Raw genomic sequence first — 72,089 nt, 5'->3', positions numbered from 1 at the left:
AAAGATGGAGAACAGAGCGACTGAAGGAAGGCATGCCAACCTTTAGACATGCTGGTGAGGGGAACACACTTGGAAGGAACCGGCAGGAAAAACAAAAATAAATAGAATAGGCGTATAAATAAAGAAGCTGTTGTCAGAAGGCTTACAGAATGATTGTAATTGATCCCAATCCCCGTCGATCAGTTGTGCCTGTGGATTTTGAAAGCTGGCGTGCATATAGGCTTTACAATGCACTGCAGTTGTATTGACTATTCTCATGAGAGTCTAATTAGGCAACATAAACATACACTTATACAGTGTGATTGTTTTTTGTGCATTGCAACATATGATATCATGAGCTAATCCAAAATCAAACCCTCGGCGGCTCCCCGAGAGTCACACATCTCTCTTACCATCATATTTTAGTCCTCAAGCTCTACCTTGATTGCACACAAAAGCAACAGGACCCTCTTAGGACTAATGTATTCAGATTACAGGCAATTATGGCTTATTACCATTTCGTGGGGGAAAGCGGGGCCTCATTTGCAGTATTTGTTCTGTGAGTGTCTAATAGCGGTAAAAGGGGGAGGGAGCGCCGTACTTCCTGCTGTGCGAGGCCGTGATGCTGCAGGAGAACTGTAGCGTAGCGCGAGTATTAACGACTCATTCCCCCCCTCACCTGGAATACGAACGTGGAGCTAATCCAGATACATCAGAGGTAATAGCCCAAATAAATCACTTGTGAGCTCACGACGTGGCTTTGTTGTGCTTTGGAGATGCAGATATGGAAAATCAAGCCATGGTCTCATGAAAGGAGCATAATTGACTTTTGTTTGAACTTCTTTTTAACCATCTCTTTGTTGCTAATGACGACTCTGAATAAAAATCACTGTTTCTGGTTTACTTCTAGACATGTCTACAAACTAATCACACCATCAACTGTTGTGTCATATTCCTTATTACATATTCCTTTGCTGCAAATATTCACACATGTTGAACTAGACTCTCAGCGCCGTGTGTCTTTGTGGTGGTATTGGGGCTAAGTTAGGTCAATATTTAGATTTTAAGCTGACATGGCGATGTGATATTTACACAAGAGTTGCTGTCGTCTCCGATATTAACGTGTGAAATCTTAACATCAATCAAATTTATGAATAATTAAAAAATATGAATATCTGGCCTCTAGGACCAGCTTCATCGCTTGCCCAGCTTAGCACGAGCAGGCCAAAATCAATGTCACTCCTGTCCAATTTACTGAAAAACAAAAACAGCCTAAGCGTGAGTGTTAAGTGGGTTCTGGAAAGTTGAGACAGATTTCTTATGATGACGAGAACCTTTTAATATTAATATTAATGTCAGTGCTGCTCATTTGCCTGCCACCCCAAATTTTTTTTGCCACTGTCACCTACTGCGTAATACACCATGATGTCAAAATCCTTCCAGTGAAACCTTTTGCCACACAAAATGTAAAGCTTGAAAAAGGTTTCTGTTTAGCGATGCTCCTTTCCCTCTGGACTCCCTAGTTTTTGTTGCTATGCGTTGGGAGTCTGCGTCAGTATATTTAGGTGTACGGTTTGGGGACAGGAAGAGGGGAAGCGCTGAGGTTATTTGATTGCTTCATTATGGTCATATATATGGCCATATATTTATGTATACTTTGTTATGTATGTCATTACATGTACACCAGTGAGTGTTTGTTTGTTTGTGTGCGTGTCTGTGTGTGCGTGTGTGTGTGTGTGTGTGTGTGTCTGTGTCTGTGTGTGTGTGTGTGTGTGTGTGCGTGTATGAGACTGAGTAAAGAGGGCTCAGTGTTTGGACCACCCTGTGAGCTGGGCTGAGTGACAGCATGGGCCTCAAGACTCATGCGGTACACACACACACACACACACACACACACACACACACACACACACACACACACACACACACACACATAAGCTCAAGAACATACAGTACTCGAACACACACGTCAGCAAGCTCATTTTTCAACATGTTTTCTACTCTATTAATGTCTCATGACTAAATACATATAATGCTCCAAAGCAAACACGCTGTATTAAAATGAAATAAATCACCTCTGGGATGAGGAGAGAACTCACACTCTGTGGTACAACACTGTGCCACCCAGTAGTATAGCAGCGAGTGTACCTGCTGTTTTAACCCTACTCCTATACCACATATTTCTCAACACCTGATTTTGAAAAGACAGGCCAAATAATATCAAGCTCCTTTAGAAATAATATTTATATTCTCTCTGTGAATTTGAGTAATAAAGTGGTGATGACATAAAGCTTAACTGAAATGAACTCTTACTTATTTTCAGACTATTTTGACTGTAATTTCCCATTAGTCACCAGTTGTTTCTCTATATATTATGGCCTTTACATGTAATGAATAGAGGCATGAGTCCAGTTATCCACCACAATGAGGTGCTAGCCTTGCTAACAGCATGTATTTAGGCCCCCGGTGAGAAATTCAAAACCAGTCAGGCTGTGATGGTGAATGACATGATCAAAGGTTTATTTTTCTTCTTAGCATTTCTTATTAGTCGATAGACTCCTGTCAGGAAACACTCACATTCACTGCTAGTTTAGATACACTCATGAGGAAATAAAGGTTCACTTTAAGTTTCATTATTACTATTACCACATCATGTATGGATATGAGTCCATAGGCAACGTGCATAGCAACATTTTTATCAAATCTTTTTCTCCCATAATCAAAACAATATAATTATATATGCGACCACTATACAAGAAAGCTGCCATTCGTATGATAACATCCAACCTTCCATCAAGCTTGTTCATCTTCAATACACTTAACAAAAGCTGCAAGGGAAGGCCCATTAGAGAATGCGGGTGAGGAAATATCAATGAAATTATTCCAATAAACAGGCCGCGCATCTGTCAATAGCGAAAGTGAAAGAGGTCATTTGTCATGTGGATGGGGCACTTCAACGTTTCCAATGTGTTATCCCCAGGATGTCTGGAATGGAAATAAAGGTTGGAAACTTCCATACACTCTTTGGAATTGTAAAAAGTCTCTGGATCCATGACCGTGACCGTGACATCATTGAAGAATCACTAGCTGTCATACAAAGACCTTGGAAGTCAAAAACATATGCTGTAATCTGGTAGTTATCAAAAGTCCATCTGTTGCAGCAATTGTCAAATTCCAACACAGTGTAATAATAACAGGACGATGGATCAGGTGAATCAGTGTGATAAATCCTCTTCACCTCTCTGTTGTCAGAAGATATCCGTACTGATACTGAGTCTCAATGCTTATAGTTTAATAATATTACTGCATAGAGGAAGTCCTAAAAATAAGACTGCTGGGAGGGAACTAATCTAGAAACTGATGAAGCGGCCTCGAATGAGAGGCCGGCGATGTGAAATGAGAAGCTGATGGGAGCTTTCTCTTATTACTCTCTAACTCGTACACTAGATCCTTGCTATGCGGCAGTCCCTCTGGATCAGCCAACGCATTAAACATTAGACAGTATTAAAAAAAAATCACTGTCATAATTTATCTTTAGGCATCTTAAACTGGGGTTTTACAAATGTTTTATTACACGTGCACGTTAGTGAAAGCTAACACTGCTACAGTCTTGTATCTGGTGTTTCTCTGTTGCTTAACATAGACAGTACATAGACACACACAATTATATGTGAATATCGCTCTCCTGTCAATCATCTCACTTAACCCCCAGTAATTAAAACAAATATCTTAACACTGACTACAGTATTTTGATAGATGTATGACTCAATCTGAAAAGAGCTTTGCAAAGTGAGGTAGGCTGTTTGCAGTACCAGAAATGGAAGGGAGGAGAGACATTGGCTTGTGGACTGACATGGGGGACACCACAGAGGACGAAGCCAACGCTGAGCCGAGCTCCGTCCAATGAAGCAGTGGCCCCCAGTAACGTCTGAATGGGCCATTTAAAACTAATGAGGGAAAATAGAAAGAGCCATGGCTAACGACATGTGTAGGTGGAGTTAATATTGTTCGTTGTATGAAAGTCTGTATGAAAAACAAATGTTTGCAAGTTACCAGTAATGGTGCAGTGTGGTGAAGGCATGAGTGAGAGCATAAAGAAGACGTACGTCACTGAGCACCAAACCTTGAATCTTAAAATTATAACTTTATGAGTTATGCGAAGGGTGTGACGCACGGCAGATTCTTCGCCGGGTTCCGTTTATAATTTGACAGGCAAGGTCAGCCTCCTCGCTGATGCGTCACCGCCTGTAGATCTGGATTTGATCTGTTTGTCGTCATATTTTACATCAAAAATTGACTCATGCCGTGTGGCTATAGTATTGTGTGTGGTACGCTCTGAAGGATGTAGGCAGGAGGCACTTCATTTTATGAATGAGTCATGTCACGCTGCATCGTTTTGTCCTCTGCTCATGCTGCCGTGACCCACACAAACAGGAACACACGCACCGAGTCAGGCGGAAGACGAGTAAGTGGAAGTGAAGTGTTGACACGGTCGGGTCAATTAACAGAGATTCTTTGAGGGGGGACCACGGCCATGAGTGACATCAGCACTGGACACATTGCGGGCGTTTATTAGTCATCATAAATTCATTGTATATTTTTGAAATGTATCTCAACTGTGTGAAACAAAGTGCCAGGAACTTAATACTTTTTTCTTCTTTTTTTACTTTTCTGCTCCTGTTTCTTTTACTACAACAGCGATCAGTTTCTTCTCCAACAATTTATTCTTTCCTCTTATTTTCCAATTTACAGTTCTCTTGTCCTTTGTCTTTCTTTCCCCTCGTTGTCATCATCTTTTCCATGTTCAAAGCACAACTTAAGCAAAGGCACAGACTGCACAGCTCCTAAAACAAGCCATAGTTCTCTTTGTTGATAATCCAAGTGCTTGGCTGGATGATAGTGTAACAAAAAGAAGCCAACCCATCTCAGCAGATTCCAGGCCTCCTTTCACAATGTCAGTGTCGGAGTTGAGTTATTTCTCAATCCACTGCTCTTCCAAGATCTAATGGGCAATTATCTGCGGAGGAGAAGTTAATGGGTGTCCCATTTCACAAAGTCACCGGTTATTTATGTCAACGAGCGCCATTGTGTGGAAACGTGGCAGACCCGTGCTAACCGCTCGACTTGTTTAGATTTTCTCTATGGAATCCCACACCCATTGTAAGCCAGCGCAAACCACAAGACCAATGAGTGTGTGTGCGCATGTGTCTGTGTGTCAATGTGTGTTTTATGCATGTGTTAAGTCCAGTCTGAGATATAGAAGACCAGTGTGTGTGTGTGTGTGTGTATGTGAGTGTGTATGGACCAATGTAACGTACATAAATGCAGAGACATGATGAAAGTATATACTGACCAACCTAATACACACAAACCCATATAAACAGACATCCCACCTCCCACATACACCACACACACACTCACCACAGACACTTACACAAGCAGCGCCGTAGACCTACCACCACATACTCAGACAACCCCCTACACACACACACACACACACACACACACACACACACACACACACACACACACACACACACACACACACACACACATAGCCAGAGACCCACAGCCACATATGCAGGCATCCCCCCATACACACACACACACACAGACACGCACACAGAACCACCACCAACATCAACACCCACAGGCTCAGGCTCGGTGACATCATGGCTTGGATGACAGCACGTCTTCCAGCCCCATTAGTCTGATTGTAGGTGGCTCCGCCGCAGTGATTTATGGGTAAATATCCATAGTCTCTCTCTGCTGTGTTGATTTATAAGCCATGTTTTGGTCCCTTTGGTCCCCAGACCACAAGACTTGGGAGGGGGAGTCCTGTACAAATAATGACACTGTAAAACTGGAGACAGTGAGACAGGGAGAGAAGACCCGCCCTGTCACTCTCTCATCACCCAGCGCTGTTGACATGTTTTCATTGGTCATTGTGTATCAGGAAGCTGTGCGATGCCAACTTCATCTTTTAGTTTTCACCTGCTCACCTGTAAATGTGTGCGTTCCTAGCTAGCTGCCTTCCCTAGCCTCCCAGTCTTTTCTGTTCATTTGTTCTCCCATTGTCATGTATCTGTTTGTCAGCTCTCTTTTGTCATCTGTTTTCCTTTCCCCTCTTTTTTCTTTTGCCTCAGAAGTGTCTGAGTTTTTAAGAGCCCTATTAATTCTGTCTACTACGACAGTGGAAAATGGATTGCACAAAAAAAAAGGAAAGAAAGACACGCTGTTCACATCCTACAATACCGTACCTCCACATCGTGCCTCCATTCGACCTCAACACTGACTATATTTTTTGCAATTTTGTCGACTTTTAGAATAACAGAAAGTTGGGGTATAATTATTCCAAGAACCACTGTACATAATTAAAATTTATTTGGCTTCCATTTCACATCTTTCCCTTCTTTCTCTCATTTTTTTCTCCATTTTTTTCAATCTAAGTGTTTCCTTTTCTTTACATCTCTCCCTCTCTTTACATCTACCCATCCTTTTCGCTCTTCTAACCCAGATGCGTAGGAGGCCCCCAGTTGACTGCTTTGAGCTGTTGTTTATAATTGGTTGTGCTTTGTTACCACCGCACTCAGAATGTTGCCCTCAGGCCAAACAAATCTGGGCAATCGATTTAGCAGTGAAAATGCACTGAGAACGATGATGCAACAACCAGCAAAAGGGGACAACAGATGGTTAGAAATGCCATAGAGCAAATTCACTGGCCAATTGTTGCTTGTTGGTCACAGTAGTGGAAGAGTTGTATCTCAAAGCTGTTGTAATGTTTTGTCCAAGAGCCTTTGTGAAAAATGATAAGAGCTACATCTGGGTTTTATATTAATGAATATTCTTTTACTTATTCTTGGAGACAGATTTGCATGTTTTAAATGCTGTGATTGCTTTGCTCCTTCATCAACAGATAAATGTTTTCTCTAGCAAGTAGATTTTCAATTTCAGAAATCTCCTGTAGATTTCAGAAGGTTCACTTTGATCAATCACAGTTAAACTGTAACAGTAGTTTTTAGATTATATACCTATAATTGCCCTTTAATAAATTGCCCTTATTATAATAATTATTTCTAGCTGCAGTATTATTACATTGTTGTTGGGAAGCTTTAACCTGAAGCCAGCTGTCACACTCTCCTCCCAGAAGCCTGGATAGGAAGGATACATGGAAAGGCCACTGGAACCCATTGAGAGCCCTTCAAGGATGGTGCTAAGAGTGTGTGTGGCTGTGTGCATGTATGAGAATGAGTGCTGTTTGTGTTTGTGTGTGTGTGTGTGTGTGTGTGTGTGTGTGTGTGTGTGTGTGTGTGTGTGTGTGTGTGTGTGTGTGTGTGTGTGTGTGTGTGTGTGTGTGTGTATTTGGATGTATTGTGTGTGTGTGTGTGTGTGTGCATAGTTGTGTGTGAGTTATAATTAGAAAAGCTCCTCCTGACTGACAGGTGTTGGGACAGCCTGTTGCGGCCCCTCGGTGTTGCATGCTGGGTGCCTCGTATCGCCTCTAGTCTCAGCTGGAGAAATTGGCAGGTGGATTTTATTGTTTGCGCAAGACAAGGGTGGATGGAGGCATGGATGGACACAAAAAGGAGTTGGGGGGGGGGATAAGAAAAGAAAGTATGACGGCATTTCCTGTGTGTCCTTTCAGAGCAATGCGGACATGTTTGACATTTCCATCATCTATGAGTAATGTTTCCTATACCACTCGGTGCTCAGACGGCACAGTTCTCTCTCCCTGGACAATGAGGTGGCGATGAGATTTGTGTGTGCCCACAGCCAGGCACTGAAAACACACAGTGAGTCATAAGGACACCATGGCAACACTTTACGTGCACATACGTTTACCCACAGAGACTCAGCCATAGCAGTTACCCGCAGTCACTCTAAAGTTCGCCAGACACTAAATGTGGATTCCATGACTAAATTGATTTATATTGACATCCACCAGAGCTGAAGTCTGAGCGGTTGGGACATTACTGTAAGAGAAAGCAGGATTTGCTTACTGGTCAGACCCAGTGCTCTCCACATGTGCTGTCTGCATGCTGGTTTTCATGTGTCTAATCATCCTTTTAAACCGATATGCAACGTGTGGGCTGAGAACCCTTTAGGAATGTTTCCATTGACATATTGTAATACACATCTTAAAGTAGTCCTTTAGAAAAGCTGTACGGAAACGGCAAAATTCAATGAAACTTCCTCAATTGTGCAAAAACGTTGATGTGTTAAATGGGTTATGGAAATGCCTTCGGCGAATAAATTCTGACGTAGCAAACATTTAACTCACATGATTGATCAGCTGTTTCTGCTGGCATGAAACATGACCAGAACTAGAAAGATGCCCTCAGTAGAGTGCACATCTCCAACATGTGTGTCTGTAACAACCACTGCTGTATTGAGTGATTGAATGAACTCAACCCACAATAGTCTTAGTCTCGTCTAGACTGTAAGTGTATCAGACATATTTTCAACTATCTTGTCTCACATAACAGATATGCTCTCTATTTAATCTATGCAGATGTGTGCACCGGCTCTGTGTAGGCGCACATCTCTGCTCCATCTCACGAGCAAAATCGCAACTTGCCGTGTTTATTGAGGTTTCAAGTGACAACCACGAGAGGTCCGTGTGCATGCAGCAATAACTTACCACCCAGATGATTATCCAGTTGGCTTAAGCAAAGTGCAAGATTATCTGTGGACAACACATAGCTACCCACCCACCCACTCACTCACTCACTCATTCATGGACGCACACGCGCGAGCGATCGCCTGATTCTCCTGGTAGAGATAACTAGCTGACATATGAGAACAATTAAAACCTGCCCAATTGAAACAAATTCCTGAAGACCTCTCTCCATTTTTTAATTGTACATGTTAGTTGCCAGCTTCTGATGAAACTACGTCGGAGCCGTTCAGCCAAGTTTCATTCACCCCAAACCAGTTTATAGAAACACGCCAAACTCGCATTTCTTTTTCGTGGCATTTCAGAGGTTTGATTAAAATTCACGTGACAATTGAATGAAAACACAGCTATAGAAATCACAGTTATTGTTACCTTTGCAACAGGGAATAATAATATATCACCAGATAAACAAAATACAACACATTAACACTTGTACAAACACAAATAAAGAAAAGTGACTAAAATGTAACATATTTCAGATGAATCAAAAGTTTCATGCGTTTGCAGGATGTGTGCTGTTATAAAACAGAGCAGGATAAGACATTTTTTAACGGCACAAAATACATTTAGTTTATGTTTGCCTAACTGCAGGGCCAGAGATTTCCATGTAAGTCCTTCTTTCACTTTGAATAAATTTGAATAGATCTCATGCTCACCTCTTATGCAAAGGGCTTCTCTCAAGAATAACACCAGTCAATAGGTCCCATATGAGTCATTTTCCACATATTCACGGTGTTAATGGTAATGCCATCAGACTGTACAACAACAGCGGAGACCACAGTCTGTCATCATGCTGACCAGCCCCCCCCATGTGGATATACTGTACATTTTTTTTATTTGTATTCTTATTTTTTATTTTATTCTATTTTTATTTTATTGTATAATATGTATTTATTATCTGTTTCTGTGTAGTTGAGCTGCTGCACTCCCCATGGGGATCAATAAAGGAATATAATAATAATAGGGGCTAACCGGTTCTCTACTATGACGCAGAAATGTGACCCATGCTGCACTTGGCATGATCTTTTTTGTTGTGGGAAAAGACTATTATTTTTTCTATCTAATATGAATATAGCTGATTATTGACATGTTAAAGTGACTGAACTCTCACACTCTCGCAGTGTCACCTTGGTAGGTATGACGGTGTAGTAGAAAGCTTTTACGTTTTGAGAGATCGACACAATTTATTTAAACGTTGACTGATTGGAATCCTGCTCTAAAATCAATTAAAATTCTCAACCACTGTATGTTGATGACTAGCCGCCGTTCTAGACTAATCACTAATTCTACCAAATGTAGTTCTTGCTCATTTTATATAAATGTCATATAAAGCTTTCATCAATCTGACAACTGCAACAGTGGCTTGGAATCCCATTAGTACGTAAGTATTTTTAAACAAACAAAGGCTAATTTGCGCTTTAGACACCTGTATAGCTCAAAGACAATAATTAGCAGGAGGGAGTTGTCGGCTCAAACTGATAATTAGCTAATTGGTTATTTACTGCTGACTCTAGATACTTAACAGAATTAAACAACAAAGCTGTAGTCTCAATTTTCCTGTTTTAATGAGTGCAAAGCTAATACCAACCCAGCAAAATACGTTTTCTTTTAAAGGCAGAAAAGTGACTGGGTGTCATTACATGTGTTCAGAAATTCCATAAATGCTTTCATTTTGAGTATTATAACAAATCCTCTAAGTGTGCTGTTGCTCCGGCTTAAGGTCCCGGAGTCAAAAACAAGGAGGTGCACCTGCTATCCCCTCTCCTCCACCCACCCATGGGTCTCATCTGCACAACTCCTTCGCCTCCTGTAAACCTTTTCTCCTCCTCCCTGCCGATCATTCTCTTCAGGCTACTGCTTCTATAATGAGCCTTTCCTCCTATCTCCCCCCCTCCACCACCTAGTCTCTCACTTTCTCCCCCTCCTCCTCTCCTGTCCTCCCCTTCTCACTGTGTGCAGAATTGGAGAAGCTTATCGCCTAGCAACCACAATTAAAGTACAACAAGTCAGTGGCGGTAGCAGCCTCAGTCGGAGTAAGCTTCACAAACCTTCGTGTGACCAACGGCTTTAGACAGGGGGGGAAAAAACGGGAAATAGTGAGAGTTTGACGGGGAGGGAGGGGAAAACGGAGCTAAAGAGTGGAAGTTGGACAGGTGAACGGCAATTAAGAGCCACCACTGGAGCGCCGCAGTGAGGACTTTGGGTTTTTTGAAAACAAGAGAGAAAAGGAAATCAAGGGAGAGTGGAGTAACGTTCCCCGACTGGGTTCACTGGGTTGGACTCGACAGGTATGTGTGTGAGTGCTGGAATGAATGGACACAAAGTGAAGGTATTCTGCAGATATGGGGCTGTTTTTTATGTGTGTATTACTGCTTGTGTTTGGCAGTATTTGTAGAGACATATGTTAAGAGGATTATGCTTTTGAGGCATTTCGCATGAATACAGCATATATATTCATGACACACATTGTGAGGGAATGCCAAGTTTGTACCTGCTGTAAAGGAATTCATTCACACAGCTGATCCATAAACACACTAAGAAAGATTTTAACTTGGGTAAAACTGTAATCTGATGAATAATATTAGAATTGACTAATTTATTCCTATGTATTTATTATTATTAGAGAAATATAATCCCTTCCATATGGTCTTTTTTCATGATTTAAAATCTTTGTTTGCACGTCATTTACAAATATGTACTGTACTTGATGTGTCAAGTCAGGTAATTGTCTCCTATGCGTACCCCACTATCATTAGAAGATAATTGACTAAGGTGTTAAGAGTAGCTCTAATAGTTGTCAGGTGTGATGTCTTCTGCTCCCATTGGCATGGAAACATGTTGTTTTTTTCTCTCTGGCAGATTTTAAGGACTGAGTAGTGATGAGTAAAAGAAGCACAGAGAAGGAAAGATTATGTTTGAGCTGAGATTGAGCATGAGCTGCTAGTTCTGATTTGAAATGTCGCTCGCATTTTTGTATGATTGTGAGTGATGCTCTCGTGGACACCCGGACAGATGTGAGAGGATGCAGGTGGCAAGTCGCAGTATTGCCGTGAAGCAAGGTAGAGAGATAGGCTGCTGTTCAAACGGGCAAAATGTCTCTGATGATATTCACAGCATTTCAATTGAAGCTTGATTCCATAACTTCACGTGTTATTTCTGTCTTGACAGAGGATATTGCATGACACACATAGGGAATGCTTTTTATGTTTGTTTCTACTGGTTATACATTTCATGTTCTTCATATTAAATCCTAATCATCTACCAGGATGTAGTCAGGCTGTAAAACATTGATATAGCACAAGTCCAAATATGATTCCAACTTTTGAAGGTTGGCATTTCAAATGACAAGAGCAACAGAATTCTTGCCTGAAAATTGGTTATCAAATAATCAACTACAATGATGCAATTGCTTGTAATTCCGTAGTATTTGTATTCCTGCAAAGTGGACGAAATAGAGAGAGTGTCTGCCTAAATAAACTGAGTCACGGCCGGCTTATATCATGTTCTGATGCGGTCATTACCTCAGCCTGAAAGGTGGCTCTCAAATAGTCCTCCTTCACCCCCACCCACTGACCTGTATTTCAAATGAAGGACACCCACCTGCCCTCATCCCCATGGCAGAGTGGCACCGCCTGAGGTCACTGTGGGGGAGCGGGGAGGTGAAAGGTCAGTCCCTCTGTATGGCCTATCCTTTCCCCAACAGGAGGATGAAACTCCTAAGCACACTTAAACGCACAGAGATGTCAATCGCTGGTCAAAATGTCACTGCACTGCACACATAAAAGCACAAACACACACACACACACACACACACACACACTCAGAAAACAGTGGAGTCACTTACTGGTCAAAATGTCATTGAACTACTCACATAAAAGTGCATACACAAACATGCACACACTAACACTCAAAACATCAGTTTTCTCTGATGTTCCGTTTTACATTTTAATGGTAGGGCATGATTTGTCCTCACTTCTTTTTTGAGAATAAGTTCACTGTACTGTATCACTCAAACACTTTGTTGAGTCATAGAAAAGGAGCCCGCACCAAAGTCATTAGTAGATGTTCATTGCTGGCTTTGCTGATAGAATACCCTATTTTCATGGTGGCGCAATACCATCACACACAAACAACAAAACCTCCACACATATCAGAGCGGTCGGTTGTTCTTCTGTATTCTGCTGTCCATATATTGCTTATTATAACAGACGTGCTTGGAGACGCCCACACAGTCCGTGCGAGACCTGAAGACCTACCGCCTTCAACTTGTTATATGATATGAGATATGGTCAGAACATGCTGCCTGCACCCAATTACCCTGTAACAGTGCTTGGCTGTCAGGCTAAATTTTCCATATAAAATCTTTTCAAAGGATGTGCGTAAAAGTATAAATGGTGCGCCATCTTGAAACACAGTATTCAGTTCTCTGAATACATCTTTGCTTTTAAGCTGGAAACATCTTCATTTGTAAAATTAGGGGTTTTGGAGTCAGTGAATACATTCTTGAGGACAGCACTGTGAGCCTTGAAACCATCAGAATATTTTGTATTGCATTGTATTTTATTTTGGTAATATTGGGAGCATGAATTTGCCTCCTTGCCAAAAAAGAAAATGCAAAAGAGCAACAAAAATGTCTCCAGCCCAAGGGCCAGTTATGAGTGTATATGTGTTGAGTGTCTGGTGTGTGCGCTACTGTCTGTCTCAGCACGTGTCACTGCTGAGGGCTGTACATCTCCAGAAGAAGCGAACAGCAGGGGGATACTACGTGTGTGTCTGCGCTGTTAATAGGTGTGTGTGAGTGTGTGTGTCAGTGGGTGTTCTGTGCACGTGTGCCTAATAAGTTGGCTCTGCCGGAGGGATGTTTTTCAAACGGCCCCCGTTGAGCAGAGCTGGCAGGAAGCTTTATTTCTGCACCTGGAGTTTCTGAAATCAGTTGTCTTTGTCATCAGGAAAATAAATGGCTAATAAACTTTCTAGACTCTCAATCGCTGTTCTTGCCTCGTCTCACATTCACATCTTCCTTCCTTAACTTACCTGCACATGCGCCTGCACACCACTTTTTGAAAAATGTGAATGTGAATAAAATAAATCCACTGGATAAGTCTTTGTGATTGTACCCAGGGAGCTAATTCTTTTTCACTAGGAACAAGGTCATTACCTCTGTAATTGGCTTTCACATGGTTGCATTGATCACCTGATTGGTGTTGACAGATTAGTAGGAGGGTTGAGACATACATTACTGTTGGTCACCTCGACTGTATTAAACCAAACTCAATTAAGGTTGAAAAAACGGATATCTCTGTCTTTGACTTTGTGTAATTGGATTGTCTTTAAGGTTAATTAACTTGCTGATTCTTTGATTGAAGGCAGTGCATTTTTAGCAGACCAACTAAATGTCTTTTGTCACAGGCTACTTTTTCTTGACAGCCATGCCCACTTGAATATAACAAAATACAAGGGGAATTGCCTCTGACCTACCCATGGTTTTGCAGCATAAGATAGTGTTGCAAAACCGTTGCAACACTATCGTTGCATTTGGATTGATATGAGCAAATGAACAAGTTCTTCTACCCATGTTGCTTATTTGCGAGGGTCCGCTTGTTGATGCAAAACAGGTGAGCAGGAAGCAGGTAACATGGACGGAAGCCGAACATCGCTCATTCGCACAAACCATCGAAAATCGGCAAAGTTCCCCCTTAGAGATGGAGAACGACCATATTCCTGTCTTAGGTGGTGACTGTAATGTCTGTTTTTCTTCTCTTATTTCCAGAGTCTGGGCTCCGCTGACCGAAAGGAGAATCAGCACAAGAAGTAAGTTCCATCTGTTCACCTGCCTGTGCATCCCTCCATCCATCCTTGCATACCACTCAGCCTGTATCTTAACTGGTATCAACAAAATAAGGGAGGATTAAGTCAATTTTATTTATATAACCCAATACTACAAATCATAAATTTGCCTCAGGGTGTTTTACAATCAGTACAACATACGACACCCTCTGTACTTTCCGACACGTATAAGAAAAAGCTTGACCTTTATTTCCCCAGTTTTATATTTAATCATAGTTTAGTGAGAAATCACTCTGTTTCTACGCTGCTACTGTTAAATTTGCCCATTACTACAATGCTACAATACTTCATTCGTGCTTTCCAATGACATGCGCTACAGTCCTATGTTGGGGCCAATAAAAAAAACAAGCATTTTAATGGAAAACAATCATTTTTGCGTGTGGAAAAATACAAAAGTCAATCCAGCCTCAAAGTGCACTTTAGATCACTGTCAATCAACAACAATAGGCACATAAGTGCACCTCTGTTTGTATTCTCCATGGGTACTTAAGTTTCTTGGGTAAATATTGCTTTTAACTGCCTATTTCAACTGTCAATGCATGCGTGGTTTCATAGCAACAGGCCTTTTCCATCTCAACATGGAGCATTGTATATGTGTGTATACGGTGTCTATGTGGAATCTGTGTGATGTCCTAAAAACATCCCCTTTTGCTTGGATCTTTAATAACAGATTATTATATATCTATTTAAAAATAGAGAAACGTAATGAAGCTGGGTCAAAGAAGAGTTCACTAGACAATGGTTGGCCCTTTGTCTCCCCGCCTGTGTCTAATCGCATGCTTTGTGTTTGAAGCTGAACATCTATTTGTCCATACAGTTATGCACTGACAGTGGGACATGTGGGACATGTGCATGCAGCACATATACATAGCACATATATGTAATTTATACCTCAGTTTTTTGTCATATCCGATTATCTGATGTGCCAGTTGTAATGTCTCAGTGAGCACTCGGTGTGCCAGAGAGAGAGACATCTGTTGCCAGGAGACGAGACCAGTATAGCTCGGTTCATGTCAAGTCTTCCCCAGAAAAAAAGGAGGGAGGGAAAGAGAAGAGTGTTCAGTACAGCCTGACACATTTATTTATACCTGCAGAAATATATGAATGAGCATTGGTTTGGCTGTGAATGAGTATTAGTATGTGATCTTTAATATCCCATCTGTATTATCTCTTCCTCCACCTTATGAACAATCACTTCCTATTTGCCTTTAGCTCAGCTGATTGTTAAGATGATTGTTAGAGGCTACACCTTCAAAACGAATAATCTATGTCAATAACATTTAGTCTCAAAACGTCAACAAAGTTATTTATTATAATCAAAACGTATTGTATGGTCAGTCATTTTTTGAAGCTCAAAGCAGGTCAATAATTCCTTATTCTGTCCCACAAGGTGAAGGAATGTATTGGCCATCTTTCATTATTTCATTCTCCTAGTCTCGACCAGCGTGTCGAGGATTTGAGCTGTTCCTCTTCTTACCTACGGATGGAATATCGCTAAACTCTTTTTTCCTCCAGATGGAGATGATCATCGATGACCTTTTTTGTCCCTCTTGAACCACTGCAACTTTCTTTTTTACTTGCAGGTAATCACTGGATCATTTAAAAGTGATTCAGACTCCCTCGGCAAGACTCAATACCAAGTGTGCTCAAAGGTTTCACATTACACCTGTTTTGATATCTTTATGCACACCAGACCAAAAAGGGGATTCACTAAGCAACCAGAAAATAACTCCATAACTGAAGAATTCAGATGCTAATTCTGACAAATGTCTAGTCAGACATTTTGAACAGACATGGATGGAAACTACACCATGACAGGTTGGCCTAGGGATAGAACCAAGAGGCTGTAATTCTAGTTCACTTTTCCTTTTAAAATTGTGAAGTGCTTAGTGCTCATGAAAGCCTGTGCTCTATAAGAAAACGTAACTGTCTTTCCTACTTCTGCTGGGTGCAGACTGTACAGGACAGAAGAAATAATGGGCGGATGAGGGGGGGAGGGTGTGGGGGTGCGGTGCTTTGCGCTTCTCATGGAGAAAGGGATTTAGGCACGGATGTCAGGGAAGAGAAAACTTGATTAGACTAATTTATTCACGGGAGCAGGCCGTGTAATTGTTCTCATATGGGGCTGACGTACTGTAGGTGTGTGTGTGTGTGTGTGTGTTTGTGTGTGTGTAAGAGGGAGATTTGTTCTCCGGCAAAGTGCTTGACTTATAATTTAGATAATGGAACCATAATCTAGTTCAGTGTAATTTTTCAGTTCCACAGTCAACTAAACTCTCTTCTGGCAAACAACACAGGCATATGGAAAATGTTGTATATCCTCCATAGGGTTGAATATAAAGGGGTTTCCTTAAATGGACCTGAAGAGAGATGATGAAGAATAACTTTTTTCCAGCACTAGGAAAACATATACACCTGAAATACAACTTCTGATAAAAAAAAATAAGTCCGTAACATCACGCAAAGTTCTATTTATAAAATAATTCGTCAGTCATCAGTCAATCAATAAGGGTATTAATCTGTCAAATGCTCCTTTTTATTTTAATATTACATTTTACTTTTATTCAAGAACAGGCATCATCTGCAAAGAAGAACACATTTAGCCGCCATCTTCAACAGTCAGCATGAGCAGTTTTCAAAAGCTGTCATTGATATCACTTTGCTTTCTTGTAGCGCTGTCCTTTTATAAAAACTTTAGGTGATCACCTTCATGATGTATAAGATAAGTTAACCATCAGACAGACTCAATTCCTCTCACTCTTTTCACTCTGAAGACGCTCTCGTCTCAGACCCCGCTGTTGTTTTACTGCCACGTTACCCCTCAGCTGAAGGACTTTTCCTCCCAGCAGTAGCCGCTTGTTGCCGTGGTTACAGGTGACACAGGAGCCAAAGCCAAGCAGCATTTAATTCATGGCTACATCAGGCATTTCATTCAGCGTACAGTTCACCAAGTCCTGAATGGGGCTGAACAAACACAGCGTCTCATGTCTCAGATCGGATGGACCTGAGATGAGGGAGGAAATGAAAAAGATAATAATAATAACTAATCAATACATAGTGGTCTGTATATTGTGTTTTTGCGGTTTTGTAGTGCTGTGAGAGTTATTATTCCCTTTATAGTAGACTCTAAGCATTACATACCATCAGGCATTGCACTGGGAGAGAACAGCATGACTGTGTCCATGAGTTGTCGTGAAAAAAACTATATATTTGATGTGAGCAGAGCACCAAATAATAAAACAAACAGGCACAAAGTACTTTGTACACTTACTGCCCCCCCTGGGAATGTTGCCACAGACACCAAGTGCGTAATACTGCAAATATATAAGTTTTGCGAAACTTTCATCACATAGGCTCAGTCACCATTGTGTTAATCCCTTTGGCGATAGATAGTGCCTTACCAGACACTTATTTAAATGAAAATCTTTGAGATTGACACCTTAAATATCACACGTTATTGGTTGCAGTGACATTGCTGCGTGCATGGAAACGTTCACTATCACTGAAACCGGCCTTTCTTACCATTTAAGTTAATCTTTAAAGAAAGACAAATACAAGAATACAATTTTTATCTGAAAACTTAACAGGGAAATTTATAAAAACAGTTTTTTGGGGGATTCTTATGAATGCTTGCCCACCCTTGCGGGGTATTTGTGCAGGGTTAATAATATTTGGATGGACCTCAATATCCGCCCACGGAAATATATGATTGACCAATGAAATCGCTGAGCAGCATTTCTTACCATTGTTCAAAACACGAGAGACTGATTACGGATCGTTTATGTGCAATATATTCACGGTGATGACTTGAAACAAGACATTCTTATGTCTACCAATCCAGCCAGAGCAACAACAGATAACAATATTTTTTTATGGCTGTTGACTCCAACTTCTCATCCAATAATCTGTCCTACGAGAATCTTGTTGCTCGCTGCACTGCAAAAACAAGGAATTTAAGAGCTGATTGAAGGAGAAAGCCCCTTGGTGCACAATTTTACCACTACATGTTACATCACCAAACATTGGCCAGTAAAACACTTTCGAAAGACCTTAGTAACACCTTGGCATCTGTTGTTAAAGCTGTGAGCTTCATTAAGGCTCTCCCTACCAGCAAGAGAATGTTTGACCAGCTGTGTAAGGATGGAACGCATCAAACCCTGCTGTTAGACGCAGATGAACGATGGTTGTGGGTTGGACAAGTGCTAATATATATTTTGTGGAACTGCTGGAAAAAGGAACTCACAGGATCATAAAAGACCACTCTGCAGCTACCTGATGCTTTTTGGATCAAACAACCCTACCTAGCAGACAAATTTGCTCTCTACAATGAGACAAACAAGCGGATGCAGAGCCCTGAATCAAACGTCATGCAGTGCAAAGACGCTCAGGATGCTTTTGTGTGCGATTGAATACGGAGTTGGTAAAATGTCCAAAGGAGAGCTACAACAATTTCCACTGCTGAGAAAGAGTCTGGTGGCGACATTTAACACTGAGTTCACCTGGCACATGAACTTGCTCTGGGAGGAAATTAAGTCCCATTTTGCTGATGTTCACAAATACATTTCCAGCCTTAAAGACATTGAAATATCCTGACTGTGAAGATGAGATTGCTGACCTTCAAGCCGATTCGGCGTTGAAGAAATATTTCCAGGGAAACAGAAACTAGACATTTTGGATAGCCAAAGGACGTGCTGTTACACCCAGACTGACCAGGCCACGCAGTTTACGGCTCAATCTCCTATTCAGCACTACGTACCTGTCTGAGAAAGCCTTTTGGTAGTTTGAATGGATACAAGAAGGGGGGCTGGGTGAGCTCCAATGACAAATGTTGGGAACCAGCGCTCTATTTTATTCTCCTGAGGGACAATCCAAGGTAAAATATCTGGCAGAAACATTATAAGGATTTGAGGGTTCCCGCTGTCTGACCTACGTGAAACACATTCCTTCATTTTTCCAGCTTTTTTTTTTCTTTTCACCTCTTTTTTTTTTCACAGGGTTTTGAAATCCCAGTGTAAATACATATTGAGGAGTATTTACAATAGTGGTAATGGTGGTAGGAGAGGGAGCTAGACTGCCGCTGGCTGAGTGTGTGACTATTTGGACAGTTCATCTAGTGTGTATGTGCGCACACATGTTCTCAACGGCAAAGTGTGTTTGTACCCATACTGTTTAACCAGTGTGCATTTCACAAATATGAAGAGTGTATAATTGTTTGAATATTAGTAGCATTTATCCCTCTTTTTATGTGTGTGTGTGTGTGTGTGTGTGTGTGTGTGTGTGTGTGTGTGTGTGCTTATTTGATGTGGCTTGGCTGCAGCAATGTTGGGTTGTTTGAGAACTCCCCAAGAGCAGGATGCCAGGCCAAAGAACTGAGCGGGCAGAGACAGCCATTGTTTTGGTTAGGCATCCTGGCCATGATTTTGTGTGTGTGTGTGTGTGTGTGTGTGTGTGTGTGTGTGTGTGTGTGTGTGTGTGTGTGTGCGTGTGCGTGTGATAGAAATGAAAAGGGAGAAGGCGAGCTTAATTTGGAGTACTTGCTATGCTCACTGCTATTCTAGCAGTGCATAGCCTTTTCCATTCTGGCTTTAGATTAAAAAACATGCACATATTCCCTCACACACACACACACACACACACACACACACACACACACACACACACACACACACACACACACACACACACACACACACACACGCACACACACACACAGCATACAAACACTCCATCCTTACGACCACATTACCTGAGGGAGCTCTCAGGGAAGAAGTTGGTTCTATTATGTTGCTCAACAAGTTGAATCCTTTACCAAACATCTCCCTCCACATTGAAACCACACATCAAAATGTAATCAGCTTTCCCAAAAACATCTCAACACTTTGGATCCTCATAGTTTACTGGCTCACGATTGTACAAATATGATTTCAGGATTAAACTGCTTTTGGTACAAATAAGCCGACTCAGCATTTCAACCGCAAGCACCATTTTATGGTTACGCCTTGACATTTTGAATTCAAGTTTGCTGTTTTTCTCTCACCAGGCGACCCCACAGAACTGTCCTTCACTTAACCTCAGTAGAAATGTTACTGGCACTGCTGCTCAGTAGGATCCATGATGGTGGCCAGCTCAAGGTTCTGCACTCCCTGTACTAATAAATTCCCATTACAGGAGCCCCAGCCTTAGAAGTTGTAAGACCAGAGGTCTTACAAAACCAGAGGTTTTTCAGACGAGTAAAGTACTCTCTTAAATGTCTAAACCACAATAACTCAATATAAATGCCTGTTCACTAAAGCCGATCAGTGTCAGAACAATCGTGGTCAAGAGCAGGGGTTCTGGAGCCAGGCTGGATGATGAGCATTGACTCCTTCAGATTGATCTCCAACGCTGGTTCAACCCACCTCACGTCGTCTGTCTCAAAGGGTTTTTTGGTTGTGAATGTGTTTCCCTCCTCTATGCCCAACACTAACCTTCTCTTCTCCTGAACCTAGTAACGTAATCCATTAATCTAGGCTTTAACTGTAAATTAACTCTTCAACTAGACAAATGTTTACTTTTTGAGGATCCTCCAACTATCCTTCAGATGGACCTTTGGTTCTCACAAATATAGAAATGCGAGAAAGCCAGCACACATCTCTCTCCCTCCTCGAGGTTCCCTTCTCCTTTCCAGCATAAATAATCCCCTCAGTCTGCTGGCACGACCCTGATTGGAATCTCGACGCCGCGCTCAATTGTGGGTTGACGGGGGGAAAGTGGGTCGCCCCGTTCGTGTGTGTATGTTTAAAGCTGTTTCAAGGCCGTAAACATAATACCAGAGTGGTGTCCACCTCCATCAGGCCAGGCCTCTAAAAAACCATGTGTGTAGAACTCAGACTGGCGCACACAGATCCACAACCATGTGCTCACAGTAACTCTTCAGTCATTCCCTTAAATGATAGCATATTTGCTGAAAATTGCAAAGAGATGAACTCAGACTGGAATAGATGAACTCCTTTGCCTTTTATTCACCATTTAGCTACTTGGGCCATGAACCCTTCCAGGCGCTGTAATACTGAATGTGCCGATTTGGGGGGTTAAGATCCAGGCTCCACAGGGTTTTATCAGCTTTTCTGTGTCCTAGAGGAGACCAGCTGGAGACTTATGTGGAGTTTTATGAGGAGATTGTGTGGAGAGTTATGAGATTCTATGCTGAATTATTAATGGGTTACAATGTCATGTGATGTGACTGTTGTCAGGTTTGGGTCGATTTCTGACAGCAGCGATACGGCTTTCAGGTCCCATCAGATAAGTCCAGTTCCCCGGACACCTGAACTTTATTATGTTACTGTATGTCTTTCCTGGATTGTGGCCCACTAATAAATCAGCTTTAATGCTTCTGCTCACCTTGGATTTGGGATGTAACTGATATGTGTGTGTGCCTTACTGTAAGTGTGTAGTGTGCTCATATGTGTCCGTTGGCACTATCTTGTACACACTGTTCAATTGGTTGTTACCACATCTCTCCAATGTGATAGCTATTAAATTTCCCCAGATCAGTTTCCCCCCCAAATCACATTATTATCTCATCCCACCGAACCGAAAAACGAGTGGAAAGAGAAAACTGTCTGTGGCACCACTTGCTCTGCTGCTCCCCTCTATGGTACTCCAGCAACAGCCTCCAACAGTTTGCCTGCTTGTCAGCTCAATTCAAAATTAATTTGACTGCAGATCCATCATCTGTATGTCTCACTGTGTTGAGTCAGCCTCACGGCACACATCAAACGCATAGGGGGACACAGAGGGAACGGTATCAAGCCCGACACCACAGGGAGCCAACCGAAAGTGAAAAAAAAGAGGCATTGAATTCCTCCCTCATTTTTGTCTCCATGACAAATTCTGTATGTGCCGATCCCGTGGAAAACAGGAGTGAGCGAGAGCGTCGTAATAAAAGGGAGAAAAAAAAACAGTAGAAGATGAAAGTGCGAGTGTGACTCAGAGACGTGCAAATGAGAGGATGGAGGGAAAAGGAGCCGAGATGGAAATATCTCTGTTTGCTGTAGTGGGTGGATGGGCAGCATATGAGAATATGTGTGTGGGGTGATAACAGAGTCCCCTCCTTTGGCACGGAGCGTTAAGATTAGATCATTAGCATTGAAGTTTTGGCAGGTATTGTTGGGATTTGTTTGTCAAGGCGGCTGTTAAACGCCTCCCCTCGCTTTTGGATCCGTGTGGCTGCCAGAAGATTTATCCTTCTCATCAACACATTTGTTCTGTGTCAGGCCTTATATAATGTTGATGCATTATTTCAGACAATTTTATTGTAATATATATTCATTAGACCCCAGAGCGCGTCAGGTATAATGCAACAGACTGCTATGATATTGCCGCTCATTTATTGACCCCCGCTGCCACCAGCGATTACACATTATGCTTTGAGCAATTCATATTCGTACTGTAATCGTATCACAACTGACGGAAAAGCTTGTTAGCTTGAAGAAATATCAGTATGTTTTATTGGTGAGGCCTCAGTCCAAGTGAAATAAAAGCAGCCTCCACCACATAGAGAGACGTACACACAGACATGGGTTTGGATGGAGATGGTGAATGGAAAACAAGGCTTTCTTTGAGCCGATTTTAATTAGCAATGTTCATAGCTTGGCTGCGTGCTTTTATGATTGGACCACTGAAAGCCTTTTTGTTTGCCTAATGAAACACATTGAGGGGTATGTTCCCGAATTAAACTGTGTTTGTGTATTTGTGCGTGCACACACCAGCAACCGTGTGTGCATGCATCCATTTCATTTGCATGTATCAGTTATATGGGTGGGTGCCCACATTCTTTTTGGCGTATTAGACTTCCATTGGCACGGATAAGGAGCCATAGCTGCAGACAGAGATGAAAGTAATCGTAGCGCTTTGTTTTTCCTCCTTTCCTAAATAGTTGTTTTAGGTCGGCAGCCATTGCCCATAATTGCTGAAACAGGGTCAGGTATTTTTCTGTCCTGCTTATGATTTACTATGCTGTCTGTGCCTTAGTAATCTGAAATATGAGCTGTGGTTAAAGTTAGCCAGGCCTCAGACAGACCACATCGATTGTGTAATGCATCGCATTCTGCTGGTTTCAGGAGGTCCATTTATAAACACATCTAACACAAAACCCACTGTTTTTTTCGGTGACGCTTTGCTGAGCAGGCTTATCATTTATTTCCTATTAATGAAATATGTAAATGTAATGAATAGTATCATCCAGGCGGGTGGTAATGCAAAACTAGTATTAAAGAATAATAGTATTCATTACAAGACAATTTATAGCTCCAGCTAACAAGGGTTTTCAATCATTTAAGATTAAAATTATGATAGAATAGAAATGGCAATAATGTGAAACAAAGAAATTTGTTGTACATACTTTAACATAACAATACATCGAATTATTAACACATTTGGGAATGAGGCTTGTTAATATCTATACCTAATTTCTCAATATTTCTTGTGTAGGTACAGGGATGAAATGCGCCCTGTAGCTCACTGTTAAATGTATTTGAGTTATGGTGGTTTTTGCTAGAATTCCTCGCTGTCTTAACTCTGTTCTCAAATAGCAGTGGGCTACTGAGGCTATGAGCGGGGGTCAAAGTGCACAGTCGATAGCTTTGTGTACTGTGAGCAAGAACAATGAGTTACTTAGGGAGAATTTGTTGTGCACATGAATATCTCTGAACAGTTAATTGCTACCATGGCAACAGTACTGAGAGTGAAAGTGACATTAGGTGAGCTGTTTGCAAGAAAGCGATCCTTCGGAGTGACAGTGTGAAAGTGTGTGTTAGTGTGTTAGTGTGTAAGTGTGTGTGTGTGTGTGTGTGTGTGTGTGTGTGTGTGTGTGTGTGTGTGTGTGTGTGTGTGTGTGTGTGTGTGTGCGTGTGTGTGTGTGAGCGTAGGTCAACATTTTCTCCGTATCACCACACAAGCCCTTCAGTGCTGACAAAAGCACTCTTGTGCTGCAGGATTGGGGAAAGTTACTAATGCTGGCAAGATCATAATCTAAGTCACATTGCTGTGAGGCAGCGGCGGCTTTCACATTGGAGGGATATATTAGGAACAGTTATTGTATCTTATCGTCACTGGGACTATACAAGGGGTATTTCATGATAAATAAAACAAAATATAAAAGACAGAAAAGGTGGATAGTTTACTTTTATGTCAAATGACCAATTAAAATTTTTTACTATTCATTTTTTTAGTTTATTATTACCTGTAGAGCATATTTTAAAAGTAACAGCAGTGCAGTGAGCTGAATGCTAATTCCAGCATGCTAATATGTTGACCATGATAAAGCTTACATACCATGTAAGGTATAGTAAGTTAGCATGCTAACATTTGTTAATGGCACTACACTTTAATAACCGCAAAGGCGTGAAAGGTTTTGTAAGTATTTGGACATTGAGAAAATACTACTCTTTCTTGATGATGCTACATGAAATGTCATTACAATTGACCCTGAGCAGTACATTCTTTACAAAATTTCTTGGCAATCCATCCAATAGTTGTTGAAACCTCTGGGAAGCTTGAACGTCTGTACAAAATCTGGATAAGTGAGGATCACCACTGCTGCCAGGATTCATCCTCTGTGCACCATGGATATCCACACCAAATTTCATGGCAATCCATCCGATAGTTGTCGAGACCAAGAAACCAAGAAATGAAAATGTCAACCTCAACAACAGTACCACTAAGAGAGATTCCAGTAAAATAAGCTCATGTGAAATTAATAATAAAGATAAGTTCTCGGTTAGAAGTGAGGTGATCAAATGCATTTATGTACATACATTAATTCAATGTTGTTTTTCTGTAAATACCCGCTTCATACATCAAAGAGAAAAATAGAAAAGAGCACTTTATGCTGTGAAGCATCACTCATTAAGCAATTGCCATCCATTCTGCATATGGTCCAACCCACTTAATGGCCTTTGTCTGTTTTCATTGAGAGAAGGGCAAAGTGGTTGAAGGGTGAGATGGGAAATGACAAGGGGTTGACACATACAGGTATGCCTACATTGGCTTTATAGGATTTTTCTTCTAAGAGGACAGGGCATTCTGGGCAGGTGCCTAAGCTCTGCCTGACTGCTATATCAACACTTTCTGGGAGGTGCTATAGGTTAAAGCTTAAATGGCTGTGTGTGTGTATAGTACCACGTGGCTTCAAGGTCACATTATAGCCTCAGTTCTATAAGGAAAAGCAATCAATCACTGATTTTATAAACCGGAATCAACACCAGGAAAATGAAAGAGAAAAATATAATTTTGATGGGAGGATAATCGACTGGGATATCCTGAGCGGGTCTCCAAGGGGATTGCATCATCACAGTGTGTCTGCTGTGATGATGTTATCGGGGACAGCTGCACGGGGGCGGAGCCAGGGGTCGAGGCTCTCAGCGAGCCAAGAGGCAGCCAGTTGCCAGCAGATCCCCTCCGCTGAGTCCCACCTGCTTCACATGTCCATTTTTCCTCTAAACCCCTCAAAGGGATTCCCTGAGTCCTCTTCTATGTCCACTGGCCCCCCGTGTCTTTGAAGTCATGATCCTATGTGTTTTCATGGCATTGAAGTCTTTATCCTATGGTCATGTCGTGTCATGCGTTTGATCCAAACATTTGTTTGAAGTTTTTACAGGCAACTTTTAATGTAACCATTGGGCATAGGCCAAACATATTAGATCTATTTAAACCAAGGCAATTATTAGCAACCAATGATGATCCAAGCCAAACACCCCTGTAGTCTATTTATGAATCATATTTTCTGTGAAATGTACAGTTTATGGAAAGGGACATTAGCATCAATGGTTGTCAGTAGCTGGCATGCGCAGGGCAGTGCTACTAATTTAATTAAAAGCCCTTGAAGAAGAAGCCCAGCCTAACTTAATACCATCAATTAGGGGTTGCTCTGCCATCTGACTAAAATCCCACACCCCGTTTGTGTGATTCATACAGGAAAATATGCCTCTTTGTCTTCGAGGTCAACCAACTCTTTGGAGAAGCTGGCGCAGGGTCAGGAAACAGTATTTGAGGGTGTAGGAGTGGGAACGAAGGCTGTAGAACCGGGGAATTGTTCCTCTAGATAAGCCATAGCATGAGGTCATTTTGAATGAGAACTTGTGTATTTTCATCTCAGCTTATCACATCGTCTCTATAGTGCAACAGCTGGTCTTACGAGGAATCAGTTGTTGTAGCATGAGAGAATATTCTCCAAGAATAAAATGTGTCCCAATTTAATATAGCTGGAAAAGCTTTTCTTAAAAATACTCAATCGTAAAGTGTGCTCATAGTGCAAGTGCTTTGATTCTGTACCAAGCAGGGCTCCAGACTTTAAGTTTTGTTATTTCTCGCGTATGGCACCGTGTCACTAACCTCTGCAGCCGGCGTGCACTCACATGGTGTTTATGCTCATCCCGCTGACTGTCCGTTGCAGTTTTCTCTGAAACGCCAGAGGGCGTATAAACAAAATATACAATGAAGAAGCAAGAATACAACGAGTGAAACGTGTATGGCACTTAATTTGTCTCAACCCGCGTACATAAGAACCAGGTGAATGCACGTTATATGGGCACACAGAGCGAGCAAAAAAGCTTGTGTCTGCTCCATAATGATCAAAATGCACTCAGATAATGCGTCCACGTGAAATTGTTACTGGTCTGGAGCCATGCGCAGCATCATTCTGTAAAGGTTTATCTAATATTTAAATATACTCGTTATTTGTCACTTTTTATGACTCCGCGCCGGCAGCAGCTGTGGGATTATGTTATCTGGTCGTCCGTATGTCTCATTCTCACGAACGGGATATCTCAGAAATGCCTGGATGGACCCAAGGATGAACTAATTAGACTTTGGTGGTCAAAGGTCAAGGTCACTGTGACCTTAACTCAATAATTGGTGTGCTAATTATAACAATTCAGCCAAGGTCTACTGGGATCAAATTATCCGGTGATGGCATTTTGGACAAACATGGATAAAAATGGTTGCCTTACTGGTTTGTGATAATAATAATAACTTTATTTATATAGCACCTTTTAAAAACAAGGTTTACAAAGTGCTTCGACAGACAAGCCAGCAAAACAGTGCAATAGAAAAAACATTAAGAACAATCGTTAGGATAAAACTAAACAAAGAAATGAAATGAAATAACAAGTGACAATCAAATAAACGAACAAAATAAATAAAATCAAGTAAAATATAGTAAATGAATATAAGATAAAATAGTAAAACCAAATGAAAATGAAACATTAAAACGACGACATCACATGAAAGCCATTCTGTACAAATGTGTTTTAAGAAGTGATTTAAAAGAGATTACTGATGGCATACAGCAGTGAGGCAATTATTCTACTTTCCCTTTTTTTTTTTTACTTGGTGTTCAGAGAACTTTATGATGCATTTCAAGGATGTGAATTCTGCCTGTTTTTGAGAGAGGGATGCAATCGAATTTTGGCAATGAAGCAATCTCATTACGTGACATTTTTTTTTATATCAGTTTGTAAAAGAGCAGAAAATGTTCCAGGCAAGGTAGCAGAAAGCCCAGCCGGCAAGAATCTATAACTTTAAAAAGTTTTTCACTTGTATTTCCAAGGTCACAGCAGTCTGTTATTCACATCGTGGGAACGTTTACAGGTTTGTTATGCAATAACGGTCTCCATCCAATTGAATCATTCTCCCAGAACTGATCCGTCTCCCATATACTTGACAGGGCACTTCTGTCCACTTTATGAAGTAAAGCCGTCTTTTGGCCAAGAACTTATGATTTACTCATTCAAGGCCATGAATCAATGCCAAAAAATGAGCATGTGCCATTATGCCAATTTGGCAATTGAGTTAGGTGAATCTGGACGCATCGCAGCACTGTCATTTATCCATGTCACTGTTCAGTAATCAAAGTAACCGCATGAACTATTGTGTACGATTTCATCAATCCCGTTTTATCAAAGCCTTATGTGAAATGTTATTTCTGCAGCCTCTTACATAAACTAACGACCGGCGATTGCCTACACAAGCTTTGTCTTTGAGTGGCAGGGTGCATCCTGGTAGTCTGTGCTCTCCTCGATCCAGCCATCCCTGCAGCACGTCTCCAACAGTGCTCACCATGGAGACTAAAACGCTTTTTGGCTCCGGTTTAGAGGATGTCTATGTATGTGTGCAAGTCACTATTAGGGATGTTTTATCATTTCATAATGAAATGGAAACAGCATGTGTGTTAGATTAGGTGAGCGGACCATGGTTGGGCATAATTTAATGTATTGTTTTGAAAAAAAAGTATATGCGTTAAAACCAGTAGTAAATTCAAGTTTAAATTAAGTTATGCAATATTTTTTTTTTTTCCTACAGTACTTTGACTTAGCTTAAAGTTATCCACAGATTTTTTTATTTACTTTGGCTACATTTATATAAACCTATGCTTAAAACGCCTTGTGATTTCTTTTACACAACATTACTTCTGAGCTCCTGCAAGGTTCCTCTGTGACTCTGGCTCTTTGATAGAGAATATTATTACATTTTGATTAGTCCCCACTGTTACCGCAGCAATATTGCAATGCTGAGTCTCATCAAATGTATCCCGGGCTGGAATGGAAGAAATATTACATTTCCTGTTTTTAATTTTGAACGAAAAGTTGAGCTGGGACATTGGCAGCCCAGTAGAGGAGATTAAAATGTGTGTGACTTCACTTTCTTTTTTCCTGTGAAAAAGATTTGGAGAAAATTAGACAGGAAGTATGCGGCTTTCCCTGAAACCTAATGTTTCCTCTGGGAACTGCAGCATTGTTACACTGTTTATCAACTTCATGGAATACGTTTCCACTGAGTATTGGGATTTCTGTAAAAAACTGAGTTTAATTGAGTTTAGTTTCAGACATAGGAGAATCCATTTTACTGTGTTCTCAAGCATCATTTAACCTTGGCTGAACAATTTTAGTTCTTGGCAGAGAATTTCTGTAATCCTGTGGATGATAAACCCACAGTAAGACTATCAGTCCCCCGGTGTGTTTTCTTATTAGCAATTATTTATACTGAGAAGAAAAGCCCTGATGTTAACTGCTCCTGAATTTCTATGCAAGATTGTATAAGGTATGATTCGGCAATATGTTGCAGGAGAGAAGGTTTGTCGAAGATTGTCAACGCAATGTGCAATGTCTAAACCAGTCCACAGAGTCTTATTCTAATGTGTTTATTTTTGTTCTTTCCCCAAGGTCAGAGTCGGGGATCGCCAAATTCACCCATCGCCTGTCCCTCAAAGAACGTGTGGCCAAAGCAGAGAAGACGTCCACGGACAGACCTCCGTCCTACAGGAGACGATCTCTAAGTGTGGACTGGTAAGACCAAAGACCATCTCTTAATCTGCTAAATCAAATTCTTCCATGATCCCTAAGGCTGTGATAGTGTGATCGGCTTTTATAACTTCAGGCTTTTAGGTTCTTAGACTGTGAAGATTAGGGAATAAGACATCATCAGAAGCAGGATTTTGATTCGAATCTTTTACCTATCTCAAAGAAAAATCCCCAAAGTTACGCCATACAAGAGAGAGACAACTGCAACTGTGGCTGGTGTTTGGGGGCGGGGGCAGAGAGTGGGAGGAGTGGTGATAGTTGTCCTGCTCTGTCTCTGCGTCTGGATTTCGTTGGAGAGCGTCAAGCAGCTCCAGTGGCGCCGGCTCATCTTGCTCTTGTAAAGCTCCAATCCTCAGGCAGCCGATGAAAGGAGTTTGAAAGCTTTCCATCACGAGGCTGCCTTCCCTTCCCCACCCATGGGACTCCTTCCCAGTCTCCCCCACTTGTTGCACGGCCTCCACTCATTTACTTACCCATCCATCCTGCCGTCTGTCCGTCTGGCATCCCCCCTGAGCTTCCTGCTATGTATTCTTGACTCTTCCTTTATACTTCCCTCACCATTGGGGGAAAAATAGCCCCAGGTTATAGCGGATCTTACACTTCCTTTGCACTTCATTTTGTCAAGTAAAAAAATGTCCAAACACTCACGGGTCCAAACAGTTTCCAGGTTTCTAATTGCTGTGCGGGGACTACAGTAGCTATTCAGTAGAGTTACTTTGCGGTTTACGGAGTTACAGGTGTGGGATTCTCTAAGGTCCCATCGAATCATGCTAGGGCCCGCTGTGAGGTCTTATGAGGTCTTTTGTCGGCCTTACGAGACCTACTGTGTGGTCCTCGGACTGACGTTGCGATGTGTGGTCCGCCAGCAGAAATGTGGTGTTAAGTGTATGCGCGTTTGGGGTGTATGTGCAGTGTGAGGTCCTTTACTTTAACGGCTTCATGTTTTTCTCCCATGTTGCTGGAGAGGGGACCTGGCCTTTAAAGTTCAGGCCCTGATTGATGTAGTCTGGTTTTAATGAAACACAGTGGGTAGATTGGACATGCTCATTTACGAGGGAGATGAGGGGGGGCTCGGCTACAGCTGGATTCTAACTTTCTCCCCGCGGCGAGGCGCCGTTACGGGAGTGTGACTGGTCTTTTGTGACATAATAAACAAGGGACCCCAGGAGGAGAGACTCAAGGTTGAGGGCTGAGTCATGCTACTGGGAGGTGAAACAAGGTCGGTCCAGCTCCTGACAAGACTGGCAAGGCTTCTCTGGAATGCACAGTCATCAACACGGTCAGACGGGAAACACGTGTCCTAGTAGCGTCTTAAAAAAACGCCCCTCGGATCAGTTGCATTTTTTTAATTCTTCAACACTTATAGCACTTCCTGTAGTCTGTCCAAGGAATCTGTATAATTTTTTGGCCAACAAGTCAATGTTGTCACAGAGCCATATTTTTCTAAATAGTGTACTTGTCAGATATATTGTATTGGAATGTGATTTGGTAAATGCCATGAGGCCCGGCTAAGTGTAGAGGTAGAAACATAACACTAAGTTGCTATGAGACATTCCCATTATGTGACTCATTCATGGACCGTGATGCGTTTTGTATACATCATATGCTGAGAAATAAGAGTATAGTTGAGATAGATTTTTATTAAATAGGTACCTGTTATCTAAGAACTGTTGATGCCTCAGTAAGTCTTCTGTTTCCCGAGACAGAAACCGTAAAAGCATTGTAATGTCTTTGCCTCTAATGAAAGTGAAATGTGTAAATGTAGCATTATCCACCAATATACCCTTTCTCTCTTTAAAATCAAAACGTATTAGAGTAAAGTTACACAAGGATTATAATAAATACCAAGCTGGAAACCAGCAGCCCTCCGCAGTAAAGCAGTCTCACGTGGCCCAACACTTTACTATCTATTTAGTGGACCATTGCCGTTTATGTCGATTCAAGTCAGATACCCAAACAAATTGTGACTATTAAGGGAATTCTTAGCTGAGGCAGCCCATACACAAGGGTGAAACAGGAGCCGTTTTGTAGCTTTATCAAAGTCCACGAGAGCTGGCAGGGTCTTGGGAAAATGCGATAATAAAAGATAATGGGAGTGTTATTGTTATTGGTAATCATAGTAAATGGCCTCTAGGGTATGGGTGGAGAAAAGGGTAGAAGGAGGGGGTGAGAGGGAGCGCTAAAGGGGAAATAAGATGGTATTTTCTGCCTGTTAAGATTGCTGAAAAAATATTGATAGGTTTTTTCATACTTTTTTTTTCTCCAGTAGAAAATCATTACAATCTTGATATGTGATGTCCATAGTAACCATTTGAAAACCTATTTCATTTTACCTTAGCTTGATACTACATGCCACCAAGAGAATTGTATGTATTATGAGAACATTAAGTTCAATATCTAAACTAATACTTTCGGCCTATAGGTCGGTTTCCTACTGCCGGGTATAGTTGCTTCCTTGTTTCTTTTTGCATGACGTGGACACGGGAGACATCCAGCAGAGTCTGAGTGTCAATACTCGGGCTGTAAAGGGACACTGGTTCTGTTCCAGCACAGGGCCAGTAAATAAGTCTTTATTTCCATATCCTCTCATAGTGACAGAGAGGCAGTTCCAGCCCTTTGCCAAAGCCCCTGAGTACAATGGAGAGGCAGCCATGTGTGTCGGCCAAGCAGTTTTTTATTTCCCATAACAGTTCCCCCGCAGTACGCCTGGAGAGGAAACTCTATACAGAAGTACTTAAACATCAATGTGTACTAGCAATCTGCACTCGAACCATATTCACTTCAGAAAAAAAAAAAAAAAAAAAAGGTTATGCAGTATGCAGTGGAGTGTTTAAACCCTCTCCGTCCCCTGAAGGCCCCTCTGCTCTGCCTGGTGCCACCCTGTCTTCAGGGATAACTCGGAGCTGACAGCACTCTTCAGATGACGTCCTAATTTCGATGCCAGGAGAGAAACCAGCCTCCCCTTTGCTGTAGTTGATATATTTACACACACCCAAACAAACACACACACACACACACACACACACACACACACACACACACACACACACACACACACACACACACACACACACACACACACACACACACACACACACACAGAGGGGTAGAAACTCATGTCTGCATGTCTGATTCTCTCCTTGATATTCATGCTCACATACATACATGAGCAAACACACATTGTAATGGTTAGGACTGTGTTGGGTTGGTTCTGTAAAGGGGGAATGGGGGCTACCAAGTGCTAATCCTTATGAATTGAGCAAAAAGGGAATAAAAATGGAGAAATCACCAAAGTCTTAGTGGAAAAAAAAGAGGCCAATGCTCAATGGGCCCGGGTGTGTAAATTGGTTATATACAGTGTGCCTCATTTGGTTCTAATTTGATTTAATATTCCCAACTCAACTTTCATCCTCCTTTCATCCTTTAGATTGTTCTCCTTTCTTCTATGGCTGAGAGCTGTCAGTTCAAACAAGAGGGACCAAATTGGAGGTTATAGATCCCCTATAATTTTTTTTTAGACATTCTGCCCAGAACCCGCTGTTAAAGATCACGTCAGCAGGAAACTGATCCCTGCTTGTGCTGGAATGTCAAACATTTTACTTCTGCGGTCTGGCTGCATTAGAATTACATTATTCCTAGAATGTATTAACACTAAGAAGCTTGGACACACGTTCATATAATAGTGTAACGGTATTTGAGTAAGATATAGTTCAAGATAATATGCAATTTTGAGCTAGAAAGTAATTTTCATTTTTCACAGTTTGACTGAAAATAAGTTTTAAATAGTGAAGTGTAATAGTTGTATGCTATATGCTATATATACACACATCACATGCAAAAAGGCTATTAGAACTTGTCAGTGTGCAGATGTTACTTGTTTCATCTCGGAAAATATATACCATTAATTATCATCAGTGGCCTTCAGTCTTATTTTTAGCCCAGAGACTTTTTAAATGCCTTTTTTTTTTTTTATCCAACACCGACGAAAAGTCTCTGGAAACCATCTGCAATCCCATGACAACTGACAAACTCTGCTGATGAAGATCATGTAATTTGATCAAAAGCTTGACAACAGCCAAGTTACTACATTTACTTTTTAAGTAGCTCCATGACGAAGACACTAATAGAAATACGTTTTTATGACAAACTCTTGAGGATTTATATGAGGGAAAAACAATCCTCAGAACAAAAGTGTTTATTTGCACTGGTTCAGCTGGTGAGTTTGGACTTCAACAGCTTCTTGGCCTGTAATATTAATTTGTTGAGACTGAGTACGCTGAGATGAGAGACTATAGCTTCCAGTCCACACAAGGGAGCTGTTTTTCTGCTTACCTCTCTGCTTTTGGATAGACCTTGGGGTATCCTTTCTGACACACACACACACACACACACACACAAACAAACAGAAACAAACAGAGACACATTACACACAAACACAAATGAAGTACACACAGGTACTCATAAACATAAAAACTATGTGCACACTGCAGACACGCATGCACGCACACACAATATATGTGTGGTCAGATATGTCTACACACTCACACAGCGTCTTCCTGACTCTGGATGCTGTGGGCCGCGCTAAGGGAGATTTATGAGGCTGGCTCCCTCTTGTCCTGTGTGTCTCCTACTTGATACTCTGGTTTCCACTCCAAACCTCAACTCAGCACACAGAGAGAGACAGGGGGTTGGGATGGAGGGCAGCGAGAGAGAGGGAGGGAGGAAGGTAGAGTGAAAGAGAGAAGTGGGGGTTGTCAGGGAAGACTGGAAGAGGTAAGAAGAGGAGGAGGGAGAGAGTGAGAATAATTGAGGATGAAGTAGATGAAATGGCAGATTGAAAAGATGATGAGAGAGACAGCTAGAGTGAGTGACAAATACCTCCTGATCCAGGAGTAAGAAAGAGAGAGGAGAGGTTAGGAAATAAAGAGCATGGAGAAAAATGTAAACGTGGTTTGGTGTTTGTGTGTGTGTGTGTGTGTGTGTGTGTGTGTGTGTGTGTGTGTGTGTGTGTGTGTGTGTGTGTGTGTGTGTGTGTGTGTGTGTGTGTGTGTGTGTGTGTGTATGGGTGCAGAGACAGACAATGGGTCAGAGGGTTAGCGTGGCTCCATGTGTTGCTCATAAGCTGATAAAAGACAACCGAAGCTGGGGAAACTTCACCCCTCTGCTGCCTACTTTCTGTGTGTGTGTGTGTGTGTGTGTGTGTGTGTGTGTGTGTGTGTGTGTGTGTGTGTGTGTGTGTGTGTGTGTGTGTGTGTGTGTGTGTGTGTGTGTGTGTGTGTGTTTGTGAGGGTTGTATTCAGGGTCAGAGGCAGAAAGAAAATCGGCTGAGGACCCATGAGGTTTGTGGTTTGAAACTAATCTTAAGAAAATGGTTTACAGATTGAGATAGGAAGCTCAGGTAGTACAGACCTCCAGACCCACGTCAGTGTGCTCAACAATGGAGCAGAAGCACTGTGAGAGCCAGCAAAATGCTCTACTCACTTACTGATGTCAAGCCAAAGGAATTATTTGCACTTTTCTTGCTATTATTTATGATTTTTCTTTTTTTAAACAGCTGACAATGTTTTCCCTGTTTACCTCACCCAGTCAGATTTGCCACAACCTTTGTTAAACAATCAAATTGTTGCCCTCATAATTTATTTTCTGTGTCCGATTGACATGACCCGCCTCCACCTGTCCATCTTCAGTTTGCATCAGAGCAAGCTCCAGAGTGTGTGACCAGATTTGGGTCCATGAGGCTCATTGTTCTTTAGAAATAGCAATTTCATAATACTAAACTAATCCCCATTGACATATCAATATCATTTATTATATCATTGAAGTCAATGTACCATAGATGAATTTCAGTCATGGGCGTGTGAGTGTACATGTGTATGATGTTTGAGGGCATGTGAGCTTCCAAAAACTGTTTCCAACAAGTCTACCATCCAGTAATGTGCTCACTGTTGGGACTTCACCATTTGGGGTAAAACAAAAGAGAGGCCTACATGTTATTAAACATTATTTATTAATAATAATTTTGATATAAATCATTTTAATGATATCAATAATTTTATTGTTGTACTTGCTAATAACCAAACTCACCTACCAGATCCCAACAACCCCCCCCCCACCACACACACACACACACACACACACACACACACACACACACACACACACTGATGTCAGATGAGTTTGTGTTATCATGCAGTAACAGGCTGCCACTTTTTCCACTCTCACAAGCATCCATCCATCTATCCTAATCAGGAGCGCACATATTTGTGTGTGAGCATGCACGTTATCCTTTTTCTTACAAAGGATTTATCAAAGTCAGGAGACTAAACCCCCCCACCCCCACACCCAACCACCTCCCTCCATCCCTATCCCAGATAAACAGCCGTGGGACTTTAAACATGGCGCCCGGCCGGCGTGTGACTGAGAGAATGGGCCAACTGGTGGCTTCAGTGGCCAGGGGTCGCCCCCGCCCCTCTCCTCTCCCTGGCTGGGTGGGTGGCATATGGCGGCCCAGGCAGGGACCCCTTTGGTGTGACACACACACACACACACACACACACACACACACACACACACACACACACACACACACACACACACACACACACACACACACTCTGAGAGACACACAGAAGGCCTGGAGCCACCCAGGCTGGGCCCACGATCGCCGTGGGAGACATGGTGTCACCAAGCCTCTTACAGAGGAGGGGTTGTGTGTATGTTTTGTGTGTGTGTGTGTGTGTGTGTATGTGATCCCACCTTGGAAGCACCCCCCCCACTCCTGAGAACGTCGGCCGCTGTCCGCCACCATATCCCCATGGTGACTCTGCTGTTGTCCCTGCTCATCAAAATTAGAGAGATTTACCTCTGCGTGCACACACAGCACAAGCACACACACAGAGCCAACAGGTGGCAGGCCTTGCTCGGCACAGCAGGCCCACTTCAAAGGTTAAACATACAGCGGACCGCCCACTCTTTCTCTGCCGTTCTCCCAAGGGAGAGGGAGAGAGAAAGTGAGGAGAAGAGGACAAGATAAAAGGGGAGATAGAAAAAAGACTGTGTAAATAGGAGGGGGATAAAGGGCAGTGTGAGCACGCAGTATTGTATAGTGTATAGTCTGTACCTGGTCCAGAGTTTGTTCCGACCCTCCAATTATGCACACAGCTCACACTTCAAAGTGAGTCTCGTACAAATTAAAAGCATAGGTAGGAACAGAATGCCTTCAGGGTTTTCCCCTTCAGTTACTTTTTGACTAACTGTGACTAACAGCAGATGTGAACACGCCAACCTGAGCACCAGGGATCTTAGCACAGACTTAAGCAGATCACAGTCAACCAATGTTCTGGTATTTTGCTACATGCGTCACACACACACACACACACACATGAGAGAGGTCAAAGCTAACGACAAATAAATATCACCTCAGAACAACAGTGATATGAAGAGCACCATTTCAGCACAGCCAGCTTATCAAAACAAAGTTGAGGTTTATGGTGGACAGTGGATTAAAAGAAAAGGATGACTCAACAGTGCAAAAATATTGTCTAGATGTAAATCTCGGTACAAACAACAGAGTCCACTGCTTTATCCTGTCTGGCATCAGTACTGCTGTCTGCTGCCTGTGGTGCAAAAGACTGGCTGATGTTTTCTCAGCACTTATGAGGCTGCTTGTTATCAGAAGAACACAATTTAAATACCGCGGTCCATGTAAACGGCCAGTCCACCACTTTTCAAAAGCACAACTGGTAGGACACTCTAGCCGCATCTCGCTCCGTAGACCCCTTGGGGATAAAGTATAAGGGGATGTTTTTAGCAAATGGATACCACTGAAACATTAATACAGTCTGATATATCCCCCAGTAAGGTCTCATCCATATACAGTAGCAGTCAAAAGTTTGGACACACTCAATGGTTTTTCTTTATTTTTTTTTTATTTTTTTCTACATTGTAGATTAATATTAAAGACATCCAAACTATGAAGGAACACATATGGAATTATGTGGTAAACAAACAAATGCTCAACAAACCAGAATATGTTTTATATTTTAGATTCTTCAAAGTAGTTGAATGAGAAGGTGTGTCCAAACTTTTGACTGGTACTGTAATATGAGCCCTAAGAGCCGTAATAATGACTCTGATTGTCCACTTGTCTGTAAAACCAATTGAAATCTCTACACAGGGCTGTACATTTGCATGTGTCTGTTTTAATGTGTATTTCTGCATTTGTTGTGTTGCCATCTCAACTTAGTTTGCATGAGGGGCAGCAGGTCAGCGTGGTTGGCATGGCCTTATGTTGCCTTTAAGCTGATAAGAGCCAAACAGAGGGGATAGCTATATGAATTCTAGTATTACCCCAAACCCCCCCCCCAACTTCCTTCTCTCACTCCCTCACTCTCTCGCTCGCTCGGTGTCTCTCCCTCTCCCTCTGTGCGTCCAGCAGCCTGCCTGCTTCCAGCCTGTCTGGTGCCAAGACTCAGATTTCAGAATTTCCTTCTACAAGCCACATTTAGAGCAGCCAGCGTACTCTGTGTGTGTGTGTGTGTGTGTGTGTGTGTGTGTGTGTGTGTGTGTGTGTGTGTGTGTGTGTGTGTGTGTGTGTGTGTGTGTGTGTGTGTGTGTGTGTGTGTGTGTGTGTGTGTGTGTGTGTGCAACTTTCTCCTCTCACTGTCTGCCTCTCTGACTCCCACCACCCTGTTTTCTGCGAGCACTGTCCTTCTGGTGCCGCTCTTTGCCTTTTTCTACGTCTCTCTCTCTCTCACCTCCAATTCTTTGTTTATTTTGTGGGACTTGAACTATGCAGACAAACGATACAATACATGTCAACTGATACGAATGGTCATTTGTGCCTTAGTGTCATAAACACGATTAGACACACACTAACATACAGGGGAGATTTATGTGTTCTCATGGCAGTAAACTAGCCACTGGTGAGAAGTTTGGTAATGGGGGGGCCCTGTCAGCACACAGCTGACCTACAGTAAGAGACCTTGTGACACACTGTGATGGGATAGCACAGGATGGTGTTGGGTAAGGAGGTGGAGCGGAGCAAAGAGCAGAAGGAGAAAGGTGGTGGCAGTAGGTGTTATGGAAAAAAATAACTTAGAATTAAACTGATTAAAACTGGTTTTGGCCGAGACCATTGATGTAAAAGTTTTCTTCTACATAGCTCCATGCCTCTAAAGTCTTTGGGACAAATATAACTATGTAGTTGTCTAAATGTGGTTGCAGTGTGTGCTTTAGTTACTTTAACATAATTGTATTGTCGTGCCTAACTGTCAAAATATCTTAATATGTGCTGCTGTCGTTATTTTGGTCAGCTTTCCGTGTAATGTCTTTCTCTGGCACCTACATGCTCGTGCTCATATGCATACACACACATAAACACATGCCTGTAGGTATCCCATCATGCAACCAAGCGTGCTTTAGTGTGGGTGTGTGTTGGAAAGACATTTTCCATTGTTTATAGATGAGATTACATTTTAGATTAATCTATATTTGTAAAAGCCCTGGCCAAGAACATATTTTCTGCCCACATTCAAGTTCCCATTTGTCTTAACCATTTCTACATTACTCAGAGGGGCTGAACAATTACTTGATTTAAAATAATGATTTCAGTTTAATTCTTACCTGACAAACACAATTGAGCGAACAGAATGGGCCAGGTGTCTAATGGCTGTGGATGATTTCATCGCTGGCTCACCTAGATACTCAGATGTGAATTTGGGAATCAAATCTTATTGACAGCTGAGTCAGACGTGTGTTTTTGTGAGTGTGTGCGTGAGTGTGTGTGTGGTCACCCCTGTACTGTTGACAACAGGTTGGATGGATTCATTGTTTCTTGATTGTGTCATTTAAATGTTGTAACATAAACTGTGAGCCGTCAGACTAAGCAACATTTTCCACTCTGCTGTCAGTTTGCAGATTTGCTTTGAAGGTTTCTGAGATTTCCCCTCCGCACACAACTTAGTTATGAGCTGTTATGTGCATACTTGTGGCTGCTTTTTAGCTCACACAAAAATCTTGGAAATTCTGGGAGGTGGGAATTAACTTTTTCTCTTTTTTTACATTTTCTTTAGTCACAGGTTTTTCCCATCTCGACTTTAAGACAGTAATTGTCTGGACTCTGTCTGCATATTTTATATGTAGTCTTTGTTTACATGTGACTCACTGTCTGGAGAACTAAGCTGTTTGCGTAAACATGCCGATACAACTAATAAAGCCAATGCTGTGTGTATGTTTGCAGTTTAGGGGTGTTGATTGTGTGTCGGTACTGATGCAATCCCACTGCCGACTGGGTGTATTTGATGTGGTATTGATCGGGGGCCAAACATGAAGCCTGGCTTTTGGTAGAGACTTTGGTTTCCCAGAACAACTGCTTCCTGTTTCCCAAACCTGGTAAAAGTGTAGGAAATTGTGTGGCATAGACTCAGTATGTGTGTCTGTGAAAAAACTTTTGAATCTCTAGTCATTTATTCAGGTTATTGTAACAGTGGTGGCCCTTTTTTTTTTTGATACCAATAATCAGCATTGTTTTCAGCAATAGATATTCAATGTTTATGCATTCTACAAAGACCTCTCCATACAGTATTGTTTATTTATAAGTGGCGGAGTCCACCATTCCCTGTGCCAGATTCAAATTGCCAGATTCAAATTGCCTACCTAAACACGAGGGATTCACAGGAAACGATGCATGAATGTAATCCAGCATTGCCATTTGCCCTCTCCTAAAGGCTGAATAAAGCTGTATAAAGCAAACCAGACAATCCCTATTGATGACTTTTATTGTGAAGCAGTCACCGGAAACTCAATTCATTTGTGAGGTTGAGCTGTAACCATGGGTCTTCATTAAATATGCACCTACAAGACGTGGTCATTTTCATCAGTTATTGACAGATTGGCAGATTGTGACTGCATTATGGCCACCAAGGCCACTGATTAGATAAAGTGTAAAAAGCATACTGTTATCATAAGGCTCTTCAACTCCTAGTATGGATAAATGTGTGGCTGTAAATCAGTGTTAAAATCTTTGCATTTATTTCTTATCATCCCACATTCTATATCAGATACACTCTGTTTGATACTTTGTCTTGCTTTTTCTATCTTTTTTGTTTAACTATTGTATTTGGGGAATAACATCCCGATCTCACGTGTAGGATGCAGCATCTCTTTGAAAGTAAAGACACACACTCTCCCCACACCACGTTACACACTCTCTAACGCGTCAGAGAGCGATAGGGCACCATCCTGCCGACAGAAAAAAAGTTGTCTGTTCCATCTCAGGCAAATAACAATAAGCCCGGGGCCGGATTCCAGTGGGCTTTCTCTTTGAAATGGGATACCGACACGCGTTACAAATATATCTCTTGTTTTATCTTCCGGGCCAGGCCCATGGAAAAATTATTCCAAATACCTGCCGCGCTTTATCTGGAACCCTGGAATAGGTTAGGCCCGGCCGGGAACACGAGGATGTCTAAAATAAGGCCTCTATTACGGGATGGAGTGGGGATGGATGGGACGGAGCGGGAAGGGATGGGGATCGTGGGTATTTTAGGTGTATCGGCCCTGTGAAAAAGGGCTTGTTGCGGGGGCTTGGAGCTGCTTTAAAGTCTACTATGTGGGCCGCCTTCAGCTGTTGTATAAACTGCATGTGTTAGGGGAGGGCTTGTGTGTGAATGTGAGTGTATGTGTCTATGTGTGTGTGTGTGTGTGTGTGTGTGTGGGCTCAAACGTCCATAGCAGAGCGCAAGTATAAATAAAAATTTTCCTACAGATGTTCTCACCTTGACAAATCTGTTCTTGGCTCTTTGTGATACAAAGATGGTCCAACGTATCTCAATCTTTATTTTCTGTCCTCCACCTTTTTAAGAACATTTACCTCTGCGGTATTAAACTGATGATGTTTTCGAGGGTGACTGATAAGAAGAAAGCATTCTCCAAGGACTTGAACAGGAAACGTGGCTCGAGACATGTTAACTACTACAGGGATTCACATTCTGATCTTTTAGTCACTGAAACGTGTTTTTAGTTCTATAAATGCCAAAAGATGTCTCTGGTCCCATTCAAATTAAATACAGTAATAATTTTTCTCTCATTCTTTTGGAACATAAATGTCTCAAAAATTGTTATATAACCTACTTACTTAACTAGCTACTGACTTTCAGTTCACATCGGAATCTTGTTACTTTTCAAGAACTGTTAACCGTTCAAGTGGGTTAGTGAAGCTAGAATGGAAAGTCGGAAAGATTCTTCTATTGTCAAACTGCAATAAAAGATTATTCAGAGTAAAATCAAGGTAAGAAGAGAGGTGTTACGGAGAGAGGAGAGGGGGTAAAAGAGAATGTGGGAGATGATGGGAGGGAAATGAGAGGCAATAACTAGATAAGGGGAATTAGTGAAAGGTCATGAGCCAAGGGAAGAAAAGAAACAGAGAGTGGAAGAGATGATAGGAAGGGAAACAAGTTCATAAGAAGAAGGAAAGAAAGCTGTTGAAAGTGCGTCCTTGAGGAATTCATTTATCTCTCTGCCTGTGCTCCGTGGGACCCGTCACAGGAGTCTGTCACCATCGCCTGTAGAGTCCCGCTGACATTTCCTTCAGCAGTTGAGTGTGTGTGAACGCCACGTACCAGACTCACCCTAGAAACTCACTGTCATCCTCATAGTTCCCATGGCAGAATGGTGAAGGGCGGCATAGTCGTCATACCAGAGAAGCCAAGACACCGGTGGCGAGAGATGCTGATCTTTTTGAAACAAGTCAGAAAGATATGACATTACAGAGCAGCACCGACAACCCGGCTACCAGGCCGGCATCACCAGTGCAGCATGACTCATATGGCATCTGTGACTGGGAACTGATAATTCCAGCATGGTGCCAATCTGGCAGATCAGTGTGATTTCTCACCATGCCATAGATCAGTGGTTCTCAGCCTTGTGTTTGGACACCCTTCCCAGGGGGTTGAAGATATTTTTGGGGGATTTATCTCAATAATGGGATAAAAAATAAAAAAATCAGAACTATTTGAAGGTTTTTGTTTCTAATAATCAAAATGGCTAAATAGTGCAAAATAAGTATTTGGTCAGCTGTTCACAGTTCTACATATCCACCCCTAGCAGTGGACATATCTTTGCTTTAAATGGTCACAGTCCAAAAATATGGACAGGCACTGCCATACATATTGTTATATCAACACTACGCATGAAATGTGCTTCAACAGATGATATGCAGAGCTGATGTATTTGTACAATGACAGTCATGTAAGACACTGATGCCTTGGCGCTTAAACCAGTATTGCCAAATTGAGCCCAATGAATTCCTGGTGCTGTTATCCAGAGCCAGAATCTAAACCTTAGCATTTGTCTGTGAGTGCAGGTATCTTTTCTAGGGGTGTCAGCTCTTTGGATTCAAGAAGTTCTGTTCAAAATGCCATAGTTTGCTCGTTTCTCTCGCTTGCTCTCTCTTACCTATCCATCTCTCCTCCAGGGCGGACTCTGCCAAGATGACGCAGCCTATGAGGGGCGACCAGGCCCACCAGCCGGCCACGACCCGCAAGTCGGCCAGCCTGTCCTCGCCAAGCGCGGCTCGCCGCCTGTACCGCAACTTGTCTGGAAAGTTCCGTGTGGGCACCAACCCCCCTGCCCCGGAGGACAGTGTGGTGTCAGGACGGGGAGGAGACAAGGAGAGGCCGCGCAAAACCACCATAGTAAGTCAGAGAGAGACAGGGAAGGAAAAAATAATAAGCCCAGGAATATTGTATTCTAAAAATAGTCTGAGAAAACATATAGACTTGGAAAGTAAGAGAACCTCAGGTAGAAACATAATGCTCCCACCCATCTCAAGCGCTCTATTGTAGAGCAAGACAGAAAATACAGTCAGAAACATCTTGTATGTGGACATGGTTGGGTGCTGGAAGAGTGATACAAGCTGACATGCCTGAGGTTTCACAACGTATGCTTTATTTAAACTTCACTTTCTTTGTATCACAGTTTCAGAGTAATGAAGCCTTGTTTGAAGCAGTGGAGCACCAGGAGTTGGACCTGGTACAGCTGCTTTTGTCCCAGTACAGTCTGGAAGAGCTGGACCACAACACCCCAAACAGTGAGGGCCTCCTGCCCCTCGATATCGCTATCATGACCAACAACGTGCCAATGGCCAAGCTGCTACTGCGAGCTGGTGCGAAGGAGAGCCCCCACTGTGAGTAGAGAAACACCACGTACCCGTAGTACCAACCCAGTCGCATGGGGATCATTTCAACGTTAATGGGACAAATCATAACTACAGAGCTCGTGACGTACTCTGTTAAGTACACTTGCTGTGTAGATGCATCTGATTTGGCGATCACACGTTACTATCATGTCAATATAATGTGAGTTACAAGTTATTTTTGGTTCATTTTACTGGAAATCACAAACACCCATTGGCTGGATTGAAAGGGAGGTTGTTACAGTCTATACGCACAAAGATAATTATTACAATGAATTGATTCAAGAAGCTTTATTCCTTTTTTTCTGTAAAAATTGTCCAAGATCTCAGGGTTTGCCACAATGTCTTTATAAATTTTAGTATTTAATCATATTTGTCCTTGTAAAATTAGACAGCTCTTTATGTTAGTTTGGAGTTTGGCTGGCCTACAGATGAATCATACCGTAGCAAATGCTTCCTTGGCTTTGAGCAGGAACCAAGATGATTTGCCCGATTCTTTCGCCAATCAAATCTCGTGTGATATATGGAAAAGCAAAAGGTAGTTGTCAAGTTATGGTGCCAGTGAGGCCCCAAACCACATCTGTCACTTTCTGACAGATCTGTTATCATGTTTTTCCTACGTAGATTTCAATCTTTAGCATGGCTCAGAACTGATACCAGACCGAGTTTGTTCGGGGCGTCAACAGCCTCCTGATGGGATTTAACTGTCAATGTGGACGTCAAAGCTGCTGCCACGGCAACATCAGCTATCCCCTAAGCAACCGCAGGTGTTGCCAAAAGCAACAACGCACACATAACTCATAGCACAGTCTCTCGTCGTGCACGCAAAAAACAAACACACACATCTCTTTTATGTGCTGGCAGAGAAAACATATTAAAGGGGATGAAGGGGTGGTAATCATGATGCAATATTAGTCATCTTCATAAGCACTTTTCACTGTCTGTGATCCGCTGAGCCCCCGCTCCCTTCCTCTGTTAATGATTAGAACTCGCCAGTGAGGCTCCTAGGCTGTTTGTGTTTGTACTTGCGCGCACACACACTCACACACACACACACACACACACACACACACACACACACACACACACACTACTCCAGAGCAGAGCCAGGCGTCTTATAAAGGTATCATTAAATTGAAAACACTTGAATGGAAAGTGATGTTTACTGAAGTTTGCTCTTTGATTGTGCTCTCTCTCCAGAACTCAAATAACTCATGAGAGTGTGAGTGTGTGTGTGTGTGTGTGTGTGTGTGTGTGTGTACAAAGGACTGAAAAACAAACAAAGAGAGAGAGAGAGAGAGAGAGAACAACAGCACATAAGGAATGTAAAGGCTTCTATTTTTATAAGCACCTACAAATCAAACTCCATCTGAGGCGAATTGACATCAAAGACGCTGCAGAATCTTTAAAAGGCATCGACTCTGATGCTTATTGATATTGCCATGCTTGACTACACAATGTGTGGGTTACCAGAGACACAAAGGCAGACGAAGACTATCAAATAAAATTCTCCAAAGCAACTTCATATTCACATTATAAATCCCTCGGTGGCTTTCAATAGGACAAAGGCACTTTAATGTGCTGTGCAGGATCCCAGCCTTGATGTGAAATAAGGACAAATCAAGACACACGTTTGCACTTGTGACAGCATCTGGACCAGTTTCTAGCCCTCGAAGGACTGGAAATGTAAATCAAAATGGAACTTAAACAGATATTTCCATCCATCCAATAGTATAAATTCAAAGATTCCTCAGTAATAATGGCATTACCTGTTTTTAAAAGTGACAGACAGCCTCTAAGTCTTCACACAAGTGGCTGAAGAGAACAACAAAACTGACACCCAGAAGAGACGCTCGGATTCAAAGAGAAGCTCACAGCCACTGAGGAGACACCGAGAGAGCCGCAGAATTAAACACCCAGATGGACATTTTGACACGGGGCTTTAAACTTACTGTCAACAGTGGAATCTAACGCTCAACAGTGGAATCTACAATGAACAAACACAGACCACACAGACTAAACACAGACACACACCGGTCCCAAACACGCCCAGACTGACCAGCCACCAAAGAAGAAGTACAGTACAGTGCGCTACTGTCCTTTGTGACCTCAACAGCTTTACATTACCTGATCTATACTTTTATTTAAAGTCATCTGTCCACGTTGGAATCTTTAATCTCTATGTTATTTTGTTTTGATTTGAATATTTCAACTGGGTGTCACATCTACTATATTGATGTGTTTTAGGTTTTAAGTAAACATCATTGCTCATATTTTAGTAACACCCAGCCGCCTCTCAGAAAAACATTCCTCCGATGGCGGCTGTGTGAGGCTGTGGCACATGATATAAATAGATGACTTATACACATTTTTCCACACGTTTGCAGAAAAATAGTTTTACAATGGCAGTTTAAAATGATGCTTATGCATGTTCCCACCATTTTCGCGTTCCCTTATAACCGCAAAAAGAAGAATACTCCTCCCTCTCTTGCCGCTCTCACTTTCATTGCCACGTTTTGTGTCATTTTCGAGGTGATGTCATCCCTAAAGAGGGACTGCTTAGTTAAATGAAGTTTATTGAGGAATTTGCCACAGCATTTTGGCAAACAAAGACATTAAAAAGGGTTCCCGCAAAAGCAATTTCAGTTGCTTTTGTAGGCCACTTTTGCAGGCCGCTGCAATATCAGTACAGCCATGTGCACTCGATCAAAGTAAAACCAACACAATGTTTACTTCTCTAATTATGCTATGATTTTGTGATGAACACATGTTTTGTTCATAAAAAAATCCACAATTGTATAGTTCTACTACAAAAAAAGTGATGTTTTTGAGAATTTTCTTTTTAGTTAAGAGTTTTCACTATCGTCGATTCACAGTATTTTGCCTTTATGTTTTTGAATTTTGGTGAAAAAAACAACAGCCCACTCAAATTTTCAGTCCAGCATTGCTTAGCTTTGAGCTGCTTTTAAGAACTGTCTCTTTTATGTGTGAATATAAAAGCGTTTTTTCTGGATGTCAGAGTAGTTTGGAATTATTGGAGTCACTTTAACACGTGCTTAAGGCTGATAAAACTCTCTATTCAATACAGTATGCATGTGTTGACTTGTTCTCTCTCTCACTGTCTCTCACACCTGTTTCTCAGTTGTGAGTCTGGAGGGCCGAGCAGTGCATTTGGCCACCTTGGTGCAGGAGGCCGAGCAGCGGGTCTCGGAGCTTCAGGCCCAGGTTGGAAGCGAGGGTCCTGGTGAGCGGGAGGGATCCGACCAGGAGAGGCAGCTAAAGGCCTGGGAGTGGAGGCTCCGGCTCTTCAGACGCATGCAGACAGGCTTCGAGCATGCTAGTAAGGCTTGGAAGACTTTGATGGTTGTTATAGAGATTTTTTTTTTTCATGCTCAACAGTTGAGGGAAGTTTGCCGCTCAGATCATACGAGCAGTCAGTCGCCTTTGGTTTTCATCTTTGCTCCCTTTTTCTCTGCTGGCATTCTGTCTGGGCTGAGTTAATGGCTTCCACACTGGAAAGCCTAGCACAAGACTGTGTGTGTATGTGTGTGTGTGTGTGTGTGTGCAAACATAACACGCCTGTATTCCTGCTTTAATTCTTTATAGGCATTTCATGACACGCTTAGTGGCAGGGTAGACAGCCACCCCCAGAAAGCAGACTCAGTCACACGCACACACTCCTCCCTTCCATCAAAATCTGCACTTTGATGCAAAAAAAAAGCTCATTCCCTCTTTGTAATTCTACACGTCAAAATGATGTTTGTGTAGTTACAATCACAATCACTGACATCCTCGCTTTTTCTCAGTTTCAACTGAGTCAACATTCATTTGTGAAGATAGCAGATTCCATTACTGACTGTAGCACTACTTGACACTTTTTAAACTTTGCCCATTTCTGAAACTGAGCAATGCCATGAGAAACAGACCAGGAGGAGTATATGATGTCATAACAGTGAGATGCCAGTTGCATGGGCTCGCTCCATTATAATGATAATGATACGCAGTGAAGGATTGTGTGCTTGCTTGTGTTTACCTGTCTGTCTCTCCACTTATTTACGTGCCATCTTTCTGTCTGTCTTCCTACTCAGACCCTCCAGACGCCCCCAGTGCAGTTCGCCTGTCTGTCAGCAGCAGCACCAGTCTAAGGGTGGACTTCCAGGAACCTCTCTGTGTCAACTCTGCTGTGGTAACCAAGTACAAAGGTCAGCCACCGCACTCGTCCCACCGCTTCAATTAGAACCATTTACTCAGTATAACTACATGTAAATCTCTGGTGCTGAATCAGATGCAGATGACAAGTGTTAATAGTACAAATGTCGTGGAGTCACCAGCATTTTTTGATACCAATTTTTTCTTAAGGTATATATTGAAGTTAAATAACATTTTTTTGTTTTTGTTTGTTTTTATTTGCAGTGAGCTGGAGCAATTCTCCATCCTTAAGTCCTTTGCTGGGTGAGATGGTGGTGGAGGACACCACTCTGCTACAGTGCAACATCACTGGACTCACTTCTGTAAGTTCTGCCAGAATCTCTGTCTCCACTATATAATTGACAGTCTGAACTGTTTTTCAGTAAGATGATTCAATCAGTAGGGAATCAGGTTGAATACAAAATACAGAAGTAAATCTCTCATACGTGTTGCTCTCAAAAGGTAACACCAGGAGCTACTGGACTAACATTACATTTGAAGCTTGTTTTAAGGGGTTTGGATAGAACATACATCCATGTGTTTTTATCCTCTCCTGCACATCACGCCATTTTTGTGTGAACCTATTGTCCTATAGTCCTTTTTTCTCCTCAGTCCCTAAGAACTACCAGATAAGAAGAATACATTCATGCATTATCTGATAGTTTATGGGTGACACAAAGCAACACAAAGAACCACTAAGCTAGCTTTTCCAGCTGTTGGTACTGACTGATTTAACATTTAGAAGCTATTCATCCACACGAAGGCCCCTGATTTTAATAACACGCAAGCTTTGCTTCAGTGACATATGAAGGCATTTCCCAAGTGACTCTTCTTTTATTACAAACATCAAACTTCACACACAGTCAACATCAATCCCAAATGATGGTGGGGGGGGGGGGGGTGAAAGACTTATGGCCCTGCTAAAAAGCACAATTGGAAAACACAGTTTATTTGTTATTTGTTGAAAGTCTTGGCTCCTGACCATTCATAAGCATTGCAAAACAGCCTCCAGGACGATGGAAGGAGCAGCTTGGTAGCCTGCCACCTGATTTATGTTTGGCATTTTTAAGCGGGCATGTAGACAAATGGACGCTCCACTGGTTGTTTGTTATTGTGTGAGAGAAATCCCCTCCCCCCCCCCGGTTAAGACCCCTGCTGCCAGCCAAAGCTCACTCCTGTCACATGACAGGGGTCAAGGCGAGGTCAGGAAGTGTCGGCGGCTGGTTTGATTGATCTGGCTGAGAAAGGAGAGACAGAGGCCTGCTGTCTGCAGACTGGGCACCGAGACAGACAGAGCATCCAGATAGACCCATCACCCTCTACACACACACACACACACACACACACACACACACACACACACACACACACACACACACACACACACACACACTGAAATGACGGCAGAAAGCGACCTAGCAGGAGACAAACAGATGCACTGAATCACACACATACATACACATACATATGTATATGGTGCCTTAACTGTCATGTGTCCTGTCCTTACAGGGGACCTATTACTACGTCCAGGTGTCAGCCTACAACATGAAGGGGTGGGGGCCTCTACTAGTTTCCATCCCTGCCTGCGCTGCACCTTCAAGTAAGTGTGAACTCATATGTGTGTGTGTTCATGTATGTGCCTAAGTATTACATAAAGCAAAACATAAAACTTCCAGTCCAACAAGAGCCCTGATGGCTTTTGGCTCCCCTCACTAACTTAACACCACTGAAAAATAGTTTTCACACAGAGCTCAGCTGCAAGATGTGTGAATATGCGTGGTGTGTGTGCATCTTGCATGAAAGATACAATCATTCATAGCTTTCCCACACATAAAGGGACTTGGACTTTGCGTAATTTCACATTTGATTTGATAAGTCCAACGTCATTCCGACGTTACTTTGACATCATTGCGGGACGACAGCTGTGTCCTCCGGGGCCAGCAGACCGGGTGGGTTTTGGGACCCCCTCTGTGGACGTCAGAGTGTGTAATCGTAGCCTCAGGATGCCGTTTGGGGCTGGCAGAAGAAGAAGATGCCCGGGTTCAGCCAAGAAGTTAACCGTGAAGTCATGTGAACAACAGCTGAAGTGTTGACTCACCAGAAAAACTCTGACCCTCTTTCTCTCTTTATCTATCTATCTATCTATCTATCTATCTATCTATCTATCTATCTATCTATCTATCTATCTATCTATCTATCTATCTATCTATCTATCTATCTATCTATCTATCTATCTGTCTGTCTGTCTGTCTGTCTGTCTATCTATATTTGAGGTTTTTATTTCTAAGACTTTAAAATGTTTTATTTGGTCAAATAGTATAATATGACATTTGCTGATTTGTAAGTAAATTAATGAATCCATGTGAAGGGATTCATTCAGTGTTTTGATTCATGAGCTGAGTTTGGTGATACTGTAGCTGTTTGTATGCAGCATGTTAAGTCTGTGCAGTCAGTACTCACCTACTGTGAGAGAGTGAACATAGGTACTGTGAGTGTGTTGGCGCACTCAGGGCACATCTGGGGAACACATGAACATGTTTGTCCTCATCAGCACACAGTGTTTTTCAGCAAGTGTGTGTTTGTGTGTGTGTGTGTGTGTGTGTGTCTTCATTTTAGGAGACTGGGCTTTCCCTCTCTTTTTTTTCTCTACTGTCCACCTCCCTCCCTCTCTCAGAGCTAATTTCGATGTTGCGTGTTTGTGTTTTCCATTTGGGCCTACCACTGGAAATATTTGCATGTCTGTGCTGTAGCACGCGGCGCGGCCCCAACAGTGGGGGCCTTATACCGGGCCGTGGACGCCCATTAAAGGGCCCGCTTGTCCTGTCGGGACAGGCACCTTTCCGGGAATAGAGCTCACCGTGTTTCAGCCCCAAGCGCCCTCCGGGGGCTCCAGGAGAGGGGTTGGGGTGGGGGTGACGGGGGCTGGGTGGTGGTTGATGATGGTAGGGGGCGGGTTATCGCTGACATGTCCTCCAGTGAGCAAAGCAAGGATGCTGACTTACTACCACAGCAGGCAGAAGGTGCTGAAGGATCGTTTTCTGCAGATATGGTGATCTATGAGTGTGTGTTTTAGTGCATATGATTAGGAAAAAAGAAACACACAGAAGAATAGAAACAGTCAGATGTAGAGGTTGTATTACTATAACTGTACTTCTAGAGTGTTTAACTCAAAGAAGCATAGCAGGTTGTGTGCTGTGTTACTCTATGTCACTGGGGCAGCCACACCATGTTTGTGTGTCTTTCTACATGTGCATGTTTGTGTGTGTGTGTGTGTGTGTGTGTGTGTGTGTGTGTGTGTGTGTGTGTGTGTGTGTGTGTGTGTGTGTGTGTGTGTGTGTGTGTGTGTGTGTGTGTGTGTGTGTATATGTGTGTGTTTGTGTGCATACTGACTGTTCTGAGCTCAAATGTGAGCAGAGCAGCCAGTAGCAGTGCTGCTCAGTAGGTCTGTCTGTCAGCCAACCACAGCTTTCTCACACTGGGGTGTGTGCTGTTTTCTATAGTACACATACAGGACCTGTTTGAGAAGCAGGCCATCTCACACACCTCACACTCCTACTATTGGAAGCCTCGGGAACAGGGCCAGCCCAAAAAATGTTGGGGTCCCAAGTAGAATTTGATTAACCCCCTCCCAATTTAACCAGACTAACCTCACATAGAGTCCCAGTGACGTATGTGTCAGCGCTGTATGGTCATACAATCGTGAAAGTGTCAGTTTAAGTCCAGTTTATTTCCATCTAACCAAAGATATTGCACCATGGTTCATAGATCCAGGTTCACCTATTTCAAATAAACCAAATACTCTTATTCAAACATTCCACTGTAAGCACAATCTGCATGCTTCCCCAGTAGCAGCCAGCCCTTAATAAAAATGTGACAAGGCTGACAAAATCGAAAAAAAAGAAAAGACTAACAGTGGTCAATGTTGGATGTTCCTTTATATATAGAAGAAGAATTAACTTCAGGACTGATCTACAATCAAATGAAGACTCTCTGAAAAACATTGCTCCACAGGGGAAAATATACAGGTCAAAGAAGGAGGTCTCTCTTTGTCCCAGTGCTCAAACTACCATTTAGGAGTGTTAGAAGTTTCATGATACGTACTGATGACCTAATACCCTGCGTTTGTGTTCGGAGAGCCAGTGTCCGGATCGGTCAGCGTCCTGTGAAGAACTACTGGTTGCCATGGTGTGTTTTAAGTGTGTGTGGCACAATGAGGCGACTGTTTGTTCAATCTTAACAACAATGGTGGCACCTAAAGAGATTAGCGTAGATGCTGCATGGCATCCAAACTAAAAAGAACCAGAGTATTTATCAATCGAAAGAACGGCACTGAAGGAATTTTCTAGTTGGAAAATATGTTTTTGCTTGTTTTTGCTTTTTGCCAGAGTTTGATTCCCAGATGTTTCTGAGTATTAAACCATCTGGTGTGTCAGTTTAAGGATTCATGCCCAGTGGACCAAAGATGTTTATACAAAGTTTTATAAAAATTCATCCAATAGTTCTATAGTATAGTATTTCAATCTGGATTAAAGTGGTGAACTGACAGACAAACACTGCTGTCCTGAGCTATGCTTTGCTTCTCCATCATAAATGCAGATTATAGCTGAAGAGACCTGTCTAGATATCTTAAATCAGCACTATGACTGTTGATTAATGCGCAACACTGCATGTTCACTTTTCTAATGTCATCTTTCTCACCTTTGTCTTCAGGTTGGAGGGATATCGATGGCCGTGCTCCCCGTCAGAGAGGCCAGAAGGAGGCACTAGACCAGCTACTCGGGCAAATAAAAGAAGCTCACCGCCACTGTGTCTGCCATGGTACCAACAACTTTTTGATCCATTTGGTGGGCTTGTTAACCTAAAAGCCTTAACAGTAATATGAAAGCGTTAACGTTTCACATGGCTGACACCGGTTGAAACCCAAACCTTGTATTGATAGCGACCTGCTGTACTCTGCATAGGAGCACATGTTATATCACACTAGATGTTTTAAACTGCCATTGGGTTTAGCTATGGAATTACACGCATTCATTTCTTAGGTAGAACTTGAAAGTACATGACCTTAAGATCAGTTTTTCGTTCTGGTGTCAGCTGGAGTAAAGTAGCTGAAATGCACCCTGATCTGTGCTATGAGCTCCTGACATAAACCTGAGAGGCGTTCACTGCGCCTGTCACATTTTAAACAAACACATCAGACTTTTTCAGCCACCGTCGAGTTCGTGTTTCAGGAAAATTCTCGTTTAAAACAAACACAAACACGAGCAACGGACAGTTCAACGCACAGGTGTAACACGTCTCACCAATTGCTGTGTTTCATCTCACGTTGACGGACACTTTACAATCTCGGGCACGACAAGTACTTTGGGGGCCGTACACCCTAAGACAGCATGCCACCTCAAAAATAATACCCTCCCCTCTGTCTCAACAACGGCCCCCCCACACACACACACACACTTTTACATCTTTCCATGACTCAGCCCTTCCTCTGTTGAATACCTCTCTCTCTCTCTCTCTCTCTCTGTGTGACAAAATGCAGATCAACTTCTCTCACACTCAGGCTGTTTATATCCCCAAACACTGCCGGCTGTAAGCTGCTCCCATAAGTGTCAAAACCTGTCCACACTGACTCTTTTACATGACGGCAAACTGCATTTAGCATTGAGCGAGTTGTCTCTCTTTTTTTTCTTTCTCTCGTACACCCACACGCCCAAACACACTCACCCACTTACTATTGTCCACTGTGGCCAGACCATATTTGCAATGGGGCGAGACGCAATATAATAGTCAGTATTGAGTGGCTCTCGGTTCTTCAGACGGCGACTGATTGAGCTCGAGAGTTCAGGCACGGTAGCCAAGGTGGCGTGTCCCGGGGTCATGTTTGTTATTCCTGTGTGAGACGAGTCCCGGGCTGGAGTCGGGAGAGGGCATAAATTAACACTGACTACTGCTGCCCCCCCTCCAGCCCTCCACCCCCCACAGCCCGCCAGGCGTCCTGTCTACTGTCCATACATATACACATATAAAGATAGACAGGCACACACATAGATACACATGTACATGAAACAGACACAAATATTCAAGTACATGCTCTCCCTTTCAGCTCCGACTCGCTCTCCCCCATGTCCATGTACGCACCTCCGTCGCAGCCCGGCTTATAGCCCACGCCACATTCTCCCCCTTGTCCAAACACTATTAATTAAACTGTGAAAGAGGCCTTGACTAACACAGGCACCCCAGCAGTCAGCCCCACTTGTCTGTCTTACTCAGTGTCAAACACGGACCGAGGCCAGGAGGACCAGAGCCGAACAGACCCGCGTGTAAAGAGAAATTAGGGGAGGTGAGAGGGGTCGAGGGGGGCTGTTTTTTTCTTAATGCTCCAACTCGACTCGTCCACCTGAAGGGAGGTTTTTTTCGGGTCCTGAATGGGGGGATTTATTGACTTTAAGTGGCCCGGGGCTGGAGTAAGATCACCTGGGAGGGGAGGAGAGGGAATCTGTGGAGGGTTTGGGACTCAGGGTTTCTAATGAGTTGGGAGGTGCGTTATCTCACCAACAGGCGCCCACACAAACACACACACATGCATATATACACACACCTCCCTCTCTCGCCTCCAACCCCCTCCAGGCCCACTAAAAATAAACATGTCCCCACAGACTTAACTGACCTCCCTGTCAGTGAGTGGCAAAGGGTTAAAACACATACAGAGACACACACACAAATTACTGCAGCTCCTTGGCTCGCCTCGTAAGGCTGTAGCTCAAGACATGCCATGGTCCAGCAGTTTTAGTATGTGCAGGTAAACACACACACACATACATATACACAAAGTTAGTGTCCCTCTGGGACCGGAGAGCTAGCGGTTCCCTCAAGGCCCATAGTCTGCTGTTGGCAGCCAGCATGCCAGTCAAATGGTGTCGCGCCACTGGAGCGCATGAAACGTCGAAAAACATTCCACTCCGACCGCGTTGTTGGACGTGTCAGGTTTGTTGTCAATTAGGTAACGGCCTGTCAGTGGAAGAGATGTTTCTCCAGTTTGTCAGGACCGAGGTATTCATTGGTGTTAGCAAGAAAAACCGACAACCAATCAGAGTGATGCCACGGTTTTTCACAAGTGCGTTGACTTTCAGCATTAAGCAGGACCATCAGAATATTCATTCAAAAGTGATCTGACTGATTTATTCTGTTGCTCATAATTAACAAATCGTCTTTTCTTGTCTCTGTCTTGTCCACACAGAACAGTGTAAAGCTCCAACGCAAGGGAGGAAGCACTCGGTATCCAAAAGCCTGCGCCACCTCTTCCAACCCACCAGCAAATTTGTTAAAAGCTTGAAAAGGTAGATGCTCTGTTGACCTTGATGCTGGAGTTGTGTAATATGATAAAAAAAAGTTTATTTGTGTATTGCAATTGTTATGTTTTATTTGTCATAATTATATCCTTTATTCGTGGTTAAATATACCATTGATGTCATGGTTTTCATGGCATAAACTAGCTTTTGGGTCGAATAATCACATTTTTAATGATATGTAGACATTTTGATATTTTTTCCTTTGAGAATGTACTTTAATTCCACTCCATCAAACTTAAAACACCTTCAGACACCAAGGACATATAGCAGAAAGGTGATTCTGCCTAACATGTGTACTTTTTCTTTGTTCCTGTCCAGAGGTCTCTATCTGACATCCATACTCTACAGAGATGACAATGTGTTGGTGACTCCAGAGGACCAGATTCCTATCGTAGAGGTGGAAGATTCCTACTCCAGCTCCCTTATGCAGGACTTCCTCTGGTTTACCAAGGTAGACAAAGAAAAAATAACTTTTATATATTTCTCAGATAACTTATGACCCACTGCAAACCCATGAATACAATCGTCATATAACTACATAAAAAGTGATTTAACTGCCAAACAGGAATCATTTATTGAATACAATTATGCACGAAGTATTGTTTTTGCAGTATTGTACATGGAAACATTACCACAAACATTGTCGCTAACAAATGATTACATTATCCATCGGTTATTAATATTCTCACAGTAGATTATAAGATAATGTTTTGCTGTGCATTTGAAAAAGTTGTTGTATGTATTAATACAATCAATGGTCCAGGTCTCCTATCTATGGGAGGAGATTCCCTGGCTGCAGCAGTGTCTGAGCCCTTCACAGTCATCCTGTTCCTGCACTCTGCAGACACGACTCAAGATGCTGCAGGCTGTCTCCCAACTACAGGTATTAAAATGCTGAGTGGACTATTGGGACTATGGCTGTGTAATTTATATTGTGGTGGTTTTGGTAACTATGACCTTGTGACCTCTAGGTCTGAACATTTCGATCTATACCCACTTTCGTCATTCTGCAGCAAACAGAGATAAAGCATGTGTAGCAAAATGATCATCTGTCATCTTTCCTCAGGGAATGCTGGGAACCCAGGACCTTGGTCAGGTGTATTTTGAGCCAATCAAAGACAAGCATGGTAACGCCCTGCTGGTGCTCCTCAAGGACATGAATGCCTGTCCAAACCTGGATGGGGTTCGCTGGACGCAGCTTTGCAAACTGCAGCTCCAACGCAAGTCCATCTCGTCCCCTGAAGAGCCCACGGCCTTGGACATGCTGCTCATCACACTCCACGTGAGTCCTACAGGATTGGTCATTTTTGTCAGTTTTGGGAAATTTAATTTTTTGCCTTTTTTGTTTTGGAGACAGGCTGCTTCCACATCAGTTAAGAATGGTCAGAGGGTTTGTCAGCAGTGGTTGTGGTTTTTATCGGGCTCATTCTCTGCATTTGTTCGTTACCCGGAGATTTAGCAAGATGAAACAGTGTTGTGTGAGGCACTTTGTCAACAACAAAATGACCCCTAAAAACCACTGGAAGACATTTATCTATTGGTATCGCTCTAATGTTTTTAAACTCTCGTTCACCAAAACCAGTAAACATGAGGCTCCATGGCTGAAACATTAGGAATGCAAATGTGCTTCCAATTACGAGTGCTGCTTGTGCAGACGCTCTTTATTTAGACCTACATTAATCATCATGACTCTCTTCTTCCATTTGTCCCCTTCTTTGTAGAGACACATTGAAAGGACAAATTAATTAAAAGCCAGCTTTCAGGTCAAATCTTGGATCCATGCCAACCTAACATTAATTTAAATTATCTCAGTCACTTTATTTTTGACAGCTGCTCATTCAGGCAGTGGAAATTGGAAGGTTGTATTTCAATTTCAGCATTGTCGACCTGACGAGGATAATGTTGCTAATTATTGATGTTTTGTAACTAATGCTGTGAGGCTGTTTTGCTCAGAACGATCAAAATCTGGAACCAAACCACAAGTTGATTTTGTCTATATAGCCCGGTAAACTTGATACCATTGCTGCAATGCTGTTTTGTCTCCAGTGTAAGTTGGTTTGGCCTTGTGGTTCCAAAACAATAGTAGAAACTCCCTTTGGCAAAACCACAATTCACTGAAATATTTGTTTTGTGGCCAGTTATGAACAAATTGTATGATGAAATACATAAAAATGTGCTGAGGGGCTATTTTGCCGTGCTGACTTCCACTTTAAACATGTTGGAACAACTTTAGCCTGGAGTCTCTCAAGGACTAACAACAGCAAAAGATGAAAACAAGAGACAAAATTAGAATCAGAGTCACCACACAATCATCCCCCGTCAACAATAACATACCGTCCTCTTACTAAGTCTCTCTCCACCTGCTGTTCCCAGGAGAAGCTGGCGTATCACAGGCGGAGCAGGAAGATGTTGTCACCAGGCTTATACCTGGGCTACCTGAAGCTGTGTACATCAGTGGAGCAGATCAGAGCGCTGGTGCCCCAGAAACTCCCCAACGTCCTCTGTCACACCAAGATTCGAGACAACAGCAACGTGTCCAGGTGGGGATCATATGCCACTTAATGTAGGTCTTTGGTATGTGGGTTTGGGATGGGCGTGAGGTTCAGTGGATCAGCTTTGACTCTGGATTTTTGTAAACGGCCGAGACTGAAATTTAAGGGTTTTGACTAGAAACGTGACGATTGAGGCAAAATAATGACAAAGATACCTGTGATGTGGATTAATGATGTATTCAACGTGTGTGTCATTTCAGAGAGGAGTGGCAGTGGCTGCAGGCTCTCAGCTCTCTGGAGGAGGCGTTGGAAATGGACAACGAAGAACAGAGTGCTCCACATCGCCTCCTACAGGACCTGCGCAGCGCCATTAAAGACCTGTTGGCTCACATCAATGTCCTTGGCCATCAGGTCAGAGTGAATCTGAAACACTTTGTATCTTTGTCCATTACCAAACTATTCTACAGTCAGATTTAGAGCCATTTCTTTACCAAATGCAAAAAAAATATGTTTTGCGTTGTCTGACTTTGACTGATATCATGGAACCAGATGAAACTAGATAGAAAGATTTCCAGCCAAGTTCCAGAGGCAAGCAGTAGCAGGAGCTCAAAGCAGTGAACTTGATTCCAATGGATATTCAGCCAGTTCTGGTTAGACCACTAATCGTACATGATTTCTGTAAAAGAACATGGTTTGAATTCCAGCACAATGGCAATCATTGTCCATTTGACTCTAACCTTTTACCACCCACTGAACCAAGCACTGTCGGATATATATATATATATATATATATATATATATATATATATATATATATATATATATATATATATATATATATATATATAGGAGACTGCTACAAGAATATATATATACATATATTTATGAAGACAATCATCAAAATGTGGAGCTAAAACCGTTATTTGTTTCCAGATGTTTAAAAAGGTTTAGAAACAACAAATGTGGGTTTGGCAGTAAGATATTTTGCTCTTGACCTGCTCCACAAAATAGCCCAACAGTGTATTAGTGTTATGCAACAAACCCCTAATTATAACAACCCATCCGGTTGCCATATTTCTTACTTCTGGTTTCCACTATTGGAGTTGGAGCCTCCAGTACTATTTTCAAGACACTTAAATGAGTGAAAAACTGACTTCATGGTGGCCTAGCTGCCTCTGATCCATATCCTGCAACTGGGACCTCCATGCTTTCAATGCAACTAGGGACAGACTCTTTACTTCTATCTACTTCTTCTAAAAAGAGCATTGTATTTAACTGATAGATTTGAGTGGATGCGATTTCAGTATTCTTTTACTGCTTTAAGGTTAGACTTCCTTAAATGGACTCCTCTGGTTCTGAGTGTGAAGATCACCTGTTTCTGTGTGTCCAGGTGCAGGACTTCCGTATCTACAGCCAGGAAGTGGTGGAGTTTGGGGAGAAAGTTTCCTTCCTGCTTCTCCTGCCACCTTCAGATGAAGTGTGCACAGCTCCTGGTCAGAATAACCCGTATTCCCCTCGCTCTGGCTTCCTCACCCTGCCCCTACAGATCTTTGAACTGGGTCAGTATATCAGATTTTTGGCAGAAATGGGAATTCTGTCACCAGCTGCTGTTTCCAAATCTATATGCTCCTCCTGTGTTTACTGGCACAGTGTTTTACGTTTTTTTCCCCCTTTCTCCCACAGTCCACTTTAATGCCTATAGCCCCAGTTTCATTGGCCAGTACTGCAGAGTATCGGCTTTGCTGGAACTGGAGTCCCTCATGTCCCAGCAGGCCCTAAGGGAGGCCTTCTCTGAGGCCGAGCTCCTCGCTGCTAAGAAGAAACACCAGCAGGTCCAGGATCACATCCAGGTAACATAACATATATATATATATATATATATATATATTATATTATTATATATTTTTTTTTTTATTTTTATTTATTTTTTTCACATACTACTGCAACATCAAACAAGTGTTGGGATTATGTACTATAAAACTATTATTAACGTGGGGAATGGAATCAAATTAATCCAATAATCGATGATTTTTTGTTGACTTTCCAACAGCAAATGGAGGAGGTGTGGCGTGACGCGAGGTGGATCATGGACGCCCTGCAGTACGCCCGCTACAAGCAACCAACAGGAGGCATCTCCATAAACTGTATAATTGACTTCTCCAAGGAGGTGTTGCCCGACAAGCTTCCCTCCACGTCCTCTCAGCCGGACTTCATGCCCTCGCCCATGCCTTCACCCGAACCCTGCCACAAGCACTCAGGTCTGAATCAACTCTTGCAGCAGAAAACATGGAGGTTATATGACACTGTTAGTCATGTAGGATTCCATAGGCAACTAAGAAACTACCTACCTAACCCTAACTTACTCCCTCCTACATACTATCATTACAGTATAAGTACAAGCCCTTTTTCTCACATTCTGCAGATTTTGCCGGACTATCAGACGAGGAGGGCTCCTCTGAAGTCTTCCTCACCACCGACAGCGACTACGACTCCAGCCGAGCCCAGAGTCCCCGTGAGCTGGACCTGCTGCCCCCCTCGCCCCTCTCATCTTCCGCGCCACTGGAGCCCCGCGGTTTCCTGCGTAGTGACGGGAGCGGCTCCGGCGGAGGGATGTGTCTCGGCGGGGGCGGACGCGTGGCGGGGGCGCTAAGGGACTCCACGCCGGACGTCCTCCAGGCCTCGGAGCCACAGCGCGGGAGAGAAGGTGAGCGGTGTGGCGGAGGGGTTAGGTGCGGAGTGGAAAGGCGGAGGGGGGGCCCGGAGCTTTTTGACAGTGACTTCATCCTGCCCAGCAGGCAGATCGAGCTGCTGCACATCACAGAGAAGAGACAGGCCTTCTGTGTGAGAACCAGCAGCCTGGAGTTCCCCTCCACCACATCACCCCACCAGACTTACTCCTACCACACCACATGCGCCTCGCCCTCCACCTCGCCACAGCAGAGGTGTCACAGGCCCTCGTCAGTGGACCGCTGCTGCTCGGCCGAGCGCTGCCTACCGCAGCTTCCACCAGCGCGAACTTTATCGGAGGACAGCGGCACGCAGAGACTCTCCTCGCCATCACCCGCCACCTTCAGGAAAAGCTGTCACGCCACACTCAGAGTGTACCCACAGTATCGCACAGGCCTGCCTAAGGAGACCAGTGTGAAGGTATAGATCCGTCTTGACACGATGAAGCAGTTCACCTTTAATCTGTTGTTGTGTTTGAAACACTATTCCAATCTTCTCCTCCTGTGTTTCAGCTCTGTGTAACTCCAGGAACGTCAGCGCGGGAGATGGTCCAGCTAGTGGTGCAGGAGATGAACATGGTGTCGCGGCGCATGCTGGGTAGCAGCGGAGGCGGTGATGAACAGGAGCAGTGTGCGTACTACAGTCCTGAACAGTTGAAGCACTTTGGCCTCGTGCTAGTTGTGGACAACAGAGAAAAGTGGCTTCAGGATGATTTCTGTCCCCTGGAGCTCCAAAACCCCTGGCTCAGGGGCAAACTGTGCGTTCGCATTAAGGAGTATTCACCACTAGCGCTCAAACACAGCCGGGCCACCACAGTGTGAAACCTCCACAAGAGAAAATGAGATTGAGAAAACGAGTTAAGAGTTTATGCCAGATGCTCTTTGGATAGATGTGTATGGAAATGAAGGAACTGTTACATTTGTAAAAACAGGCTCCTTAACTCTATTTTCTCTCTAAGTGTGGTGTTCCGGTCAACAACTGCAGCTACAACATGTCTATTTTCTGCTGTGTTCTTGTTATCTGAAACTTTCCATGATATATATTTTCTTTTTTATGAACATCAGAGAACACCATATGGACACCAAATGATCAAAATGGAACAATGAGAAAATACATTTCGGTGCTGTCAGAAATCATTTGTGGAAATTATTGTGATGCCGAGCAAGATTAATGGAGCGTCACTTCGGCTTCTGGCACGATTGACGGCGCATTGGGCTACACACGTTGCCAAAACGACATTGGGCAGCATCATCCTGCCCAGCCACACGCGGGCACGGCTTTTGCTATGAACTCTCTCATTGTGTCATTCCCAAAGAGCTGTCGGCTGCAGCCGCCCGGCCCCATGTTCCCAGGATGTGGGCTCTGGACCCGACCCAGAGGCCAGGAAGGACGGGAGAAGTACAGAGGGGGGCTGGCGTCTCCGCTTGAGGACGCTATCGGCCTGATGATTTGGCCCGTCAGCCTGTCACTCAACTGCTCTTGGCCACTGTACTGTCGGGTAGCGAAGCAGCCAAGTACGGGAGAGAGAGCTTGATAGAGAGTGAGAGCGAGAGAGGAGGAGGAGGAGGATGAAGGTTGCATCCTTTAGAACCTGGCACTGGTTCTCTGGTGCTCTTTTTCTCCTTTGTGCAGCAACAAAATCTCTGTATAGTAGACTCAGTCGTAGTGTAGCTAACACACACTCATGTTGTGAAGTAACACAAAATAAAACCAGCTGATTTGGATTTTCACAACAGAGAAAACACAAGCAATACCTTCAGTTGTTTTTTTTCTAATAGATGGGGAAAAAAAGCATGTTAACCTTCCAGAATTGTGCTGAGTACGTCTGAAGTACTGTAGTTCATGCTGTGCTAAAAGTTAACCAGTTCAGTGTTTTGTTGTGTTTGGTTCAGTGGTATTCCCAGATGCATCAGAAAGTGGTGCCCACCAGTCTAGAGCAGAGTCCCAAAGGGATCCTAGTGTGAGAGGGATGACTCTAGTTGTTAAGAGGCCGCTGTTTGTTAGCAAAGTGACATATCGGACAATCCAGACTTTAAATTGAGTTATAAATGCAAGGACTTAACTATATGATGAGATGGTTAAAAATACATTTCAGCCCATGAACAAACTGCTACGACCTGCAATGTGCAAAATGTTGAATGTAAAAACAATAATTATGAGAGAAACTCCAGACGCACACACAGCTAGGTGTTTTAATCGTGATGGAATTATATCAATTATGATAATTTATGCAAACATCACTTGTAGTTAATCAGATTTAATCTAAAGATCAATCAACAAAACATCAATAAACATTTGTTTTTATTATTATTATTATTTATCATTTCCTACCTACTACTTGAGAATATAATCTCATCAAACAACATTGTCAAACCAGCAGTCAGTGTGGTCGATTAGTTAGCATTGTAATAGCTCACACTGCCAATTTGCAGTAAACGTGCTAGCAGTGCTAGCTTGTCTACCCTGATGTTTGCCTTGCAGGTCTAAGCGCTCAGTCAACAGTTTCTAGTATGTCGATTACATCAAATACCAAAACACTGATGCCCGTATTATATATTCGGAATATATAGCATTGATTCTAACACAATAAATAAGGCCTCTTAACAATTTAAACCATCCTTTTTTTGTTATTTTTTGGGAACCAAGTTCTGATTACTCTGTTCACATTATCAAGCATGTGAAACCTCACAACTTTACATTGGAAACAGAACAGTCTGTGCATTGTTTACATCAAACTACAGACTGTTGTGTTGTTGTTGTTTTTTTCTATCAACTATTTTTTAGCATATGATTTTTAACGCTATAAACCTTCATAAACAGGCTCAGCAACATCATGCCGTAATAATAACCTGCAGCATTTCCAAATGTAGCACCAGACAGGTCCAAAAGGAGGAGAGTGTGACGGGTGCAGGCGGTGGACCCGGCCTCAGTTATTGTAGCGTTTCAGGTTGACGGGACGTTGTCGAAACTTTTCACAGGGAGGGTGAACAGTGGCGTCTCTCTGTGTTTACAGAGTTTAGTTTCCTTCCACTTTCAAAGATGTGTTTACGAGCGACTACTGTATAAAGATGTCTTAAGACAAACTGATGTTATAAGTTGTAATTGGTTTTACTAATGGCTCGAACTGTTGTGTTAGCGCTTAGATGTCTTCTTTATTCACGTTGTTAAAAGCAGTTTTTACGAGGGCCATCTGCAAAAAACAAATCACGCCACCAGAAACTGAACCGTGTACATAGACAAAGAGACTAACAAGACCAGGGGATGAATGTACTGTATCTGCCCTAAATGTGAAAATAAGTGAATGTGAGACTGTCATCACTACTGAGGTCAAAGGCCAGTTAAGTTAAAGGCAGGAGTCTGTCTTTAGGTTAAGCTAAAGGGGAAGAGGGGGGGTTTGAATTCCCTTTCCAGTTTGAAAAAAAGTAAAGACCCATGTTTACAAGGAGCTGTTGGCAGATCCATCAGGCGAAGTCATGAAGGAGACATCACGTCACTTTTTTTAAAATCTATTTTTATTGAACAATAAATGAATATTACAAAATAAAAGCCATGGTTGTTTATGAGGGTTTTCTTCTCTTTTAACAGATCGCCGCACACGAGTGTAGGAAGTTCCTAACCTTCATGTGAGTCCCACTGAGCAATAACAACATCTTTTATGGGATACTGACCTTTTTTACACTTCCTGTTCGAGAGATATAGTGCATGCATTAACTGTTCTACATTGTCTTTGTTTGAGAGCTGAAGATTTCACTGGGATTCGCCTTATCCGCCGTATGGATCTTAACAAGCTTATGTTTCAAGTGAGTGCAGATCAGATTTTAAAGTTTAAAGTTTCATCCACATGTATGATGCAGACCATAAAGCTGCCTGTTCATCTGATATGAATGACAGTAAATGACAAAATAGAGTGCACTTGTTCCTACAGATGCTATATTGCAGTGACCTCATCAGTGTTTGCCAGTTGATGAAAACTGAATGGTGGGCAGCTGCAGACAGAATATCACAGTTTATAAGTGGTGGGCATGGCCACATTAAGACTGCAGCGCTCACTCACCAGGGATGAACAATGATGTTACTATTGCCTCTGTGGATGGAGTGGGTTTTTTCTTGTAACAGGTTTGAATAGAGTTTAGGTGTGGCATTAGGGAAAATACCTGATATAATGACATCCCCTCCACCTATTTCAGGGTGATGTGCATTACGTCAGCTTTACGTTCTCAATGCAGCACTGTAAAGATGAGATATACATGCTTGTAGAAGTATATTCAACATAAAAATAAAATCTAGATATTGAAATATATTTTTTCAATGAGAAAAAAAACGCTCAGGTCCTATATCAGATGAATTATATATTTTTGTCAAACTATATTAACTTATATATTATATATATATATATATATATATATATATTAGATATTTCAAATGTTTAACTTCACAGCTTTCTAAGGCCTCCATACACACTAATAGAACACATTATTTTGAAAGTTTCACCTCTGATTACTCCAGTATATGTGCGTTACCAGGTGTATCCACTTGTGAACACACCCAACTGTGATGTCACAGTGTCCTGGAGTACACCTGTGCATCACTGCAGCTTGGCCAGATGTTGAACCCAATGTTAGAATTAATTTACATAAATATCTTGCTATACTTTAATTTTCCTGTTTACTTACATATTTACTGTTGAAAGCTAGATGCTCACTGGCACCATGAAATATTAACGGAAATAAAAACGGAACTAATAAATATCTGCATTTTTGCATAAGCATAAATACATGCACAAACATAAATAAGCTTTATGTTGCACAGCTCTGTTATTACACGGTTTGAGTTTCTGTTTAGTTGAATCGTGATCCCAGGGTTGAGATCCGCCGGCCAGGTCGCTTTCAGCAGGCTCATATCACACCGCTCCCTTGCTAGCGCCATGTGTTTTTTCAGCCCTTGAGCAAATAAAATGCTGCATGCTTCGCTGTCAACAGATCCTACAAACACTAATGTGCAGATGGATGCACAAACACACCCGCAGACACACATTGGTGCACACAACCGGCGTGCACTCAGGAATCCTGATATTTAGATGTGCAAATGCACATGTGTACCATGTAGAGGATCTACACTTTTGTACTACATCAAGACAAATTCATACACACTTTCCCGTGCAGCTTATCACACACAAATCACGCCATAAGGCATCCTACGCCTTTAAGAGCAGCCCTTTACAGTTTATTGACAGTAACTTAAGAATTGTACTGGAATTCTGACACCTCCCAATTTTAAACCATCTGACTCCAGGAGGACCCGAGCTAAATATAAACCCTGGCATACATCTGAATACCTAAAAAGAAAACATTCCCAAAACGCCCCTGAATAGTGGCTATTCATGCACTTAAAAGAAATTCAAAGTGTGGAGTGTGCGAGGGGCAGTGAATTGTGACTCATCGAAATATCTGCAGCAATAAAAGGGAAGAAATGCATCTTTGAGATTCATTTGATCGGGGATTTCGTCAGCGCCTCCTCTGGCAGTGAAGCTGGAGACCGTTAACGGGAAGAGGCACTGCTCGGTGCATTTATGACCCCGTGCTCCAGTTCGTGTACGGATAAACCGATCCGCCTGCAAAACAGCAACCGATGCAGCTTCAGGCCCTAATCTCCTCCGCCTCTGGGTGCCCCACCTCCGCGCTCTTCAACTTGACCCCTCCTGAGTTCGTTTAGGATTATGGGCCAAAGGGTGGCCTGTGCAAGATAGCCTTACCGACACACACACACACACACACACACACACACACACACACACACACACACACACACACACACACACACACACACACACACCTTCTAGCTTACTTGAATCAGAAAAAGGCACTCTTACCCAACATATATGACTATCTTGAATAGATGTATGACTAAACATGTGACTGTATGCAAACATGTATTCAAGGAAAATGACAATCAAACTGATCAACCAAACAGGTCCAATACACAAAACAAACACCCACTCTTCTCTCATATGCTTGAACCTCACAATATTCAGCTGCTCATATTTCTTTTTGAATATGAGCAGCTTTGACATCCTTCTTTCCTCTTCGTCTTTTCCATTTCTGCACCAACTGATCACCTGTTTCCCCATCATCCCTCGGCCCCTCACATCTCGCCCCACCCTGCCTACCACCAGCTGATCTCAGCCGGGTGCTTACTGGCGGATTAGCAGCGCCGTACATGTATGTGTACCCTAGAGTGTGTGTTTCTGTACGTGTGTGTGTGTGTGTGTGTGTGTGTGTGTGTGTGTGTGTGTGTGTGTGTGTGTGTGTGTGTGTGTGTGTGTGTGTGTGTGTGTGTGTATGCAGTGGGTGGGAAAAGTGAAGCATGCCACTACTGAATCACTCATTTCTCTTTCTCATTCTCTCTCCCTCCCTCCCCAGGGCCCATAAACCTTTAAAGCACCTATAAAACACTTGGCGAGGCCTTTTTGAAGTTTTTATGAAGATCTGGCTTTATTGTTCCCAAGAGATGAGCCCCGCTCCGCTGGCGCCTCGGAGCTTTCTAGAAGTGCCAGTGAATTCAGGGGGGGGGGCTGTGTGGTAGCAGAGGAGGGAGTCCCAGGGAAAGAAGGGGTTGGGAATGGGGGTGGGCACTGTGGAGCCTGTGTATTTTATGCCCCCTGTGCATATGCGTGTAGCGTGTGGTGCATATGTGTGTGTGTGTGTGTGTGTGTGTGTACATACATGCAAGTGTGTGTCAAGGTGGCAGATGAGCTGCAGAAGCAGTGTGAACAGCAACGGTGACATCTTTATCTTTGGGTGTTGAGTTTATGTCCTCGAGGTAGATTTAAGACACATCAAATCAAATAGAAGCGAAGAAAGTTCTAATAAAAGCACATGTGTTTGAGCACAAGCGTGCATGTGTTGCAGCATGTGTGTGCCTGCGTATGGCTGCGTATGCGTTCGCAGACGATGGGGGCCAGCAGGTTGCGTCCTTGTTGTTTGAAGTGGGGCTCTGTTGTTCTCATGGAGCTAAATGAATGGAGCCGGACCCCCCTCCATCTGTCTGATCCAGCGGCTCCGGCTCTCCCTCCCAAATCCCGGCTCCGACGCCCGACGCACCGGCCCCCTCAAAGGAACAGTTGGCAAACGGACGGCCCATTAAACAGGCGAGGGCGACGAGCCCTCACCTCTAAGCAACAGTTGTAGGAGCAGAGAGAGAGTGTGTGTGTGTGACAGGCAAAGAGAGAGAGAGAGAGAGCGGAAGGAGATAAAAGTTATCAAGAAATGTGGAACTCATGTACATTGAATGTGTGAATGTGTCTGTTAAATGAAAAAACATAACTGCTTGATGTGTGAGTGAGGATTTGCACGTGTGTGTGTGTGTGTGTGTGTGTGTGTGTGTGTGTGTGTGTGTGTGTGTGTGTGTGTGTGTGTGTGTGTGTGTGTGTGTGTGTGTGTGTGTGTGTGTGTGTGTTTTGGGAGTGGCAGTTACAACTCAGGCCATGACATTGGCCATACTGGTAGCTCTGACGGTGCCTTTACCCTCAACAACCCCCAGTGTCACAAAGGTGTGTATTCTCACCTTCTAATTAGGGCTGACAGAAAAAAAAATATATTATTCTTAAACGTCATCTGACTCTCATTTGGTTATCCAGTTTGATTTCTTGCCAGGGGTAGTAGGTTGTAAATGGGATCTGATCAACAAGAGCTGTCCAGTTTATGCAATGTTTCTAATGGGAACATAAATGAGCTAAAAAAAAAAGAAAATGTTCACATCTTGACATAAAACTTCTCCTGTTTGAGGTCAAAGAAAAGAGCAATTCGTCCAACACCGTTGTGGATCGTAACTGCAGCCCCAGATGCTTCCCGTGTCAACCACTTGCACAGTTATGAATCACACTGATTTGTTTGAAAGTGCTCCAAACTTCCCTCACCCACCCTGTGCTGAGTATGCCGGGGGAGAAAACAACAGCTTGGGTCTCCAGTGAAAGTTGGGTGCATGCAGAGGAGCCTGTGGGTTGGTTCCGTAGAGAGCCAATGCCGATGCCAAGAAAAAAAAAAAAAATCTCAGAAGCGGCCAAAGATGAGAGAAGGAAGGACCAGCCGAGGGTATTCTGCGTACAGTTTCAGTATCCCGCGCCTGGCAAAGAACCTGAAAGCAATTTATTTTCTTTCTCCAGACATTTAGGATCAAATCCATGTTAGTCATCAACATAAAAGGGCCTTAAGAAGAAAGGAAGGAGAAAAACACCAGCTAGGCTTGATGTGTGTGTGTGTGTGTGTGTGTGTGTGTGTGTGTGTGTGTGTGTGTGTGTGTGTGTGTGTGTGTGTGTGTGTGTGTGTGTGTGTGTGTGTGTGTGTGGATGTGGACTTGGATGATTCAGGTACCTCAGAATAAAAGGATGAAATGTTCAGAAATGCAAAAAGAAAAGGGGGTCGGACTGCTAGTTTGAGTCAGATGGGGGATCCAGAAAACAAGAAGAAAGAAGAGAAAGGACAAATCTTGCGTTTCAGCCAAGTGCTGTGACCGATGGGCTTGTACCCTACACACACACACACACACACACACACACACACACACACACACACACACACACACACACACACACACACACACACACACACACACATTCACACATACATCCATATTAACCCCAGCTCCAGCCCCCTTTGTGCGAAGGATGATGTCATGCCTTCTGAAAACATGTGGGGGCGGCGTCGGGGGGTTTAGGGGGATTCCTTTGGTCCTTTCAAGTTTGCAGGGGAGCCTTGGGCCACGGCAGGGTAGACAGTACGAGGGCAGGAGGCTCAACGCTGCCTACCCCCCCACCCCCACCATCCCACCCCAGCAAGCAGTCACATTAGGCACGCTCCGGCCACGCCATCAAAGGCCCAGCTCACAGCTAACACACACACACACACACACACACACACACACACACAGTTGCATCTGCACACACAGAAGTATGCATGCACACAGTTGCTTCCCGACTGCATGTGCGGACCTACTGACGCTCTGACACAAGTCAAACCGGCGTGTTCGCACTCACATGAAACAAACGCGTGCCCTAAAAATAACGGCGCACATGCATACACACTCAAAAGACACACACACACACACACACACACACACACACACTCACACACACTTGCATACCAACTGATCAAACACGCACACACTTCAATCATGCCCCGACCCCCCCGGCTGTGTTATTGTTTTGAAAATATGATTGCGGTGACGGATGGGGTGGGGAGGGGGGAGAGGGCTCTGGCAGGGGCGAGTGGCAGGGCCCCCTCTATTGTCCCCGACCAGTGTGAGTCTGTGTCCATAGCTATAGAGACTGGGGCCACACTGGGAAGGCATGCTTTCATCTCCACCACAGGCTCACCGCTGGCAATAAGGGGTCAAATAAATCCCCCTGGATGCAGTGAGGAGAGGGGGGGAGTTTGCAGGCATACATGCGCGCACACACACACACACAGTTACACGCACACACAGTTACACACACACACAGTTACACGCACACGCACACCCTGAGCGTGTTTACCTGAGCTATCTCATGTTCCCGTTTAGATGGATAACCAGATAGATAGTTTGTCTACGTGACCTTGTGTGGCTTTTAAAACCATCCTCCATTCGGCTCTTCCCTTCCAGCTCCTCCACTTTAACTAACACTTCAATTTCCTTCAGTGTTTCTGTTTCATCAGCCACATCAACTTCTTTAAATGCTTCATCTTCTGCCAAAACTTTGAAACAGAAGTACTCTATTTTCCCCCAGTGCTCCTGTTTCAACTGCCACTTCAGCTTTGTTCAATGCTTTACTTTGTTTCTCTTTAAGTGTGTTTATTTCAGGGTTTCACAAGTATACAAATACACTTTAAGACATTTAAACTGTTTCAAAGTTCCCACTTCAGTCTGTTAGTGAAGCAATCTTTCCGGTTACTACTGATTTTTAAGGTTTCTTCTCACAATGGCAGTTCACTGATGTACGTATTTCATTCACTATCCATTTATCAGGGACAGCACGCACTATTTAACATTAATGCAATGTGCCAGATAAGCCAAAGGCATAAACTGAAAGGATAAAAACACTTCCCTTGACGTGTCACCTCTGTCCTGATATTGCTGGAAACCTAAGTGTTATACTATCATCTAATTTTGTACACTGAATAAACCGTAAATGGCTGCATTTACGTCAGACATGACGGAGAGCCTCGTCTCTGAGTCACTCTGGGTGAACGTGCCCTGAGCATGCAACACATGTAACACAGGATCACGATGTTGATCATCAGGATTCATAATGTCCTGAGACATTCCAGACTCGCTGATTGAACACACACACACACACACACACACTTAAACACACATACTATATACACAAACAGAGACACGCAAAAACGTACAGACAGGCTCTTTGACACACACACTTTGAGCACTGTTCGCAACTTGCTCACACATGCTAATAAATAAGCACTCACTCGAATGCATGGAGCGCGGTGCAGGATTTATATTTGACTGGATGGACTTCCTTAAGGGGATCTCGGTGACTCACACTGACCAGATTGTTTGATCATCATCCTCGCCTTTTCTTCTTCTCTGGTGTGATATCACACATGTCCAGCTCTGCTTCATCCTCAAGGCCCTGAGCCCTGCCCTGCTGAGGACCAAACCCTTACGGATTACTGTCAAACTCACTCATTATAATGCTCTGCGTGTGTGTGTGTGTGTGTGTGTGTGTGTGTGTGTGTGTGTGTGTGTGTGTGTGTGTGTGTGTGTGTGTGTGTGTGTGTGTGTGTGTGTGTGTGTGTGTGTGTGTGTGTGTGGTTGTGTGCCCACAGCCCAGCATGAAGATGTAAGAGCTAGCTAGTTGGATCAACTGACCAAATATTAGAGCAAATAAATAGCGTCTGGAGCCGACTGACTCCCCAGTTTTCATATTGTGATATAATGGTTTAGTAAAAGCTCATTTTGGGAACTGATTTGAAAACAGTTTAAGGAGACATATCGCTGTTTACAGAACAATGAAGGTAGCAGCTATTCCATTTAGCCTGTTGCAGACAGTTCCATCAACATTTACTAAACATCAGAACACACATAATTCAATATGATCAATGACTGGATGAATGCCTCCACCGGACATGCTACGCGCAAAGCGAGCGGGCAGCTGTCCTGATAGCACCTGTGTGTGAGTGGTGAGGTGGTGGTGGGGGTGGTGTTGGTGGTGGTGGTGGGGGGGTCTGGTGGAGCCAGAGCCAGTCAGAGAGTCACCAGGCCTGAGGAGAGGAGAGGAGAGAGGGAAGGTCAGCACCACCGCATGCC

The 72,089-nt window shown here is 43.0% G+C and overlaps 1 protein-coding gene across 1 annotated transcript; it reads left to right on the top strand.

Moving 5' to 3' along the window:
- The first annotated feature begins 29,596 nt into the window (after positions 1-29,596).
- On the top strand, positions 29,597-62,752 carry LOC129091783 (ankyrin repeat and fibronectin type-III domain-containing protein 1). Its single transcript, XM_054599478.1, has 22 exons — positions 29,597-29,613; positions 29,704-29,826; positions 43,316-43,535; positions 43,819-44,026; positions 47,178-47,375; positions 48,124-48,237; positions 48,449-48,546; positions 49,733-49,823; positions 52,934-53,041; positions 55,458-55,557; positions 55,888-56,020; positions 56,333-56,452; positions 56,636-56,851; positions 57,943-58,109; positions 58,322-58,472; positions 59,452-59,620; positions 59,745-59,911; positions 60,112-60,319; positions 60,484-61,208; positions 61,301-61,603; positions 62,104-62,286; positions 62,681-62,752. The coding sequence occupies exons 1-22, from the start codon at positions 29,597-29,599 to the stop codon at positions 62,750-62,752; spliced, it is 3,891 nt and encodes a 1,296-aa protein (XP_054455453.1).
- The last annotated feature ends 9,337 nt before the right edge of the window (positions 62,753-72,089 follow it).

This window comes from Anoplopoma fimbria, chromosome 5, assembly GCF_027596085.1.
Source record: "Anoplopoma fimbria isolate UVic2021 breed Golden Eagle Sablefish chromosome 5, Afim_UVic_2022, whole genome shotgun sequence".
Classification (NCBI taxonomy): Eukaryota; Metazoa; Chordata; class Actinopteri; order Perciformes; family Anoplopomatidae; genus Anoplopoma; species Anoplopoma fimbria.
This window is presented reverse-complemented; position numbering and strand designations above follow the sequence as displayed.

Coding starts and splice junctions, on each gene's coding strand:
- LOC129091783 (XM_054599478.1), top strand. Junction 53,042..55,457: donor CCGCCACTGTGTCTGCCATG/GTACCAACAACT, acceptor TTGTCCACACAG/AACAGTGTAAAGCTCCAACG. Junction 59,621..59,744: donor CCTACAGATCTTTGAACTGG/GTCAGTATATCA, acceptor TTTCTCCCACAG/TCCACTTTAATGCCTATAGC.